The 71,157-nt window shown below is 41.6% G+C and overlaps 3 protein-coding genes across 4 annotated transcripts; 1 reads left to right on the forward strand and 2 right to left on the reverse strand.

Annotated features, from left to right (window-relative positions):
• Positions 1-2,946: 2,946 nt before the first annotated feature.
• Positions 2,947-33,691, forward strand: MTAP (methylthioadenosine phosphorylase). Its single transcript, XM_066338588.1, has 8 exons — positions 2,947-2,994; positions 7,941-8,027; positions 14,773-14,831; positions 17,116-17,283; positions 22,406-22,508; positions 26,563-26,802; positions 27,308-27,430; positions 32,776-33,691. The coding sequence occupies exons 1-8, from the start codon at positions 2,959-2,961 to the stop codon at positions 32,812-32,814; spliced, it is 855 nt and encodes a 284-aa protein (XP_066194685.1). The 5' UTR covers positions 2,947-2,958; the 3' UTR covers positions 32,815-33,691.
• Positions 33,692-42,514: 8,823 nt separating this feature from the next.
• On the reverse strand, positions 42,515-52,003 carry LOC136374476 (cyclin-dependent kinase 4 inhibitor B-like). 2 transcript variants are annotated; one of them, XM_066339852.1, is made up of 2 exons: positions 51,306-52,003; positions 42,515-43,833 (listed from the first exon to the last, which is right to left on the reverse strand). In XM_066339852.1, the coding sequence occupies exons 1-2, from the start codon at positions 51,567-51,569 to the stop codon at positions 43,537-43,539; spliced, it is 561 nt and encodes a 186-aa protein (XP_066195949.1). In that variant the 5' UTR covers positions 51,570-52,003; the 3' UTR covers positions 42,515-43,536. The 2 variants fall into 2 exon arrangements, with proteins under 2 accessions (XP_066195949.1, XP_066195950.1); XM_066339853.1 differs by lacking the exon at positions 51,306-52,003 and adding an exon at positions 46,087-46,224.
• Positions 52,004-56,046: 4,043 nt separating this feature from the next.
• On the reverse strand, positions 56,047-57,990 carry CDKN2B (cyclin dependent kinase inhibitor 2B). Its single transcript, XM_066338591.1, has 2 exons — positions 57,850-57,990; positions 56,047-56,313 (listed from the first exon to the last, which is right to left on the reverse strand). Exons 1-2 carry the CDS (start codon positions 57,988-57,990, stop codon positions 56,050-56,052), a joined length of 405 nt encoding a protein of 134 aa, XP_066194688.1. The 3' UTR covers positions 56,047-56,049.
• Between the last annotated feature and the right edge of the window lie 13,167 nt (positions 57,991-71,157).

Genomic DNA, 71,157 nt, shown 5'->3' on the forward strand with positions numbered 1-71,157 from the left:
CTCTGGGAAAATACAAAGCTTTCACTTTATTTTAAGGTGTTCTTTTCTTGTCATAAATGAAATTGTGAACTGAAATTGCAACCTCTATAGTAATCCTGTAACAAGTATCTTTTTAATAGTTTATGTTCACTGTGTTTTCCTGAACATTTTGGTTTTGTTGGGATGGTGTTCAATTACCTGCCTCCAATTTGAAAGGCTGCTGTAGAAATCTGACTACTTAAAATGGTAAGGCTAGTGTTAAAGATTTCTAGAACAGAGTTTCCTAATGAACAGTCACTGAACTGTAGGATTCAACCTCTCAATTCTACAACAGTATATTAATTTTAAGCTACTCAAAACTGAAATATCAAAAGTATGTGTTGTACAGAAATTAAAGCATTCAAAATGTTCATTTCACAAAGCAGAGTTTCTCACCTGTGACTGATCAGCTAAATAATTGTGAAGGCTTAAATACATGTATTCCTTAATCTAGGTTATAAGTAATGTGAACTCACTAATTGTTGATAAGCACCTTACTTGAAGAAGTGTAAAATTTGATAACTGGTACAGGTTTTACTTCTAGTAAACTGCTAAACTGAAATTCACATGGTATCAAATGTGAAAAAGTACTTCACGTGTGCAGTGTTTTAATTCCTTTTCTGATTCTGATCTTAAGCTTCCTATCATTGTCTGGACTATGCCAAAACAGTTGCTCTGACAGGCCATCATCAGAAACTCCATCTAATGAAGTTCTTTTTGAGCTTCCAGCTCAACATTTCTCTAAGTATCTATGTCATTAAAGCCTGTTACATAACAACGTTATCTAGCGAAATAAATAATCAATAATATTAACAAATAGTCATTAATAACAATGTGAGCAGTATTTTCGGCTTGCTGCTCAGTGTTCAGATTTAATGTGGATGTATGGGGGAGCATTATGCAGAGCAACACTCCCACAAAACACACAAAGCATCAGAGAATCCACAGGTATGAAGTTCAGTGTTTTAAAGAGTGAGGAGTAAGAACCAATGTTTTATTTCCAGTCCCTTAGAGTGCAAATAGTGAATACTTTCATACTATTTAAGCAATACAAACTCTTATGTTCAAAAAGCAAATGTATTGCATGTAATTGTAGTCAAAGATGAATACTGCAACACAACTGACACAGCTTTTTACAAGCAATTCAGCAGAGAATTGTAGGATCAAACAAAAAGAATTGCCAAGAATTATTCATTAAAAGATCCAGATGCTAAAAGCAGACATATGCCTACACCAGAACACATGGTAAATTTCAGTTGTATTGTGGTATTACGGCTGTGCACAGAAGCCATAAAAGAAGTTAGCTACAACTTCACTTGAAAAACCATAACTTCAACTGAAGAAGTTAACATGTAGCATCACTCATGTCCTTCTTTCTATATCATGATTTTCCAAAGTAAATTTCCTACCAGTATGCTCTTCATTTTGACCTGTAGTAAGAAGGTTTCAGACTTGGTGACAAACATCCCAGCGATGCATGAAGATGGCTAGCACACACTGAAGACAGTCTATAAAAAAAAGTCTTTAAAAACTGTTCAAAGCTGCACAGAGAGCACATTCCAGCTGCAGCACGAGTTCAGCACTAGCCACTACTGCCTTAAGTTATTGAGAGTATCTGTTTCTTTTGGTATACAAAGAACTGCTTCAAGTCTTAGCAGTTAAAATGTAGGACATATATCCAGTGACAAATCTGAGCCTGCATTTACTAGCAGATGTGTGACAGTTTTTTAACAGGCAGGTAGCATTGGCATGTGAGAATGGCACGTCTGGGTGGCCAAGGGGTCTCCAGTAAATAAAGTTGCTTTAAAGAAAATATGTCAAGCAAGTACTTTCACAAGCAAGTACTTCAGATTAACAAGATAGTGGCTGTTTTTGAAAGCTATACGTTTTATAAAAATATATATAGATTTGTAACTATGTATAGAAATAAAATGCATATACGAAAACCATTGATGTGTCTCAAAATGTAGGATTATGGTACAGTAAAACAAAGGTTCCTCCTAAATGTACAAACTTGTAGCAACAAGAAAAATATCACAGAGAGGAAAATTTTAATTATTAATATAAAATAAAAGTGTTTATCTTTTGCTATGGCTTGAAGCTCTATTTAGTTTGAAGATATAAACACATATATAATTTCTATGTATGTGTACTTCAAAAAAAACTATTTTTCTTTTTTGCGAAACATGCTCCATTTTGTTCTCAGACATATTTTTGGATATTGAAAATACAACCCTTAATTTGGAGCACATTAAAAGTCTAAATAATTGGATTTTTTGTTATTTAAACAAACCTCTTCTAATTAATTAAAACTATTCTAAATTAGGATTTTTCGTATAGGCTAGAGCTAGAATTTCGGTCTTATTTTGCCGTTTCTGGCCCTCCAGGACTAATTTAGCAATTTTTTTGCTTCATGTCACTGTTTCATAGGATGCTTCGGGGATTTTATGGTGCAGTTTAGCTCCATTTGTGTTGGCAAATTCAAGGATTTGAATCGGGGAAAAGTCAAATAAACCGCTGTGTTTCCAGGAATATGGAAAGCTGGTCTAACTGAAATATAGACTCTAAAAGTTAAGCTTTCAGAGAGATCGAGCCAGGGTCCGGCAATCTGAGCACACAGTTCCACCTTTAGGTCGAGGAATTTTGTCAATCACACCCACCGCAGCACCACTCCGGCTCCACGCAGCGGAGGCTCCCGGCGTCGCAGGGGAGCACGCCGGTCGGAAGGATTAAGAAACAAACGAGCCGAGTGCGCTGCTCGCGAATGAAGCGGCACGGAGCGGGCAGGGCTCCCACTCCCCCCGCGCCCCGGTAGCCCCGAGCCGGCCCCCGGCCCGCGGGCGGCCCACAGCGCGGGCGGCTGCTGCCCCCTGCCGGCGGGGAGCGCCCGTCCTCGGCGGCCTCAGCGCCCCCGCGGCGCCGCCCCGCCCTCCCGCCAGCATGGCCGCCGCCGCCGCTGCCTCGGTGCCCGTCAAGGTAAGCGTGCTTCCGCCCAGCCGCGCTTCAGGAGGGAGAAGCTGGCGTCCATCGCCGCCCGCAAGCCCTCCCGTCGCCGTCTCGAGGCGGCTGCGGGAGCGAGATGGCGCGGGCCGCGCCGCTGCCCTCCCGGCGCTGCCGAGCGCGTTCCGAGAGGCACTGCCTTCTTCCCTTCCCTCCTTCCTCCCTCCCTCCTGCTCGCTGCGTCCTTCCCACCCTCCTCCTGCGCCGCCTGTCGGGAGCGGGCCCGGGAGCGGGCCCGGGAGCGCGGCGGTGCCGCTGTGCGGGGCGGTGCTCGCCCGGGAGCTCCCTCGCCCAGGCCCGACGGGCAGGGGCGCCCGCGGCCGTCCCGGAAGAGACCTTTCTTTCCTTTTCTTTTCCTTTTTTTTTTTTTTCCTTTTCTTTTTTTCTTATATATATATATAATTTTATTTTATTTTTTCCTATCCGGAGAAATCACCTTTTCCGGGTATCTGACCTGCGTGCAGCGTGTTGGATTTGGTCAGTGACAGGGATCGTGGGTCTGTAGTCTGTAGGTCTGTTTTTAAACGTGCACGGAACTCTAAGCTTTGGCAGAAGTGAACAGTGCAAAACTTCTTTCTTAAGACTTGTCTCCTGTGTGTTTGAAGAGCTGCTCAGAGCGCTGATGGTGCCAGGGCCGAGCAGGCCGGTGGTCAGGCTGAACTTTGAGTTTTCACAAACTATACATTATTTTTCTGTGGTGAAGTAGAAAAATCCCAGTCGTTTTGGCGCCTAGAAAACAGTTACAACCTGTCTAAAATGTATAGATTTATTCTCTTAAATGTAAATTATAAGCAGCTCGATTTCTATCTCCTTTTAAGCAAAATTATTTGTAATGCTATCCTCACCCCTTTCTCAGTATCCCCAAAACAGAAGAAACGAGTACAGAAGGGTTTGTTGGTGATCAGTTGTCGAAAAGACCCATAGAAATGATGATGATATGTACTAGCTTTTAGGATCCATAGATGAACATGTATAGCCTGTTACTGCACTGCTACCTCTATGCCTTTGGCTTAAACCTACTTGGAGAAGTTCATCAAACACCAGGTGTGATTGTTCTTGGACTTCCACAGAGAAATGGGTTTGATTTTTGCAGTTATTGGTGTGGTAACTTTTTGTTAGGTTTTACTTCTGTTGCTCTTCATCTGAATGTTTGAGACACTCTAGTGTAATGCCATTTTACTTCATATTTAATTCCAGATAACCTTTGATACAGCCTCCATTGACTTTTACAACTTACATCCTTTGTGTACCTTTGTAGAGTGCAAAGTCTGGAATGGAGAATACAGTCTTACATCTTTCTGTTCTTGAGTCATTCCTAGGTGTGAGGTCAGACCTCTGTTTTTTGAGGAAAAGTGAAACTGTTCTTCTTTGATCACATCCTCTCTGTCTTCCCATACTTTCAGTGCTTGGGCTGGTAGGTGAGAATAGAACTCAGCTCCCCTGATGGTTTAGACATGGTGCTCTCAATTTAGGAGAAACTGTTCCAAACCATGCATCTCCCCACCTATTGCAGCAGAATGAGAGCAAAGTTGGTGACAAGAAAGATGAAGATCATGGGTTGAGATAAGAACAATTTGCTGGAAACGACGAGGTAAGAAAATAGACAGTAACAGCCACTATATAATCGAGAGAGGTGAGCAGCTCACCACTGTGCAGAGCCCAAAAATACCCAATTGTCATGCTACCCTGACCCAGGGCCCCTTCCACTGTTTCTGGAAGATGATACAAAGTCATATGGAGTAATTTTTAGGTCCTAGTCATGGCCCTCTCAGGCTACTGCAAAAATTAATTCTGTCCTGGCCAGAAAAAGGGTGTAGGGTATCTCTCCCACTGAGCCTAGAGCATCTGCATTTTGATAATTCACTAGAAGGTTTGGAAAGCAGAATTTAGTACAGAATCAGATTTTTGTGTCTGGTTCCCAGATGCAGATAGTATTTCTGGAAATCTTGTAGACTGGAGGAAAAATAATTGTCAGGCAAAATTAATTTTAGGATTAGAGCTTCCAGCTCCAAGTTGACCTTACAGGGTTGGAGAAGCAACTACTTCAAGAATCTCTGCTGATCTAGCTTTCCTTCCACTGAATTAGCTCTCTGGTGAATTATAAGTGAGCCCAGCATTTCTCTGGCCAGTGCTGCCTCAGGTGGCCTAGTCCACTGCCACGGACTGCCACGGAAGTAAGTTTGCAGTGGGTAAGAAGGCAAAAAAGTCTCAATATAGTCTAGGTGTTCTGTCCTTCAGGTTCTGCACCCTGGGAACCCTGGGAGCTGTGAATATTTTGCCAGCTCATTGCAGTCTGCCATTTCTGACAGCATGGATATTGGTGCAAAAGCCTATGCAGGAACTGAACAGTGCAGCCAAAGCACTGCTGCTGCAGCAGCAGGGTTATGGAGCCCAAGAACAAATTTGAGAGCAAGCACACCAGGCTTATGCTGCCAAAGTCCAGGCCTGCTGCTTTCTGTACAGGAACAGTTTGTTACTCTGATGGATCTGTGTGTTTATAATAACCACAAAGCACTGGAGTTTCAAAATAACTTCTATGTTTGCATCTATGGCTGCTCTCTCCAACATTGCACATTTCCTCAGTCCCAAACAACTTTCACTTTGCTAGATGTAAAAGTTCAGCTTCCTTTTGAATTCCTAAGTCATAGGGCACTAGTAAAACAAATGTTGTACCCAGCTGAAACTAGTAGAGTTGCTGAAGGAACTTCTTTTTCTTTTTCCTAGATAGAAAAAAATAGAAAAGGCACCATTTTGGTGCTGTTTTTTGTTAATGTAGCAATCATCAGTGTTTAGTGAATGTATGCATGAACATTGTTGAAGATACTTTTGTTGATTTTGAGTTTGTGATTGTTCCTGTTGCATACCTTCCACGATTCTTAAGGCAATTGCTTATTTATCCTAAAGTGTATATAGTTTTTAGGATTTTCATGAGCAATCCAAGTCAGAACCTTTGTGATAGCTAAGCAGCACGAGTAACATGGAGACAGACCCGTCAATACTTCTGCAAACAATGATCTAGGTCTTCCCTAAAGCTGGTACATGTATTCAGGGTCAGAATATGTGGATTAGTACTATTTTCCTTAGCACCACTTCTCCGCTCCACAGGGTGGCAGACAGAAATAGGAGATCGGCTAAAACTACCTCCTCCTATCAGCGTTTAGACCACTGGGTGTGGAAGGCTTTGATAGAGAAGTATTTATAAGTAACAAAGAACACAGAGCCTCTGCTTTGTGAAAAGTGCTTAATGAGCCAGCTAATGCCGTGGTTGAACAGATGGGGTCTCTACGAATGTGAAAGTAAGAAAAAGCTAGAGTAGGAGGCAGCTCTGTGTGTTCTGGAAGGAGGGTGTTGAAGTCTGAAGGTTTTACTTGGGAAGCTTTCAGTCTTTGTGGTAATAAATTATGTCAGAATGGTTCAGATTTTGTTCTTCCCTCATAAGCAAATCAGTCATGATATATATTCAACTTGATACAAACTTTGCAACAACTAGTCAGATTGAAGAAAAAAACAAGAAACGCTCATTTTCTCTATGTGTGATAAAGGTGACATCACTTTTAAATACCATTACAGAGTGTTGATTTGTGAAAAGCTTGACAGTAACTATTCTGTCTGAAGAGTTACAAGTGTTCTGAACTCAAGAAAAGCTTGACTTGATAGAAAATCTAATTATCCCTAGAGAGACAAAAACCAAGTTACTTTTCAATTATGAACTAGAAAGAAAAAAAACCAGATGCATTTTTCTTAGCTGGAATATGCAATCACAGGCAAATCAAAACACAGGAGGGATTTTAGTTGGGAAACCTCTCAGATTTTGTCATATCAAAACAAAAGACAAGGTTTTTTTCCAAAAATGTTTTTGGAAAGCAAAACTTCATTTTGGAGGTATAATACCATATAGAAATGCCTGTGTCCTGGTTACAGCTATAGTAAAGTTAATTTCCCCTCAGTGGCTGTTCCAGTGCTGTGTTTTGGATTCAGAATGAGAATGGTGTTGATAACACACTGATGTTTTGGGTTTTGCAAAGTCATGTTAATCCTAAATCAAGGACTTCTTTTTTTGTTGCCTCATGCTCTGCCAGGTAGGAAGGGGGGGTGAATATAAACAAATCTGGGAGGGAGCATAGCTGGGACAGCTGACCTAAGCTGACTGAAGGGATATTCCACACCATGGGATGTCATGCCCACTGTATAAACTGAGGGACTTACCCATAAGGTCGTCTGAGTTTGAAAATGGGGGTCTGGCATTAGTGGGTGCAGAGCAGTTGTATTGTGCATCGCTAGTTTTTCCCTTTTCTATCATTATTGCTGTTTACTACAATTATCCTTTTTACCATATTTACTTTATTTTCAGTTGCTAAACTTTTATTATATCAGCATACAAGTTTTACTTTGATTCCACTCCCCATTCCACCAGAGTACAGGAGGAAAGAAGGGAGGTTTGAGCATGTGGCTGTGTGATGCTTAGCTTCCAGCTGGGCTTAAAACCATGGCAAACTGATATTCAGTATGGTGGTTATATGTAAGACTTTTGTCTGTATAAACAAGAAGCTTTTGTTTTAATGTGCTTTCTACATGTATTTCTCAGTCACTACAGGTACTCCCAAATAGCAGTCTTAATTTTTATACTGAAAATAAATGTTTAATGGCACATCTTTTGCACTTTTTCATAGGGTTTTTTTTTTTAATTTGGTATTTTAAGGAGGAGAATCATGGGATAAGAAATTGGCAAGCAAAATACAGTTGTTTAAAATCAGGTATTTGAATTTTGCATTCTGGAAAAGTGTGGTGGGCGTATTATGCGTTGTTGATCTGTAGCCTAGCCTCATCTTGAGAAGAAGATACATTTTGTAGCTGCCTGGTTAGTTTTTCAGGCATGCAGTTAAATGAATTGCAAGAAGACTAATATGTACTTTCTGTGTAAGATCGGAATTATCGGTGGAACTGGCCTGGATGATCCGGATATCTTGGAGGGAAGAACAGAAAAATATGTTGACACTCCTTATGGCAAGGTCTGTATAACCTTTTTACTTATTACTGAAACTTTTTGCCAATTTTCAAGATGTTTATATGCTTTAAGATTTTTCAGACTGGTAAGGGAGGTGCTGGCACAACTGGTTTTAGTTGCTATGTGAGATTCTTAGTTTATAAAAGTGAAGTATTATTGCAAAGATGATGTGCAAAGGAGACTATACCTCTTCTCATTTGTAGATTGGATTAATTTAGAAACTCACTGATTAATTTACAGTCAAGGGATAAACCATGTCTTTCAGATTTGTACTGGTGTATGACCTGTATTATCTGTCAGATCGGTCCAGGAACTTTTCTGAATTGCAGAAAACTGTCCTTTGAGGTATATGAGACACCATTTTCCCTGTAACTAATGAATTATGCTTTACCTGCCAATGTAAGATCATGCTTACAGCCACATAATGGGAAAATTATTTGAAAATGAAGCTCTGAAACTGTTTTTGTGACCCTGGTACACCTGAACAATTCTCCTTTACATTGCTTGAATCCATCTCCTCAGCAGAAGGGAGTGGTGGCTAGGGCTATTGCTCTATACACAGCGCTGGGTCTGTTTTGAAGGATAATTCCTGGCACAAAGCATTTATAGTACAAACAGGCAAGACAAAGGATGAGGGAGTTTCACAGGCAGGAAATCAAGGGGGAGAGATGTTCTAATTGTCACATGAAGCTCACAGAAGAATTGGATCTTAGGTAACCATGTTGTAGGACATGGGGAGTCTGGGTGCTTTATAATTGTCATTAGAATTATATCTTATGCAATCTACAGTGTACATACAAAAAAAAAATCTGGTACCTGGTAGCAAGTGCTATTTTGTGACTGGAAGCTTGCCAGAAAACTCAATGATGTGGTGTGTGATTAAAAACCGAATCCATGGCTCCACTCAAAAATGGTTTTAAATGGAGTGTAAAGAGCAAGAGGAGTTTGTATCCACACCATTTGGGAAGGGGAAGGAGGTAAATATTAAAGGAAAACATAGTCAGAAGAATGCATTTGACTTTTCTATCATCTTTCAAAATTAGTTAACACACTGTAATATAATGAAGGGAACTTACCTCCTCTGTTTCCCATACTCTGGTTTCCAAGAGTAACCAGTTTTGTTCTGAAGGAGAATCCACTGGCTAAACCAAACCAGTTGCCATTGCATTCCCTATTTTGTGAGAGTCATGGATGTTCATCACAGCCTGGATGCATTTGGAGACTGCTGGCAAAGCAAAAGTAATACTACGCTTGTAGCAGATATAAACTGAAGCTTTCCTATCTATGGTGGATAGAACACTTCTCACTCACAGAATTCTGTTCAGATCAGAGTTAATGGCACAGAGCATTTGAAGGTCTGTTCTGTCACAACACTGAGATACCACAGGGTTTGGGGAATGGAGATTCTGCATCTACAATAAGTGACCTACAGTAGGGTTTTATTCCAGTAACTGTATTCTATTCTGCATTCTACAATAAGTGGCCTACAGTAGGGTTCAGTATTCTTGAGAAGAGTAGGAGTACTTCCAGGATGGCTCCTGCACAAAGGAGTGAAAAAATCTTCATCAGCCATTCAACTTTGATCGTTATGGAAGGCTTTTTTTACTTTGGGGTTTTTTTTTTGGTTTTTTGTGAGGTTTTTTGTTGGGGTTTTGGTTTGTTGTTTTTTTTTTTAATACTAGTAAGTAGCTTATCTAGTGTCTTTTTTCCTGTGTTCTTCACAGAATGCAATGTAAATAGCAGAATGTTGGTCCGTGTTGTGGTTTGTGAGAGACCTTGATCAACTGACTGTCTCTGTCTGAGCTTGCATATTGCACATCTAGCATAGGCTGAACTTAAAAAAGAGATCTCATGAATATTTTTCTTTGAGGGGAATGAGAATACAACTGATGAGATACCACGGTATGAATACAAACATGAATTTGAGATAATGTCCTGAGTTTAACTGGGACTGTTAAGCTGTCCTGTTTGGAGTCAGGTCACAGTCCAAGAAAGAGAGTACAACCAAAGAGGAAGCTTTTATCCTTTTACCAGTAATGGCCTGTCTTCCTTCTTTCTCTGTAAACCTGAACTTTTGATAATCAGGCCATTGACCTGATGGTGGTTTCATGCAGGTTTCCTCCTGTATAGAATCACATTAACTTCAGCACTGAATGCAGTTTCCAGTTCAGCAGCTGATGGATCAGCCTTAGTGTAAGATGTGCAGAGCTTAGTCCACAAGTTACAGTTGGACAAAGTGCAGTGGATTTCGATTGAAGCACAAACAAGCCTCAAATTCAGTTGATGTTAACTAGGTGGATCAATATTCACTTACTTTGCTGCTGAGACTATTTAGTATTCAGGAAGGAGGTGTTATACAACCTGCCTCTCATTTTAGAACTACATAGTTGAGAGGAGCAGCTATTGCTGAATGCAAGAGGGCAATTTTATTTTTGTTTAAGTGTGCCTGGAAAAGTTTAAAAGTTTATGGTTGGTTTGTTTGTATTTTTTTCGTAAAGGCTTATTTTGTTCTTGATTGTTACTGGAATAAAACCAAATGGGAACTTTGCTGTCATAAAGATACTTTTTCATAGATGTATGAAGTCAGTGGAGAGAGAATCTGCCTGAAATTTAAATAAGTAAAGGGCTTAAGAAAAAAGTAAAGGGCTTAATTTAAACAAACTTCAGAACTTTGTGGTCTTTTATTTCCCCAGAGAAACTGCGATTAAAACATCGACTAATTTAGTTCAAGCAAAACTAGGAAGAATGAAAATGAATGAATGTCAAAAGAAAATTGCAAGTTATTATATTATATTATTATTATATATAGTTATATTATAATTATTATTATAATTGCGAAGCATAGTTGCTAGAATGTGTGTCCGTTTCCTTCTGTCATGTAAAAATGCAAAGCGTGCAATTCCATTTTACTTAAATCTTGGGGTTTAATTCTTAACTTTCTAGGCAAGGAAACTTGTGCCAACAGATTTTTGAGTGAAAATCTTTCTGGAGTAGATGTTCCTTAGCACCTTTGACATTTGACAGCAGCAAAATAGATTTTTCTTTAATGAAAAATACCATTTTCATTTATTTTTAAAGATTAATAATAGCTTATATTTTCTTCATACTGAGTCCTTGAATTGTCTTCTGCTTTGGCTTTTTTGAATCCTAAGAATCATTTAACTACAAAATTTAGCATTAGGGAATGTGGGAAATATGGAAACGTTTAAAGGAAACTGTTGTGACAGTCTTTGCTGTTCTCTGTGTTGACATTGGTCCTCCTATGATCTATCAAGTTACATTACAAATAGTGAAAATGCAGAATAGTTTTTAAAAAAACTAAGAAGGCGGCTTTCAGCACTTAATAGTCCAACTATCTTTTCTCCTTTGTCTGCTTCCACCATTTTCAGTACATCAAAAATTTGGTATTCTATGGAAAATATTCTATGGAAAGTATTTTCTATGGAAAATATCCCAAAATATTGGAAAATATTTTCCAATATTCTATGGAAAATAAAAAATCTTTTGAGATTGTAACTCCAGATATGGAAAATATTAGTCTCCTACAGGATCATACATGCTGTTCCAAGCAATTTTATCTTCATCATTGAATTTTGAAGCTCCTAAAAAGCTTTGTTCAGGATATGTTTTCAGTTAGATTCTCTTCCTTTCTGGATGACAGGTCTTGGTTCTAAATCACCTTCCCTGGTGGGTAAGAGATCTTCCCACTCTAGAAAATTATTCTAGGGGCTCCGTGTCTTTTTCTGATCATGAATATGTCTGGCAAACAAAACAGAAAGCTCCACCTTTCAGTTGAGTGCTTTTTGCTTGCACCAGGAGAACCTGACCATGTAACATAATACTTAAGCTCTTCTTCTACCTCCCCAAAACAATGTACATCATTTGGTTCCTAAACTGACTCATGGGTAGAGTGGAGTCTTACAGAACCTCTGAAATGCTTTTTCATCACAAGTGTTCCATGTTCATTCTGTTTTCTGTTCCAATTAGCCTCTGAGGTGAGGCCAAGGGAAAAAGGAATTCTGTAGACACCACATGAACAGTACTTTATGCATATTTATATTATAGACAAAGGGGATTTATTCCAGTCGTTTGTTATTGTAATAATTTGGGGTTAGTTGCCCAGAGTTCTACCCTTTCTTTTCTGTTTTTGCAACAGTGCAATATTACATGAGTAATATTTATCTGACTTGTATTTTGTGAAAAGAGGGAAGCAGTTAAATACATTTATGGATTTTTAATGTTTGAGAACTTTTTTATTGGACCTTTTATTAAATCTCCTTTAAAAATACAGTATTAGAGCTTTGATTTCAAATTGCTCCATTGGAAGTTTTTATTATTTTATCACCACTCCTGGCTATGACTGAGCTAATAGTAGAAAGGCACAGCACTTGGAAAGAACTTGCGGAGAAAGCAAGCAGAATGGAAGTATATGCTATAGCTATGTTACATGGTTAACACATAGTTTGAAATGTCTGTTTCTAAAACTTTATGCACATATCAATAGTTGGTTGAGTCTTATTCAATCTCTTTACCAGCAGCCTGGATGAAGGGATAGAATGAACAATGGAATGAACCCTAAGCCAGTTTGCAGATGACATGAAACTGGGGGAGTGTCTGACACACCTGAAGGTTTTGGTGCCACTCAGAGGGACCTTAGTCTGGAGAACTGAGCAGAGAGAAACCTGATGGGGTTTAACAACAGCAAGTTTAGAGTCCTGCACCTGCGGTGGGAATAACTCCAAGTACCACCAGAGCCAGAGGCTGACCTGCTGGAAAGCAGCTCTGTGGAGAGGAACCTGGGCTGGTGGATGACAAGTTCACCCTTTCAGTCAGGAGGGCCAATGCTGTCCTGGGGTTCAGCAGATAGAGTGTGGCCAGCAGGTCAAGGGCTGTGATTCCCCTTCTACCTGCCCCTGATGAGGCTGCATCTGGAGTGCTGTGTTCAGTTCTGGGTTACTCAGTACAAGAAAGACAAGGTGCTACTGGAAAAGGTCTGGCAGAGCCATAGAGGTGATGTAGGATCTGGAGTATCTCTCTTGTAGGAAGAGCTTGTCTTGAGCTTTTAAGAGTATTTTTGTAGTATTTTGGGGGCTTAAGTCCCAGTTTTAATACGTGCTTATTACTTAACACAGCAAATGTGTGTAAACAAAATCCCAAATGCTAATTTTTGTGAACCTTCCTTGTTATGGAAAGTTGCAATGGCAAGTTGCCTTGGCCACTAGACAGCAAGGCTTTTACCTTGTGTGAAATTTCACTCTCAAAGCTGTGCTTGTTTGAGAAGAGTATATGTAAGGTAAAGATTAAACACTTAAATATCAATACTTTAATATTAAAAGACAGGAAAAAAAGAAAAAGAAGTCAGAATAACTACTAAACAGTAGTTGTAAACATAAATTTTCTGGAATGTTCCCTTTTTTTAAAAAGAAGTAGTAAGTGTCTGCCAGAATTTAAACATTGGTGATTGACTAAGTTATGGTGCTTTGGAGAGCTTTCACATGAATAATTACCAAAAAGAGCTGTGCAATATGAAGTAGAAGGTGAGGTTTTTATTAGAAATTAGTATCTTTAACATGTGACTCCCATATCACTTAATTGTCAATCACTGCAAATTTTCAAGTGTATAATAAAATCAACAGCTGTAAAACTAAACACTAATTGGAATCTTGCATATAGCATAACAATTTTATTTGTTTTCAATTTGTTTATCAAATAGCTGGCAACAGAACATTTCTAAATGCAGGTGTGTGAGTCAAGACACGAACTTGTGATCAGTAAATAAAACACGATTTTATTAGTAGCTGTTTTAACAAAAAGGGAAGCTACAACATAGTGTATTTCAGATCTCTGAAGGCCAAAAGCAGAGCTCAGTCCATTATTGTCCACAGTCCATTAATTTATTGTAATAGTGGTTGGTGACTTGGATGCTGCCTCTCTTGGGCAGGATGACCCATCTACATGTCCAGGTTCCAGCTGGACAGCTAAAATAAAAATGCTCTGTTGTCCTAGCTGGTTGGTAGCCCAGAAGATTGTATTTTTTGTTGTGTAGCTGTAAGAGAAGTCCCTGGGCTGAGCAAATACAACTCTGCTTCTGCCACTTATGTACCAGAATTTTTCTATTGTATTACATTTCATTTCCCAAAAGCAGGACTCCTAGCAGCAGGGAAGAGTGAGTTTTTAAGGAAGCTGGGAGTCAGTGAGGGGTGGGTTGGAGGAATCCAGAACTCCTCACAACCTACTGCAAGCCCAAGTCAGAAAAAGGGACAGAGAAGAGAATGATGAGTATTATGGAAAAGCACAGATTAAATGTTTTTTTGTGTTGGAAGGTGTTTTTAGTAGAGACTGGTACCTATTTAGCAAAAAGAAACTTAAGAAGTTTACAGGAAAGAGTGAGTCATGCTAACCAATTTGATGGTAACACATGCATGCTACAGTTTTTTGTGTTTTAAATTCTCTTTTGATATATTAGAAAGTATTACAGTTTCAAACCCAAAAATAAAGAGTTGCAATGTAAATGTTAGTATGAGCACAGAAAATTTGTGGTAATCCTTCCAGTCTCAAGTTTGATCTTCCTGTTCCAGGCTGTTTTACTAATCTGCCATATCAAATTACAGAGCTAAGGTCATGAAAACACTAGAGTACAATGGTAATCAGTATTTTCCTTCATAACTGCTGCACTTATTTTAGGTAGTAGTAAAGGTTTGTAATGTGATTGTCAGGCAGTAACTCGTTCTTACATCCTTGTTTTGCAGCCATCAGATGCTTTGATTTTGGGAAAGATCAAAAATGTGGACTGTGTGCTCTTAGCAAGGTAAATTAGCATTTTAAGGGGTTTGTATTATGCATCTTTAAGTTTTCTCTGATTTTTTTCTCTTTTCATTAGGTTAACTGAATTTCTGCTCTGATATGATCTTGCTCTGTGAGGTTGCTAGCACACTCCAAGTTTTTTCATAAGCAAGTTTGGGGTTTTTCATAAGCAAATCTTACACTGCAAGGACTGAGAGTGTTAAAGGTGCTGTCTAGGTTAGATCAAAAATCCAATGGGAGGTATTACCCTAGTAAGAATGGCAAGCCTGCAGGGCCACCTGCTCTGATGATAGGTAGATGTTACTGATAATCTTACGAATTAATTCATCTGCTCACTACATTTGCTTATTTCCTTTGTGAAGCAGAACATGTCAGTTTCAGATGAACTGTGTTGCTGATACCACTGTAAACTCATTCAAATCATACCCTTAGATTACTGAGTCCTCTAGCTGTTACAGTTAATTGCTTAGGGGGCTGCACCCTCTGCAGTTCTCCCTCCCTGTGTAATTTTTTATGTCATTCAGACATCTTTTACTATACTTGAAAAGACTCTGGAAGCAGGATCTGCAGATGAATGTGTGGAAATTTCACACTGGTGTTACCACAGATGGCTAGGACCAACATGCTTCTGGATTAAATGTAAGAATACTAACACAGTTGGTGGCGTTTAGGCAGAATGGACAGAGCAGCTGCTGATAACAGGGTCTATTAGCAGGCCGAGTCGAGACAATTAATCCGGCACAGGATCCATCCAGGGAATCTAGGCAGGAGCTGTAGAAGGTGAGAGACGAGGCTGTAGCACGTGTCTAAAGCCCATCCCTCTCTGGAGACCAACTACAGCGACACTGGGTTGGAGAGCGGCACACTGTGACATAGCTCAGGCCAGGAGTGAAGGCTGGGGCCTGAGCTTGGAGGCAGGAACACCCAGGCTGACAGGCTTCAGGAGTTTCTGTGGAGACTGGCCAGTGCACTTAGGGCCCACTGGTGCACTTAGGACCCCAATTCTTTTCATTTCAATGTTCTTCCATTAAAGCTGCTGACTGCTAACCATCTCTGCAACTACACTTCTGTCTGTGGTTTTACTTTTCCTATCTTTCAAGGACTTTGCTCATGTATTTTACTATACTTGAACAACATTTTTCTTATTTTCTCTAATGAACTGCTGAGTCAAGTTCTCATAGCTGTACTGTTTCAAACTAGATCCTGGACCACAGAAGTCTGAACAACTTGGCTGTGGTTTACCTTCTCCCTGTGAGTTTACTTTTAGGGCTGAGATACCTGCAAATTTTTCTTTTGTGTTTTGGCTTCTGAATCAGATTGGGGGAAAAAAGGTATGTGTATTATATAAAAAGATTATATTAAAAGATTATGACAGCAACTGCAATAAAGAAATAAATCTATGGTCCTAGTAGCTTATTGGAAGTTACAATAGTGACAATATGGGAATCGTGACTGACAGTGCTTGATCATGTTGTCCACAGTTCCTGAATGATCAAATTCTTAGAACTGTTTGGCCTCTAAAAAATGTCAGTTGATAAATTAAATTCCTTCTTTTCTCTTACATGGTTGAAAATAATTTTCTAATGTGTTTAATCATGTAAGTGATGTGCTTCTGTAGCAAAGCCAGAGGTAGCACAAAAGCTCATGCTTGTAAGACCAAGTATTTCCTGTCTTGGAGAAAAAAAATATTGCAGCAGTGTAAAGTTGTTCTTTTAATTTATTAAAGCTGTCAGATCACTTAAAGATCAATGAGAAGAATGTGATGATTCTACTGTTTTCTTTGGAAAGATGACAGATTAGAGCACAGTATTCTGTGATGTGCCACTCTGTGTGGGAGAATACAAGCAATGTTTCTGGGCAGATTCTTCTTTCTTCAGCAGAAAATTTGCAGAAGGTGTATATAAATCTTAAAACCTCCCTGTAATGTGTGGAAAAGGGGTTTCAGTATCTATGGACCTGACTTAAAAGATTCAGAGAAAAATGGTTATTTTAATCTTGAAGCTGCTGAAGTGTATTTGAATTGTATTTTTAAGATTCTTTTCATCACAGTCTTGAACTTTGTCATTTTGCATTTAAAAATAAAATTATACCACTGCTTCTTAATTTGAATTCCAAGAGCAGCTCAATACATTTAGGAAAACAAAATACACCAGAGGTAGCTGAAATGGTCAGTTCCACTTCCAATATTGTTAGGGGAAATAATGTTTCCTGAAATTCTCCTTGTTTGGGAGAAGGAAGGCAATTTCAGTCTGATTTATTTTACTCTCTTGCTTTATGTATCATTGCAGACATGGAAGGCATCATACAATTATGCCATCAAACGTCAATTACCGTGCCAATATTTGGGCATTAAAAGAAGAAAATTGTTCTCATGTATTAGTGACTACTGCCTGTGGTTCATTACGAGAGGAAATACAACCTGGTGATCTTGTCATAATTGACCAGTTCATTGACAGGTGAGTAAGAAGGAGGAAAAAGAGGACAAATGGGGTTAAACCATATAATAACATGTTCATGTTACATTTAGTTTTTGCAAAATAAGATGATAGCCCCAGTTCTTCTGTCAAAAAGTGAGATTCATACAAGAAAATATGATAGGAAATGGTAATATGTTTATAAGAAGTTTCATTCCAGCAGACACAGAAGTACCAGACTTTGAAGAATGGCCATAAATGATCTAAAGTATGTCTCTGTGGGAAGACTGTTCAGAAGTCAAAGAAATCTTCTCAGATGTGGAAGAGAAATATGAATAATTTCACAAGCCATTCCAAGCTTTGTGAAAAATGTGAAATGAAATGGAGAGATACAAGAAAGCATAGTAGGAGTAAGCTAGTATATGTCATAGTAATGACATAATGACATCATCATAATAATAATGAGGTCCTGTTACAGGAGAGATAAATGCAACACAGTAGTGAAAGACAGGTGGTTGTTTTAAAACAAGAATAGATGCTTGCATATCTTATTTATTAAGAATCATAAGGAAGTAAATTTGTTTCCAAAGTCTCTGTACAGTAGCCAGTCCTATTCCTCCTTGATTATTTGACTAGAAAAGTTCAAGCAAAGCTGGGGGCAAAATAAAGCTACATTTAAAGATCACCAGCAACACCAGTAATTCGAAGATCTGGTTGCACGTTTGAAAGGTAAATTTATTTTGAATATTTGGAGATGTATTATATCTTAAAGTCTTATTTGAGTATTCCACCTTATTTGAAGTATTTAAAATGGCTTATGTAGCTTCTTTGGGCATTTGTGGTGCTACTGGTAATATTTCATTACCAACTGAATGTGTAAACCTAGATTTGTTCCCCACACTGTGGTGCTATTCAAGTTTTGACTTACTGACGTTCTTTTTGCATATGTAACTGAAATGCTTTTTTTCTTGTCAGAGTGGGTTTTAGATACAGTGTATCTAAATTAATAAGTCCCCTGCACGGCCAAGCCCCATATAAAATTCTTCCTGTTATACTAGAGTTGATTTATGGGTGAATATCAGCTATATTGCTGACAATGTTCTTTTTTTTTTTTAGTACTGATACTGATGTGTGTAGGAAAGCTATTAAACAGACTTGAGGACATGGTTTGGATGATTGTGAGTCAAGCACCAGTTATTTTGACTGCATTATCACCTGGCAGAATCCTGGGTTAAGTGATGGGAGCCTGTTTCCCATTGGTGAACCACTCCTGGAGTACTGTATCCAGTTCTGGGCTCCATAGTGCTATCTGGACATGGACATAGTAGAGAGAGCCCAACAGTGGACTATGAAGATGTGTAAGGACTGGAGCATCTCTCCTAAGAGGAGAAGCTGAGACAGAGGGACTGTTCAGCCTGGAGAGGACTAGACTCAAGGGGAATATTATTGATCCAGAGAAATACCTAAGGAAAGATGCATAGAAGAAGCCAGGCTCTGTCCAGCAGCACCTAGGATCAGAGGTAGTAGGAACAGACGAAACACAGGAGGTTCCCTCTGAGCATCAGTGAACACTTTTTACTGAAGGTGACTGAATACTGACACAGGTTTCCCAGAGAGGTGGCAGAGTCTTCATCCTTGGAGATACTCAACCTCATCAGGGTATGGACCTGGACAGCCCATTCTAGGTGAACCTCCAGGTGACCTCCAGAGGCCAGTTCTACCCTCAGCTGTTCTGTGATCTGTGTTTTCATTTAGAGTTAATACAGATGCTCACCAGTAGTAATGTGTAGCCTATTTATAAGTGATGTTTCGTTTGGGCAAGTAAGTTTTCGTTCTGATGTAGGCAAGTGGAAACTTGTTGTGACTTGTTTAATGGCATCAGGAAACCAAAAGGCTTCTCAGAAAAGCATGTGAAATTGTTTCATTGTGGGAAATTATATGTCATATGAATTTAAAAATCATCCCAAACTTGCAGTTTAATTCAGAAAACTGAATTGTAATAGTCTGTCTCTTTTAACAGCTGAATTTCTGTGTCAAGTGTTTTTCTCATCGTGTTCTACACCAGGGAATATTAGATTGCCAGGTCTTTTGAGATAAGGTCTGCATTTAGCCCTCCACAGCAGTCTAAGAGTGGTTGCATTTTATAAGTCATTGTGCCAACACTACTACTGATGGGAAGACATTTTCGTGGGACAGAATATTTTAATTATCCCCCAATGTCTGAAAAGATGGAATTTTTCTGAAATCCCTTCTAATGAAAGATCAGGGTAATGCAAACAGTGTTAATAGTCTTTGAAAGAAGGTAATGGTTAAATTTGCAAAAACAGTCAGTTATTTTTCTTGAAAGGTATTCTGGCTTCTGTATAGTGGTTAACCCATGCCAGGCAATACATAGGAAAGAAGTTGTGCTCTAGGTGGCATGGATTTACTCAGGCCACCATTAAAATCACTGCCTTCTGATGTCCAGGTACCTTTTAGTATCTAGGCTCTCTTTATATGTATTCTCAAAAGGGAGAATTCCTATTCTCAATTCTCCTTACAGGTGTGAAGCAAAAAGAAGGAATACTGAATAGGAATGGGAGAAGCGCTAGAACTGAGCAGAAAACTGTAGACAGCTACTATAATTTGCTCTCCTTCAGCAAGCACACTATGAAATTAATTACAGCATTGCAATATAAGGAGTTGTGTAGGACTTCTGCCTAGCATGTGTTTACTTACATGTGTTTACAGTGTGAAACACTGAATAGGTGTAATTAGAACTACATAAGATTTCCAAACTTCTGAGAGCCTAATTCTGCAGGTAATTTACCACACCTAGTGTTGATTCCATATATGGTCCTGCTTTCTTTATGGTTATTATTTTGTGTATTTAAGCAATAAAATATACCATTAATTAAATATAAAAATACATATATTGTGTTCTCCGTGCTTCCAAATCCCAAAATAACCACTTGCTACTATAGGTGCAAAAATTGTTCTTTAAAAGGTACTTCAAAAATCCAGGATATTTTTTTTCTGCCTTTGACTTCTGTTAGTTAATTGCAGTACTGTTAGTCAGTTGACTATATCATACTAATTGGGTACTTTGAATACTTCCTGTTTGGTTTGCTGCTCATATTTGCTAGGAAGAGAAGAGCAAGACAGTAATTACTTACTTGAATGACTGAGCTAACTTATGGAGATACAGAATATAGCTTCCTGTAACAGCTGCCAGTTTTATTGTTTCTGTTCTCTGTGTCACAAGGACAACTACAATTACTGCAGTATTGTTACATCCTGTAAAATTTTTGTAGAAGTTTCTTTCAGTGTCCCTGAAGATGCAGAGCATACTGAGACTGCTTTTTATATACTTGTGCTAGTCTGAGTTTACATTTTTTTCTTTAATTAGCAGTAGTTTGATGATTCAGCATTACTGGAAGAAGGAGGAAGGTGATGATGGGAGTGGTAGAGAGCTGTTTGTCACAGATGTAAATGACTAGTTGTTCATTTATTTGAGTTGTATTTTGCTTCCTAGAATCAGTCCTAGTCAGAATTGCCAGAAAATCCTTTGTTACTGTGATAAAATCAAAATGAAGGAACAAAAGCCATCTTACTGTTGGATTAGAAGTGTGGCTGTTGCTGCAAGTACAGGGGCTTAGTGGGATTTAATTTCCAGGTGGGTTCAAACTACAACAGATGCAGAAGACAAATTACCTGGGTGCGAACACAGGTCGTCCATTGCTCAGAGCAGTCTTACAGTCTTACTTAGTCCCATGCGGTTTGTATGAATGGTGCTCAATGTAGTGCGATATCTTTATGAGGCCACGTAGTGATGTGGCCATTCTCTTCAAAGAACACAGGGTATTTGAAAATCAGGTATTAATATTTATGCATATTGGACTTTTCCTTGGGCTTTTCTGACTGAAAGTACCTGACTAACAACATCTGAAGTACTATAATGCAGGAAATGGATTGTGGCTTTTACCGTTTCCTCCAACTCTTCCTCCAACTCCAATTCATTAGCAGACAAAATAAAAAAGTGTAAAAAATTACATATATTCTACGTGCAACTTTTTAGTATCCTGTAAAGGAAAAAATAATTTTAGTGTTTCAACTATTTTAACAGCTCTATCCATTTTCCAGATGGTTTTAATTTCTCCATCTCCTCCCTATTTTATAATCTCATTCTTAAGGCTACCCTAGTGATGCATTTTTTTTTTGTTGTTGAAACCTACTCTGACATATAACTTATATTTAAAATCTTCTTTTAAGTATTTCCTAGTGACTTTATTGGAGAGCTGTTATAAAAAGTATTTCCAGCAGATACTTTGTATTTCAACTGTGGATTGAGTTTGCTATTGTCTTTATTTTCTTCTGTAAAGCACAACATGTGACACACTGCAGGGAAGAAGGCAATATCTGAGAACATTGTTCCAGGTGATTTGCACCATCCAATTGGATGGCTTAGCTTGAGGCAGTGCATTTGAGGCTGAAGTAGTGGGTAGTAGTTCCATGTATTCCAAAATGGCATGATGGATGGTAATTTCAACATGTTTGACTATTTCCACCCATTGAAAGGAGAGAGAAAGAGGATTCTTCTACTTGGAAGCTGCCACTGCGTGTGTGTGTGTGATCTTTCTCAGAACATGAAGACATCCTGTTCCAAGGTTTTTCTTGTTGAATTCACACTTCTTTCATGCTGGAAGCCGTTCCTGTAAATTCCCAGCCTTTCAATGTAGGAATGCAGTTAAATGAACAAGTTCTATTTCAACTAGCCTTGTAGTAATTGAGATTTTATTCCTTCCCTTTCTTAAAGCTTATACTTTATTCCAGGGTTACTGTTAAATTAGCTGACTGTTGACCTGACTGTCAAATTAGCTGATTGTTTTGCAATAGAATTGCATCACAGACTGTTTGTGTCATTTAGGAACAAATCAGCTTTTCGCTGTCTTGGTTAACAAGATTTTCATAATGAATTGACAATGAACTAGTGGAGTAACAGTTTTATACTCTTCAGCTCAATTCACAAATGTTTTGTACAGAGGAAGAACAGGATTACAGGTGGTCACTAATATCATAGTGATTTTTTTCTTCTGCTCCCAGGGATGCTGTATTTTTTTATTTTTATCAACTTGTTGCTTTCTCTTTCTGTTTTTCTCTCTAACCAAATTTTCTGCTTTTCTAGGACAACTAAAAGACATTGTACTTTATATGATGGACAGCATTCCACTCTCTCAGGAGTATGTCATATTCCAATGGCTGAGCCATTCTGCACCAAAACCAGAGAGGTTAGTGAATTCTGTAATAGTATTAAGAAATGTTGTTTTTATGGCACTTATTTGTGATATATTAGTTTAATTGTGCATTCTTTGAGAATACAGAGGCAATATGCACCTCTTTATCCTGTTTCTCAGATACATCATGATATTAAGGACAAATGTAACATTCGGAAGGCATGGGAAGTAAAAGATCTTGTGTCTGTTTTCTTAAGGGAGGTATGCAGAAAAAGTCTGTTGGAAGCATAGATTTTCCCTGAATTTTAATAACAGCACATAAGATCTTTATTTATCAAGTAACCAGCCAAGAAAGCAACAAAGTAAACAAAGCAGTTAGGATTGGAAATTAGTTCCATTTTTTTTCTGAAAAAGCTGCACCTATAGTAGAGGCACTCTACCTACTTAAATATTTAAATAAGTAGTGCCTTAACATTGACAAAAATTGCAGTATTGCCTTTGTGTGCTTTTGTGCATTGCAGAGATGGGTCGTGGTGGAGAGTCAAGGCTTAGGATGTTAAGTGTTGAAACAAGCCAAATTATATTTGCCTTTTATTCCTAGTTGTTGCTCTCTTGTGTCATTTCAAGATCTTCAGGCTTCTCAGACTAGAGAGTGTGAAACACTTCTCTATTTTTCAGCACCTTTATAAGCATCTGAGATGAGTGCATCTTATTAGATATGTCACCTTAGTGTGTTCCCAGAGATGAGGAAAAGAAGGAATGAAAAAAGGAATTAATACATTAAACTGCGTATTTTGTGGTATTATAGAATGCTCTGATCAGTAGCTGCAAGGAGTTACATTCTTCAGAGGAACATGAGTACTTACAGAATCAGTCATATTCATCTAAGAGGCCTGCTCTCTACAATCAAGACAAAGATGAATTATGAAGCAGGTGGCACAATCTATACCCAGATCATGGACAAATATTTGGGCTACTGAACTACTCTGCTTTTGCCACCAATTTGCTTCAGAGTCATTATGTGCTGTTTTTGTTAATTTGCCACATTGTGGTTTAACTGGGAATCAAAGTGTTTTACGATGAGCTAAAGATATTTAAGTCTTAGGAAGAAATAAATGCATGTTACACACATGCATGCTTTTGCCCTTCTTGCATTGACCAGTAAATTAGGCAAAACACTTCACATTTTTCTTGCAAAAGGAGCCTAACCATGTGCTCTTACCAAAGATTAGTTGGCATTTTGTTGCTTTCTACTGTGAGCATGATGTCATGTCACAGCAGATGCAAGGAGTTTAATAAGAAATGGATTTAAAAATGTTATTGCTTCAGTGATTGGCAGTACTTCACATTGTCATTTTTAAAAAAACCTAAGTTCTCGTACATAAGACATTTCCTGAGCCTGCAGGGAACACACGCCAAGACTAGTTTTTTTTCAGTTGTTAACTAGCAAGAGATGTTTTTTGGGTTTTACATTTTCTGAAAAGCCAGCATAAAAAAAAAAAAAAAAAAAAAAAAAAAACAAAAAACATTTCAGAGAAATGTGCCTTTTCAAACAGAGAAAAAGCATTTAGGTACTTCCCAGTCACACATGTGATCATTATTATCTTACTAGCCTGTGCGTTCTAATCAGCGTAAGGGATGTTTTTAAGAACATATGGGTTTTGAGCTCTTTGTGAGACTGAGAAGGAGTATTTTCACTTCATTTGAAAATACCAGATAAAAGTGGTTTAATTTTTTTCCTGAAACTATGTCTGAAAATTGTTGGGATAATTTCAGCCCAGTTTATCCCAATTCAGAAGAATTTCAGAGATAAATGCAATAATAATAAAAAAGCCAAAATTGTGAATGTAACATATTTAAGGAATTTTGCATCAAAACATCTGAAACCAAGTTGTATTGCATTTGTGCAAATACATTAAAATGATCTGTTTTAGTTGGCACTATTAAATTAAATGAGAACCTAAATGGAGTTTATCTTTTTCTCTCAGAAGTTTTGAGTAGTATAGGGTATCTTGGGTATTCGTGCTTTTAGAAACTCAGGGTCAACACAACATCTTTTAGGCAGTAAAGTTGGAACTTAGTAAAGAGTTTCAGAAAGGTACTGCTCACCTGTGATTATGTCATGTTAGTTGGTCTGTTGATTTATCAATAATGTAGTTAATTGGCATTCAGCTCAGCATATATTAAGAATTAAAAGCATCAATAAACCAAATTATTGGGTATGATTAATATTAGATCAACTTACAGCACAGAATGAGTCACAGAATATTAAGGGATTGTAAAAGACCTTAAAGATTATCTAGTCCCAACTGCCATGTTGAGAAGGTACCATGTGCAGAGGTACCTTCCACTAGCACAAGTTGCTCAAGGTGTTATCAAACCATGCCTTGAAAACTGCCAGTGTTGCAGCATCCACAGCTTCCTTGGGCAGCCTGACGCAGTGTCTCAGCACCCTCACAGCAAAAAGTTTCTTCCGAATATCTAACCTGAATTTTCCCCTCTTTCAATTTGCGCCTGTTATTCCTTGTTTTATCACTACAGTTCCTGACAAGGAGTGCCTCTCCACCTTCCCTGTAGAACCCTTCAGATATTGGAGGCTGCTGTGAGGTTCGCCCACAGCCTTCTCTTCTCCCGGCTGAACAGCCCCAACTTTCTCAGCATGTCTTCATAGGGGAGGTGCTTCAGTCCTCTTTTCAATTTCCTGGCTCCTCTGGACTTGTGTCAACAGTTCCATGTCTTACAGTAAGGACCCCAGAGCTGGATGCAGTGTTCCAGTAGGGTCTTACCAGAACAGAGCAGAGAGGCAAAATCCCCTCCCACCCCTGCTGTCCACGCTGCTTTGGATGCAGCTCAGGATCTCATTGCCTTTCAGGGCTGTTGGGCACATTGCTGGGTCGTGTTGAGTTTTTCATCATCCATTGCCCCAACTCCTTCTCAGCAGGGCTGCTCTCAATCACTTTTTCCAACCTGTAGGTGTTTCAGGTGTTGCCAAAAGCAAGATACAGTGCAGAATTACCCATTTACAGCAGTCTGCAGTGGCAGATGTGGGTACTCCAGCTTCATCTTGTTGTGCTGCTCCGCAAAATCCACTGCTTCACACAATCCACTGATCCACGTGCCAGGGAGAAGGCACCCCACAAGGTCATGTAACAGACTTGAGCTGTTGCTGCTTGTTGCCTCTGTTAGTGTTGAGTGCAGGCTTCTCACAGTGTTTTGCAGGGAAGCTGTTCCACGTGGCATAAGTCATACTGCTAAGAAGTTGCTTCTAGTGGTATTGGAGTAGGTTTTTCACGGCTGCTGTATTATAAACGTCTCTCCTGGCCTACCACATTTTTTGATGGTGCTTTTGTTTTCTTTTCTATCTTTCTTTTTTTGTTGATGGCCATTTTAAATAGATGTCATCATAGTTCCTTTTCACTTTCCTACTCAGGTCAGTGATGGGTATCCTAGTCCCATTTACCTAAGCTGGTATCCTCTTATTCCAGCTGTATCAACTGGCATTATCCAGGCCAATTACTAAAAGAGAAAGTCAGGATTATTCTGCCATATATGAGGTTCTCGTTGGAACTAAAAAAACTAATGGGAAATACATGGTACATGTCCAGTATACAGTTTAGGCTCTAGCATGAGGAAATGTAATAATTTCTGTACAGATTCTAAGGGTACTCTTTTGAAGTATGTGCTTGTATAGTTTTACTTTTCAAAATGTAAATTTCCTACTACTTTTTACACTGGTTCAGCTCCACCATGTGAAAATGTAGTGCTCAGTGGAATGCTTTATGTGCGGTTCTGCTTGCAGTGTAGGCAGAGTCTAAATGTGCAAAAAAAATTTTGTTTCCCAGTCTTCTTGGTCTGCATTGAAAGCAGTAATCCAACTGATACTAACAAATTCAGATGAGTTCAAGTACATCCCTGTTGGTAGGATAATTAATTTTTCTTGTTGGGTGAGGGAAACAAAACTCATTTCTGGTTTTGGACAGCTGTAGTCATATGAAATATGACTGCTTTGTATAAAGCTAACTTCTTTTGTGTGCAAGTTTTTGATGGGATGCAAAAGCAGTGCATGAGGGGAGTTATTTCCTTTCCTCAACGCTGGCATGTTTTGCAGGTTCTTATTGAGACTGCCAAGAAGCTGGGGCTCCAGTGTCATTCCAAGGGGACAGTGATCACAATTGAAGGCCCGCGTTTCAGCTCTCGAGCAGAAAGCTGTGTGTTTCGCAGTTGGGGAGCTGATGTTATCAACATGACTACAGTGCCTGAAGTGATTCTTGCGAAGGAGGCTGGAATGAGCTATGCTAGTATTGCCATGGCAACAGATTATGACTGCTGGAAGGAACATGAAGAAGCAGTGAGTGAAACTTTCTTTCTCTGGCGTTGTCCAAAGGGATTGGGATGAGTATGTGTAGGTTTTGATAAGAGATGACATACTTGTATTAAATCCATTCTTAATTACATTAGTATCCCTGAGTTATTCTTGATGAATGGTTGTGAAAGAATAGACTCAATTGTTGCTATCTCATTCATTTTTATGAACTTGCCATTTTCATAAACCTTTTGTTTCCTGTTGTCTGAATCTGGGGATCTGTTAGCATGAAGCTAACATGAGTTCTCTGTGTGACTTGTCTTCTTGTGATTGGTATGGTGTTTTTTCTTGTGCAGCTCTCTGCAAAACAATGCATATGCTTTAATTCTCCTGTTGTTTGCAATACACAAGTATAAATCATACACACACAGAGGAAAAAGTATTTGTACTATCTAAAAAGACTGGTATTCTAAGGCTTCACTTTTAGACTTCTGAGTTAATGTGTGCCGTCAAAATTGAGAGACACTACTCAGTTGTATTGTATTTCTAGGTTTCAGTGGATAAAGTTTTAAAGACGCTGAAAGGGAATGCAAATAAGGCTACAAGCATACTCCTTACTGCTATACCTCAGATAGGCTCCATGGAATGGACCAACACCCTGCACGCTCTGAAAGTAAGTAGTCAAATGAAAATGAGGCTGATGAGTACCTGACAAGTACACAGGGAGAGTGTATATGTGTGCACACATCACACAGGTGTATGTTACAGGATGTTTTTGCTTAATCAAAATGTTTCAGAGTTAATGCTTCAAGAAACCAAATTCATTCAGGAAGGGCAGATTCTTGAAAGTTTTGTTGCCAAGATCTAGCTTCAGTTTTACACATTTCAGTTTTGGAAAAGGTTAAAAAAAAAGATAGCTATATACCGTTGATGAAGTGAGACATCAACCATAGAATGTTTATAAATGAGATACAAATAAGATACAAATGTATGTGAGTATCCAAAATGAAATCCTGATCTTGGATCTTCTCACAAAGGAGAGTAAAGTGAAAGAGACAACCAAACCAAAAACATTATGCTCACTTTAATATGTAGAAGACAAGAAGTCTTAAAAGGTATGGGTAATAACCAGTTTGAAATTATTGGAATTGTGTTCTCCATAGGTTTTAAGTCCAAGGTTCATGAAAAAATATGAAAAAGAAAAACACTTTGTAATATACTGGCAAGGGAGTTTATAACAGAATTTTTCTTAGACAAGCTTTATTTGTGTTTTTTTTATCACCTGTGTTTCACAAGCACACTTGAGATTCATTTGTGGCTATAACAAAGAGGGGAAAAACAATGTTAAAACAGTTTGGATATCTATCCAGCTTCTTAACATGCTTTTTTTGACTGGGTTGAGATAAGGACCAGCAGAAATCACTCATCAAATACTGTCATGAGCAAAACAGGGTCAGCTTAGAGATATTAATTGGATTTGTTGGTAACAAAATCAGAGCAGGGTAATTCTATCCTTGGCCTCTGAGTCACATTTTTAAGAATTATCGTCAAATTACACTCAACAAATAATCCTTAGTTAGAAAAACAAAATCTACTAAACTAAATGGAAGAAAGAATTCTCTACACTAAATCTAAGGCATAATCACTATGCAGAACCAAAAAGACAAAGTGCACAATAAATCCACACCTAGATTTTTCACTCCAATTACAATACAAATTTCCCACTACATTCTACTTAATTTTGTGATTTAATACTTGTTTTCCCAATTAATTATATTTTTCTATAGAAATAATTATTTCTCCTGATTAATATCCTTATCAGAAAGTCCTCATGGTTGCCCACATTCTCCACCAAAAATACCACAGTTTTGACACTGGCCAAATTCCAGTGCAGCTACAAAAAATCATTCACTCATTTCCTCTACTATAGTTGAACAGAGGAGGGGGAAAGAAAATGAAATTAAAAGGCTCATGGGGTGAGATATGGATTAGGAGAAAACACTAAGGGCAAAATAGGCTCAATACTTCAAAAGATATAAAGAGAAACTTATTAACAGAATTAAAAGAGGATAATGAGAACTAAAGCCTTTTAGAACACCTTTCCTCCCCCTCCTCCCCCACCCCAGTCCTTCTTTCCTTTCTACCAGCAGCATAGGGAGACAAAGCATGAGCATTTTTTTCAGTTTATCACCTCTAAAAATCTTTCTTCAGTTCATTTGGGGGGGGAGTCTCTTTTGCTATGTTATGGGGTCCTTCCCACAGGAGATAGTACTCTATGAACTTCTCTAACATGATTCTAATTTTCATGAGTAGCAGTCCTGCCCAACCTGCTGCAACATGAGTTCCTCCTATGGGCAAGCAGTTTTCCCACAACTATTTTTTCGTGGACCATGTAGTGTAGTAGACTACACTCATGGGGTGTAGTCTTTTAAGAGTTCTAGTTTGGAAGCTGTTCTAGTTTGGAAGCAAGTGTTCTCTTCCTCTATCTCTGGAAGCAAGAGTTCTCTCTCTCTCTGTTAAAGCTTGTCACCACATCACAGCTTTCAGCATCTGCACACTCCAGCGCGAGCAGTTTTTTCATGCTCTGCGGGTGAATTCTGCATCCCTCCATGCACATCTCGAATTACAGGGAAACAGTTTATTATATTATAGTCCTCACCACGGCTTGCAGAAGAATCCCAGCTCCAATGCCCAGAGCAGCTCCTTCTCCCCCTCCCTCCTTTTCACCACCCTTAGTGTTGCTGTGTTGCAGTGTTCCTGCATAATGAATACCAGATGTTCTTCCAGTTCATTGTCAAGTGCTTCTTCCAGCTCAGTTCCCTGAAAGAAGGAAATGTGATGCCCCAGAGGAAGGGTCACTCTATCCTAATCTTAACGCTTTTTCTCTTAAATATCTACTGCCTCATATCAGTGACGAATACTGAGGTAGTTTCACTTGCAATTCTTAGGTGTTTAAGTTCTTTGCAGGTAGGTTGAGAAAGGAAGTTGATCTGAAGGCACTGGAAGGGCTGGACACACGCAGTGGTGATTGAAATTTTGTATCAAAGAAGTGAGAGCCACAAATGTTAATGACTTGAAAGAACAAGAACTCTGCAAATAGTGAGAAATTCTGAAGCTCCAGAGGCTTTGGAGGCATCCTTTAATTTTATATAGGAGCATCAGGATATGCTAAAAATGTTCCTGTTTGGAGAATTCCATGGTGATAAAGAAGATGGTGAAGAAGGATTGGTGTTAACAAATCAGAGAGGTAATTTTGCAGGGAAGCAAAGAGATACGTGTATGTGCCTCTGTACAAGTGTGTAATTGAACTATAAAGAGTTTTTAAAAATTATTGTCTTGTAGTATACTTCAGTATGTTTTGTAGTGGGAATTTTGAAGGCCAGATGATGGAGTTTTTTTAACTGATCTGTTTTGGAGGCACATTTTCTTAGAGTTTGAAGGCAGCACCCTCTTGCATGCCCTGTGGAAATGTGTTAAGCACACAAGGAGCGAGTTGAGTAAGACTACAGCTGGTACGCTACTATCAGTGACAGCATATGCTGTGCATCTCAGATTATCATTTGCAAATGTCTCTTCTGGTTTTGGGGAAGCATGTGAAACAGTAAAGTTCTACATAGACACTGCTTTTCTTTTCCAAAATCTGTAATCTGGCTGTTATGACAGGTGGAATTTCACCTGGCAGGAAAAAATGTGCTGTCAGTCTCTGCCCAGCTGAATTTTTCTGTCTCCTTCCATGGAGGTATTCATCCCAGATCAAAGTACATGCCAGCAGGGTCACCTCTGAATCTCACAGTAATCTTTAGGAAAGACTGCAGTGTTGGAACAAAATGTCAAAAGGCTGGGTTTTGATAAAGGATAGGCTGCTTGCCATTGCTTTTCTTTGATGTATTATTTTATCTGTGATATGTTGGTGAGTCTAAGAGTACTTTGAAAGTTGATATTTTTTAACTGTCTAAGGTGCCTTTAGGCCAGTATTCCCTGGCTTTTGTGCTGTAAAGGGATCATTTTCCAATGTCAGGTTAAAGTCCTCACTTTTTCAGAAAACAGGGTATGACCACATTGGTATTTATGTCATGTTTCAGGAAACACAGATGATGCTGTTGATCACAGTGGTCCAAGTGATTCCTCCTTGGTGTCAAGGAAATTTCTGGATAGGCTGGTCAGTCATGGGTGATATACAGCTGGATATGCTGTTAACTGAGAAGAGTTGTTTAGTGAGGTGATAATTACTGGCAGTTGTTGCTGTAATCCTCATGAAATTGTGGCATTCAACATCCTATCCAAGTAAGGCAACTAACAGTATCAGTGCTGGAGTTCAGGGGAGCTTACTTTTTTTCAGTCAATAAACTAGTATGTATAATCTCATAGGACACAGCTCTGAAGAGTCAAGGAGCTCCAGAAGGCAGGTCTTTAAAGGCAGCATTCTCCAAGCACAGTACTGATGCACAGTAGGACCTTGACTGAACAGGAAACAGCTCTAGTGTAAAACTGCAGCGTTCAAGGGTTGGAAGCAGAAATAAGCTACAAAGAAAGAACCCAGATGGAAGTGCAGGTATGTTAGGGATGCTTTCAGGACAATGGGAGCTTGTCTATAGTTGACAACTGGAAGAGATGTCAAAGGTAATAAGAACTGCAGCAAATGCATTGATAACGAAAACTTATCGTATAAAACACTGACTCATTGCCCATGAAGTAAATGATTTGGTGAGTGCAGACAGTTTCATATGGGAACTGATAAAATAGACTTTTTCTATCTTTACTACAAAAAGTATTAGAAAAGAACTGTTCTGTTGAAAAGAATTTTAGCTCCTCATAACTGGGAATTGAGCTCTGTACCCATGAGCATCAGAAGAGAGTCTGTACTATAACGTAAAAAGAATGTCCTGTTAGAACTGAGGTTTTTTACAGCGTGAGTGTAAGAAGTTCAGCTTGTGGTAAGGTATTAGAACTTTCGTGAGTACTCCTCAGGTAAATTTCTTGGCTCTGTGGGGAAACGTGCTGGTACTACTTGCCTTTTTCTTGTGCTTCTGTACTAGCCTGTGAGAAATGGTATTTATCAGATCTCTGATACAGGGAATAATGATGTATTTTGAGGGTTGTGGTATGTGAATACTCTAGGGTAGTTTAGATTGGGTAAGGTAACTGTAGATGTGTTTCAATACACTTGATCAGACAGTCACTTGGGCATTTATGTGATTTGACAGGTAACAAGTTGAAGGGCATAAAGCTTAGTATTTTTTCAGTCATTTTTTCTAGTCTATCTCAAACGGAAACTTGAACTCCCAAGTTGTGTATGTAGAACTCTAATCTTGTAAATATTTTTGAGTGATTTTTCTTCCTCAAAAAGTATCTCAGTGAAATCAATGAATGTACATATATGATCAAACTATATTGGCTCAGGTGATTAAAGTGGAGGAGGAAAATTCATTAAGGTTTCACTTCAACTGTAGTTGCATTGGTCTACATGCAGGAGTGCTTGCAGGCCAAGGACTTCTCACAAAAGCTGAGATTAAAATGTTTCTCACACCTAGCCCTTGAATGTGGCTAATGTCAAAGTTGCCTGTCCCTATGTAACTTGAGTAGTTCGTTCACTCCCAGTCAGTGCCATCTGCCTGGTTTCTGTTCTTGATAGCTGTACTTCAGAACTGATGAAAAGTTCTGTGCAAGTCACAGAAAGCATGCTCTGCAATTTTTCATTTGTAGTCTGTGACCACGAAGTCCCTAACTTAGTGGTTTTGCAATATGGTTGTTTTGCAATATTATTGTTTTTCTCCATACCAATAAGCCTATCATGCTGCTTTGGAAAAGTTGTAATGAAAACTCCTTGTGTGTGTCTGCCCTCCTTGTAATTATATTTACTTCTGTGGTGTTGGAAAAAGTTGGAGATACTATGCGCATGAAAGGAGTTACACCTGTTTGTAACTCAAATGGAAGCTATGTAGTCTATCTTTACAATGAAAAATAATTCTCTCTGCATTAGCAAAAGAAGCATTTATCTCCTGTGACTTTGTATTTCAGACAACGGTGCAGTGTTCAGTCATCCTCCCAAAGCAGTAATAACCTGGATGGACCTTGAAGTTTCAGTGCTTTCAAAGAAGAGTGGATCACTTTTGAACTTTCAGAGGTTATAATATCTTCAAAATTTGTTACAAGCTTAAAAGAATGGACTAAACAATGACCAATGATCATGTGTAAGGCTGCTGTTACAATCTTTGGTTTGATCACATATAGAATGGTTAAAATTAGATTTTGAGTATGTTCTCATCTATAAACAGCCTATAAACAGTGACAAAGTCTGTCTGACAGTGCCCAGAGAAAAGGTCAGTATCCTCTATTCAGTGGTACCTTTTAACTGATCATGGAAAGGAAAGTCTAAGTAATATTGTTGTTGCAATTTCATAAAATAAGATCTAAGAAAACAGATTCACAGGCTATTTGTGTTGCTTTTTCTACCTCCCGTCTTTTCCTTCAACAAGTTACAGTTGGTTACAGTTGCAGTTCACTTCAGAAACAAAACAGAAACATAACAGAAAAACTGAACAAACAACTTCAGATTTAAATTTCTATTTTTATACATTATCCATATTTTTTATTCCAGTGATTTTTTTTAAAGCAGCATCTTTGTTTTTGTGTGCTAGAAGACATGGTTTAATAATTGCAGTGGTTCTGTCACATCAGCAGTTGTGTAATGAGTCAGTGTTGGAGGCCAAAGTAATACCTAAACCAAATTTGTGCCTGAAGATGTACATATGTGACTTACAGAACTGTACTTTGCTGAGAGTGTCCCAAGCACTCTGCTGGCCATTTTCCGCTTCACTGAACAGCTCCAACTTTAGTTTCTGTATTAAGTGATGAATGTGCTCAAGTGATTTGAATGTATACATTTCAATTTTTAATACAGTTTTGTTTTAATAAAATAACCTGCTATTTCTTGTCTAGTAAATAAAACAAATGAAACATATACTTCTCCAAGATGTGTGGAAATTGAGGGGGGTGGTTGATTTACTTGTAGTCATTATGTATCATGATGATTTTTGCCTTTCCTGGAGCAGGTTGCTGATGATACCTTGTAAACAACACTTTCAGAGACACAGTTTTTAAAAAATACTGTGCTGCTTAGAACTTTAGGTTCTATGCCCTGAACAGCAGGGATTACTGAGGGAGAAATGGATCAGAATGCAAGGAAAAGCTCAGAGACATGAATGGTAAGGATGCTCATAGTACTGTAGAAAATATATATATATAATCCAGAGGAAAATAGAAGAAAGCAGGTACACAAGCATTTTAGCTTCCTCATCTTTTTCTGTTAGACACCCAGTCTCCTGCTTGTGAAAGCCTTCAGATCTGGATGTATTCTTCCTACCAAAACCGGTAGAGATGCTTCTCAGATACTGGCAAAAATAGCTTAACCAGTTTTCTGTATTTCCTGGTGTTTTTTTTTAAGAACTTGGATTGCAGGAGCCAGAGCTTGAACATACCTTTCATTACCTTCTACTAAGCCAAATCATATGTCTGGCCCTAAGAATGGTTTCCATTTTTACCTTTCTTCCACAGGCACTTTTGATGAAATGGATCAGAGCCAGGAAATTCGTATCTGAGTATTCTAAGAGAAAGTTTTTTCTGAATGCCCATTTTCAATCCCCTTGGGTTGCTCTTTTTTGCATTTGGTAGTGACATAAAATAGTAATTGTGCTAGTTTTTTTGGTTTATATACTGGGTACTTAGCATCACAGGAGAGTGGCACAGAGCAGGTCCATAGGTAGTAGGTTCTGTTACACATTTCTGTTACAGGTTCTTCATATGCAAGGCTAAGTGAGAATACTAGGTAAGGATGACTGCATCTGAAGAGTTACAGTCAATAGTACAGTGTCCAAGTGGAAACCAGGAACAGGTGGTTTCCCCTCAGAGGTCTGGAAGCAGTATTGTGTCGTATTTTCATCAATTAAGTAAGATAGTGGGATTGAGTTTGTGGAAGGCAAAAGCACCATGGTGAGTGAGGGAAGGAATGCCATCCAGAGGGACCTTGACTGGCTCAAGGAGTGGGGCCCAAGTACAACAAGGCCAAGCAGAAGGTGCTACATTTGAGTTGAGGTGAAGGGGCTTGAGATCAGCCTTGTGGAGATGGACTTTGGGATGCTAGAGGAGGAAAATTTGAACATGGGCCAGCAGTGTGCACTCACAGTGCAGAAGTCCAGCTGCATCTTGGGCTGCATCAAAAGCAGATTGAGGGAGATGATTCTACCCTTCTGCTCTCATGAGACCCTACCTAGAGTATTGCATCCAGCTTTGGGGTCCTTAGAAAGATGTGCTGGAGCAAGTCCAGCAGAGGACCGCAAAGATGATCAGAGGGATGAAGCACCTCCCTGAAGAGGACAACCTGAGAGAGCTGGGGTTGTTCATACAGGAGAGTAAAAGGTTCTAGGGAGACCTTATAAGCCTTTCAGAACATAGAGGGAGCTTATGAGGAAGATGGAGAGAAAATTTCACCACAGCTTGTAGTGACAGTTTTAAACTCGGAGTGCCTATATTTAGATTAGATGTAAAAACAGTTTTTATGATGGAACTGCTGAGATAAGGAAACAAGTTCCTTGGAGAAGTTGTAAATATCTTTGGAAGTATTCAGGTAAAGAGAGTTCTGATCAGCCATGACTAGTGGAAGGTGTCCCTGCCCATGGTGGGAGGATTGGGCTATATGTCATTGATGGTTTGGGCTGGAAGATTCCTTTCTGTGATATTTACTTGTTCTGCAAACACAGGCTTGGTACTTAAAGATATCTTATGCAGAATTTGTATATAAAGTCTGTAAAACTCTGGTAGTGTGTTTTTTGCAAAGTTCATTGTACATTTTATATTCTGAAATATGTTGCAAGTAATTTATTCATAGGACTACAGCCAGAGATGGTAATTGGCAAGAAAAGCATAGGATAACATTTAATTATGTAAAGACAGGATCAAATATAAGTGATTTTAATTGTCTTCCTAAAGAGTCTTAAATGTGTTTATCGTAGGCAGAACTGCAGGTGTGATAGAAGGAAGATACAAATTGTATGTATCACATTACTAAAACCCAGTGAGCATTTTAACAACAAACCATGGCCCTTCTTGAACTCAGAATATGTCTGGTTTCACAAGAATGAAAGACCCAGTGATGGGTCTTTTTTTTGTGTTTTTTTTTTGTTGTTGTTGTTGTTGTTTTTTGTTGGTTTTTTTTTTTTGTGGGGTTTTTTGTTTGTTTGTTTGTTTTTAACAGTTTTTCAGTCCATTTGCTGTAAAGGATTTGGAGTACTGCCTTCTGGTGCAGAGTATTGATGTTGCTCCTATATCATAACATCAGAATCAGTATTAGCAAGTACTAGTTTGAGGCTCTAAGAAAAATTGCTTCTTGGTCTGGTAAATGGCTTATCAATATAGGACAGCAAATTGTGGCTGTTGCTGAGTTTTCAAACATCCCAGGTTCCAAAGTGTGGCCTCCAAGCTTGACTGATAATTGCTCGTTTACAGAGACATACTTCTGATTTTACACTAACATCTCTTACACCAAATGCTGTCTCCCAGAAAAATTAACAAAGCTTTCAGCAGGAAACCTGTCTGCTTTCTATGTGTATGTTTCACAGACCACTTTAAAGGCTCTTCTTAACACTGGTCACTCCAAGACAGCTACGTAAATAGTGAACAATGAAGCAAATGAAGTGGCTTCCCTTTGGTTAAATTACGTGTCATTAAAAATGGATTAGAACCATGGAAAGCTTCATAAAGTATTAGCAAGTGGAATTTTACCCTTAAGTTTTCTAGATCTCCTTCTTGTTCTGCAGCAGAATTGTCCTAAACTCACTGATTTGTATGGCCTGAATGCTGTCTCGACTTCGGGTTGAAAAGAACACCTTATCTGAAGAGCAGATAAGTCTCTCCTGCTCTGCACAATATGCCTTGGGGAAATAGAGAAATGCAGCTGGGAAGCAGTGGGTATGTTAGAAATAAATACTCAAAGCCTAATTTTATTTCTCACATACACAGAGGGGAGGCTGAGTGGAACTGAGTGCCTGCAAATAGCACAGATGCATAAAGCAAGAGGCATGCCAAATATTAGGCAAGGACCAGTAAATACAATAAACAGCCAACTGATTCCTTACTCAGTTTCAGCTGGTGTCCAAAGGCAAAGAGTGGAACTTTATTAAACATACAGATCTACACAAACCACAGGCAGAAATGTCACAGCTGGGTAAGTTCAACATGCAAATGACATGCAAGAGAAGACATACACCCCCTCAAGGAGCTTTTGTCCAACTGTCTCTTCAGTGATGTTCATTAGGAGTTCTGCCTTGTCTTGACACAGGTGTGCCAGGCAACAGAACTCCTGCTTTGAGTGAAAAGATTTCTCTATTTAGACTCAGTAGCATTCAGCTCTGTTGTCAATATTCTGAGCCCACACTTACCTGTATTATGAGCACTTGCTCTCTGAGTGTGGACTTGCTATTATCTCCTACCCCACTCTTCAATGATGGTTTGAATGTTGCATTTTGCTTAGCCCAGCTATCCATGGCTTTTGAAGTCCTTTTATCTTGGATGACACCTGCCTTTATTTTGCTCAGAGGATCCTCCAGTGTGCATATTAGCAGTATAATGTACTGATGGCAATGGAATGCTGTGGGTTCAAATATGGCACAAACTAGACCAGGACACAGGCCATTAAATTTACTCATTTTCTGCTTTTTCTATTTTCATTTAAGCATTCTTTGCAGCCTAACATTGCTCTATCGTGCTAACATGAGATTGCCCACTCGTATCTCATTTTCACTTACCTAACCCTTCACACTCTTTCATGCTAATATCCAGAGCATCTCTCAGAATTTGCATAGGTGGCATATGACATCAGAATTGAGTTTTTGTATTAGTGTTCAAAACACCTCTGAGCAGTTGCTGTTCCCAGAACAAACCAGGAAGAGAGTACCTTGTGTATTGAAACCAACTGAGTATCAGTAAGAAGAGAAATTAATTAAAGAGGTACTCAGCACTGGGCAGGAAAAGCCTTCTAAGATGGAAATTCTGGCTTAACTGTTTTAATGAGTGCTTCCTCTCCACACTGTCATTGCAGTGTTGGCTGAAGCAGGACAGTGCAAAAGAGTTGAAATTAACATTTGATGATAGTGTTGCAAAAGTTTGCCATTGTTTATTTAGATGATTGGCAATTTTTCCACCTGCTTTGCTATGAATTAGCTCAGGGAATTTGTGATGCAAAGACCTTGGAATGATTAGTCATACCTGAAAGTACGTTTTCAATCTGAACATCAAGGTGTCATAGATGAGACCCAGCTGGAGCTAAGAATAGTACCTGTTGTAAGTGAAACATATTCTAGAGGACACGAAGTCTGTCCAGTTGATTGGTTTCCTACAGTATGGTCCCTCTAGCACAAGAAGGAAGACATTTCATCTAAAATCTTTTAATTTGACCTAAGAATAATAATAGTGCTTTATAGGAAGCAACTTTTGTATGGGCTTTTATCAGCTGTATAAGAAGCTTCTGAAATACGTTTTTGTGTTTTCATAACGTAGTCAAACATTAAAGTCATTCTTTTGCATCTGCCTGAAGGTAAATCAGCAAGATAAGCTGGTAGGAGGATGGTGGCAGTAGGAGTTTCTTTCTCCTTACTTCCATGTGAGTGCAGGGGAATAAGCTTTGCTCAGGTCAGTTTAGTACACATTCCCCATTCCAGTGTTACTGAGCTGGTAGCAGGAGTTGCTTTCCCCTTACTTGAATGTGAGGGTAGGGAAATAAGCTTTTTGCTCGGGTCAGTTTGGAGCACATCCCTCCCTCCATGGTCTTACTGGGCTGGTACCAGCAGGTTTTTTTCCCGTTTTGCCTGTGAGGGCAATGGAAAAACCTTTTTGGTCCTGTAAGTTTAGTACACATTCCCCACTTCATGTTGTTACTGGGCTGGTAGCAGGAGTGTCTTTTCCTCTTGCAAATGAGGGCAGGGGAATAATCTTTGCTTGCGTCACTTCAGTACACATTCCCCATTCCAATGTTACTGAGCTGGTTGCAGGAGTTTCTTTCCCCTTAACATCGCAGTGAGGGCATAAGCATTCCTCACGTCAGTTTACTACACATACCCCCACTCCATGGTGTTCCTGGGCTGGTAGCAGGAGTTGCTTTCCACTTAACTTCCCTGTGTGAGCAGGGGAATAAGCTTTGCTCGGGTCAGTTTAGTACACATTCCCCACTCCATCATGTTAACTGGGCTGGTAGCAGGAGTTTCTTTGCCCTTCTCTTTCCCATGAGGGCAGGGGAATAAGCATTGCTTGGGTCAGTTTAGTACATATTCCTTACTCCATGGTCTTATCCTGTTCTTTCCCGTTTTACCTGTGAGGGCAGTGGAAAAACCTTTTTGGTCGTGTAAGTTTAGTACACATTCCCCACTTCATGTTACTGGGCTGGTAGCAGGAGTGTATTTACCTCTTACTTGCAGATGAGGGCTGGGGAGTAAGTTTTTCTCATGTCAGTTCAGAACATACTCCCCCACTCCAAGGTTACTGGGCTGGTAGCAGGAGTTGCTTTCCCCTTAACTTTCTTGTGAGGGCAGGGGAATAAGCTTTGCTCAGGTCAGTTTAGTGCACCTTCCCCACTGCATGGTGTTATAGTGGGGTTGTAGCAAGAGTTGCATTCCCCTTTCATGCGTGTGTGGACAGGAAAATAAGCTTTGGTTGGGTCAGTTTAATATACATTCCCCACTCCATAGTCTTACTGGGGTGGTAGCAGGAGTTGCTTTCCTGTTGATTGCCTGTGAGGGCAGGGGAATAAGCTTTGCTCAGGTCAGTTTAGTACACATTCTCCACTCCGTGTTGTTACTAGTACCCTGGGTTGACTCTCATTTTCTTCTCTGGCCCTTAGGCTCCTTGCCATCTAAATAGAAAACAGATGTAAAAAAACCCCTAAAAACAATAAAGCCAGCAGTGTTGAAGTGCTTGTTCTCTATAGGCAAGGAATGCCCTTTCACAAGCTCCACCAAGCAGATTTCACTTTCTGATTTTAAATGCCACTGCTCATCAGCCACATGCATTCAGCTTCTGCAAGGATGAGTATTAAGAAGCCAAACAAATCCACTGACCAGGCTGACATGGAATGGAGTAGGGGTAAGTGTCACTGGTGCATCCTTTCAGGCACAAGCAGCCACGTTTGTCTACTCCCCCCAGGCACCTCTTTCTTGAGCTGGACCTGTGTCTTTTCTCCCCAGTTCTGGATACCCTCTTCTCAGCTCTCAGCCTGCCTGTTTTCTTACTTGTCAACAACCAGCACCATGGAGAGCAAAGAGTGCTGATGCTGGCACTTTCTCCACCTGGTAGGTCGAACTCTCGTATTCCGGATTGCTACTCAGCTCCTCAAGTCAGAATGTTTCTGTTTAGAAATCACAATGCTTCCTGAAAGGAGTGACTATATCAGTGGCAGGGAAAGCTACCTAGCTCAGTAGTAGGAAGTAGGATATTTCTAATACCATGACCTCTGCTGATGGTGTCAGCTAAACCCTAGATATTCTGCCCCTTTGGTCCTTACTTGCCTGAAGTTGTAGGTGGAAACAGGGCTTCTCACAGCCTACTCTCAAGCCTGAAATAACACTCAAAAACAAGAGCAGTGCCAGATCCAGTGTCAGTCATCTGTGTACCTTTCTGAGGGACAGCCTGACACCTTTAGTTGCAAGATTATTGGTTTTCAACTCCTAAGGACCACACCTCTCGTTTCACTATGCCTTCTTGGACTTTCTCCAGCACAGAAACACTTTGTTTGCAAATGTTTCTACCAAAAGCATAAAGATGGTTACAAATACATAGTAAGAAACAGGAATGTGGAGACATTGGTCCTCTGGGGACATTTTCACAAAGGGAAAGAGTATTCTGTTATCTGTTCATACAGTATTTTAAAGTACTTCTGCCTCTTTTCCGTCTGAGTTTGAAAAAAAAAAAAATTCATTACTTCAGTGAGTGTCTGTTTAGAATTGGTTGAAATCTGATTAAAAAAATAATAAATATAGAACGACTAGATATATCATCTCTTCCCTGGGAGTGATTGCCTCACCAGGGCACTTAGAAGACACAAATGTCTTCAGTGGTTCCCTCTCTGGCAATTGGTATTTGGCTTGCCTTTTCCATCTTCAAATCTTCACTCTCTTCTGTAAGGGTTCTAAGCATTTCCATTTTCTTCCTGAGATTTACAGTACAAGAGGCTTCTTTTCTGTGTAAGCAGCCAATGAAGTTAATGTTATTTATACACCTTTGTTGAAGGCAAGGTGGGGTGATGACTTCCTTTTCTAAAACAATTTTTGTTTTTTCTGTTTTCCCTGAAGCTTTCAAAGACTTTGAATGCAAGATTTAAAGCCTGTGGACCCTTAGACACAATAAACCTGGGTGAATTTGGAGGGGATGTTGCCTGTTGTAAATCCTGGGGGTCATGTTCTAAAAGAGTAATTTCTCATAGTGTGTAAGAGCAAATCCCGGTTTTTAAGTGCCATTACACCTGAAGGTATTTTATTAAAGTTTGGCAGAGGACACCACAATCGAAAAATATCTTGTCAAATTATGCAAATGCTGGCATTCGCACACAACTGAGGTGTGCCTTTTGTAGCACACAGCACTGCTGGCACCTTGTCCAAAGAATGAACCACACTTACGCCACCTTTGAGATCACCATATGTAACTCCATGCCTAGAACTTTTCATCCTGTTCAGGCAACTTCCAAAGGAAGTTTTGGGCATTGGCAGCTCTGGGGCTAAAGCCTCTGGGAAGGTTACACTCTTTTGGCGCAGCTTTCCCGAGTGGGGAGAGAGGCTGATGGAAACCCCGTTGGCATCCCGGTGTGAATGGGATGCCAATCCCCCTGCCATGTTCCGGAGGGGACGTCTCGGAGCTCTGGCCCTCCTTCTCACTCCTTCTCACCCTGCAGGGGTGGGCAGCCTGCAGGCAGGAGGGCCGGCGGCAGGGAGCCGGACAGCGAGCCCAGAGGCGGGGATGGATGATGTGCGAATGGATACTCCGCACCTCGCCGCGCCAGTCGAGCTCTGCTAAAACACCTGTCCCCAGGCGCCAGCTCGAGAGGCTGAGCTGGGCTCCCGCCCTCCTGGAAAGGAAAGGAAGGGAAATTCCCTTCCTCTCGGAAGGGAAAACGAAAAGCTCATTCAGAGAATTACAGACTATTCTGAGTTAGAAAGAGAGCCACAAGCATCGCTGAGTCCGACTTGTCCCTGTCCCTGTCCCATGAGCTCGCCCTGCCCCAGATGGGTTTGCTCTCAGACGCCAAACATCCTCTGTGATGGGGCTTGCTCTCCGTTTGTCCTCCAAAGAATTGTTTTTTCTTTTTCCTTTAATTTATTTTTTTTTTTGGAGGAGGCTGATTCCCCATCCCCTCTTCTATTTTAAATAAATGGATCTGGCTCTGCTTCTGTGCCCTAACCAAAGGAAAACTCTCCACTTGTAAAAATACATCTTAAAGTTATGCAAAAGAACAAAGTGCAGGTGAGCTTTCTTTTTGCACTGTAAGTGTTGTTTTCAATAAGGAAATAAACGATTTGGGTATTTTTAGGTCTTGTGCTTATGTGCTTAAATAATGCATATCCGCAAAAAGGTCTGTTATCTGACCTGCGTGATTGTACTGGGTGTATCCATATTTATTTATGCAGGCACACACATAAAAATGGAAAGCAACGAATGAAGTTGAAATAAATAACACCACCCTACTAAGTACTGCTGCACACAGGACCATTAAATAGTCGAACACGAGGAGTGAATTATTTTTAAGCCAATCTTTTTCATGTTTTATTACTGAATAATAGCAAGCATTTAATCACACATAAGTAGTATGAACATCGGGTAGACAATAGAAATTACATAGAAAAAACAGAATACAAAAGCCAAAAAGTAGGCAAAGATCCAGATTTATAACCAAACTCGGTCATTTGTTTTTGTTTCCAAATATCTGGTTTAGAGACCTGGAAAGCTTTTTTAAAAATAAGAAGCTCGTTGTCCATATCTTCTGAACAAATGGGGCCTCCAAATGCAAAAAATTATGAAGTAACTAATTGATTGTCAATTGTTTTCTCACACAAATCTCTATAAATACATCCACACAAAATGTTTGTAGTTCTCAAACTGTAATGCGGATTAGCTTTAAAATTTTTACCATTCAATCACTGTTATATCTTGGTGTTCAAACTGTATGTTAGAGGGCTCGTGAGAAGATTTGGAGATTAATTAAATTTTTGAATGATATGGCTAAACTGTTCACTATTTCGGTGTACAACAACGTAAAAGGATTACAAGGAATAACTAAAATACAAAGCTTTGCAGGGCAATGAGCAAGTCATAAGGGAAAAACAGAAGAAGAAGAAAAAAAAAAAAAGGGAAAAAAAGTGGGGGGAAAAGGCGAACATTTAAATTTTTTTCCCCTCTTAGAGCTCAGAAGAACCGTCTGCTGCATGTCCTCTGCCTGCCGGAGAGCATGAGAGGGAGCAGCAGGAGCGCTAGTCTTGATTGTGTTTTGGTGTTTTGTTTTTTTTTTTTTTTTTTTTTTTCTTCTTCTTTTTCTCAGGAAATTGAGCAGCACGTGTCTTCTTGCAGAAGCGGGAGCCGGAGTGCCCGGGACGCACAGCTGGAGCCCTGGAGGACTCCCCAGCAGTCGGACATCGGGAGCGCCGCCAACCGCTGGTTACTCGCGATGGCTCGCGGCGGGGATACTCGCGAGGGAAGCGGCTTGCAAGGGACGAGGGGACAAGGACTCGACGGGACGGCGGGGGCAGGTCAGCGGCCAGCCTCCTCAGCGGCCCCCCCGGCTCCCGGAGGGGACGGCGGGTCGCGCAGGTACCGCCCCACCGCTCCGTGCGGGCCCCCCGCCGCCACGTCGAGGGGCAGGCGGCCGCGGCCGTCGGGGAGGTCGAGGCGCGCCCCGGCCCGGTGCAGCGCCGCCAGCGTCTCCAGAAAGCCGGCGCGGGCCGCGTCGTGCGCCGGGAGGCAGCCGGTGCGTGGGTCGGCGCGGTTGGGGTCGGCTCCGCGCCGCAGCAGCAGCTCGGCCACCCGCGGGCTGCCCATCATCATCACCTGCGGGGAGAGACAGCGTCAGTGCCCACCCGTCCCGAGCACCAGGGAGAGTCGGGGGGGCAGCCGGGGCTGGCGGCGGCCGGACCGGCGCCTCTTTTGAGGCGTAATTCCCCTACGATTCTCCTATGCCGGCTACTTGTAGCTCGTGACCTGCATATATTGTGACAGCGGTTTGCGATCATCCATCCGTACAGGTCCCTTCCAGCTCGAGACAGTCTATGATTAGATATTAAATTTAAAATATTAGCTAGTGGTTTCCAGACTAGGTAAAAAACGTGTGTATGTTCTGCTTCACATTTATACCATTTCTATACACTACGGTAAAAATGGTACTTGTGGTGTGTGTATAAGCATATCTATGTACACACACGTGTTTATACGGAGAAACACGTGTCTGTGTACAGATATATACACACAATAGAGATGCCCTTTATGTAAATGTACTCTTTATTATATAATAAATAGTGCATGTATACATATACAATGGATATATAAATCCATTTAGGCATACACATATATTTAAAATACGTTAAATATATTTATACACATTAAGGGTTGATATATATTTGTATACTATATATACACACCATGTATTTTGTGACTGCCCTGAGGGACCTTGCATTTCTGTGACTTTGCATGAATTATCCATTAATCAACGGTCAGCACAGCAATGGGCAATGCAGCTGGGTGTGGCTCCTTTCGGCATTCAGTGTGGGTATTTCCGATTTTTCCCCTCCAAGACATTTTTTCTTTTTTTCTTTTTTCCTCCCAGCTCTGTCTTCTCAGTCATCTGAGAAGAGGTGCTGAGCACTCACGAGCAATGCACAAAACTTAGCTGATAGAAAATTCCGAATGATATTTTGTGCCTAAATGGCAAATCTCTAATGAGATCCTGCTTTTCTGCCACTATCAGAAACTTTCGGCCACGTTTGATCATACACGATTGAACAAAACCCAACAAAAATCCCTAATCGACCAAAAACCAAAATAAATTTGCACATGGGGTTTTACTTCCCTTATTGTCCTGGTCATTTTCAGTGGAATTTTAACTGCCATAAATTGAGAATTAACACTTTGTAAAAAGATCTTAAGATAATACTTTTTCTATCAATTTCTTTCCCAGGACTTTGTTTTGTGCATTTCAAACAATTTGATTTATTTTTAGTAGAAGTGTGAAAATACTTATAAATATCATACTATACAAATTCCCTATATAAATCTTTTCAAGAAGGAAAAAGAGGGTCCACATATTCAGGAGTCAGCCATTTTGCAAGCTGCTGACTAGAGAAAGAGAACCTAGCCTGAAATGAGGAACGGAAAGAGATAATTTATAAGAGTTTGGAGACTCTTTTAGTCTGTAATTTGAACATAAAACAGAAATAAAACGAATAACTTTCTGAGAGCCTTTCTCTGAAATACACTTCAGAAAAAATATTTCATTTTCACGTAAAGTGCAAAAATGGTTAAAATGGCTGTTCAGCTTAGCTGATGAATCATTAAATATATCTCTTCAAATGACAACTTAAAAAATCTTCATGAGATAGATAACTCTAGTTTAAATCTAGTATTTAAATACAGTATACTAATAGTTCAACGAACATTTAAAAAGCATCTGCTTCAGTATGTCGATTAATATAGCACACTTCTAATTCTCAAACTGCCTGGAAAGCAAATTTACATAGTGGTATTCTAACATCTATCAATAAATACTGACATTATTGATGTTTAGAGAATATTAAAATTACTACTACTAAAAGAAAAAAAAACGACTACTAATATATATCTAGTTTCAAGTTACAATTTTTACCAGCACAGTTTCTAGGGTTTTTTGTTCATGAATATACTAGAAAGGGGCTCCGCTTCAATTTCCTTGGGGAACAAAGACCTCTTCGGGCCATATTTTAAAAATCAAGAAATTTGCTCGAAGCGCAGATCATTCCCCAAACCTATCTGGATAAATTATCTTGAGGCGGATTTTGCAGTCCCACTTCTTTTGAGTATCCCCTAGAAAAATTCGTTTGCTGCCAGCGGTTCCCCACTAAACTCCATCTGGTATTTTCAGGACGGCAGGGCTTGTTTAAAAAGTAAACGGCCCATTTGAATTCAGACAGCTGCAGCTGGAGCACGGTTCCGACAATAACCATAAAAATTCATTCTAAACAGGAGATATCCATCCTTCCCCACCAACGCGGCAGAGCACAGCTTCCCCACTCCGCGCCCTTACAGCTACCCCCTCTCCCCTGGGCTCCGTACCTGGAGCGGGGCTCTCCCAAGTGAATTGGTCCCGTTGGGATCCACGCCTGCGTCCAGGAGCTTCCTCACCTCCTCGTGGTCCCCGCGGGCGGCGGCGCTGCACAGGCGGTCGCCATCGCTCCGGTGAGACCCCTCCATCGCCCCACCCTGCCACCTGAGCCCCACGGCTGCCGCTGGCTTTCTCTTTTCCCTGGCTGAGATCTCGTCCGTCGCTGCGATGCAGCTCCTCTTTTCCTTAGGGCAGCGGCCCCCCCCCGCCATCCTACTCCCTCCTGCCCCGCCCGGCCGGTCCGGCTGCAGCATCCGCTCTGCTCCGGATCCCAGCGGCTGCGGGGGAGTCCGTCCGCGTTTCCGCCTGGGGCGAGGGGCACCGGCAGGGTGGCGAAGGACCGCGGGATGCCGGCAGCCTCAAGCACGGCACCTCGGAGGCCGGGCCGCTTTCATCCCCACCCAAAATGCGGGCGGCTCTCGCGGGGTTATCCTCTCACCGGGAAGAAGGGCTGGGGGCGGTGGCCTTGCGCCCCCAACCTCTCCCCATATCGGGGCGGGCTGCGAAGGCAGGGGGGCGGGGCGCCGACCCACGGGCAAACATCTTCCACGGCAGCTACCTCGGCAGGGCAGGTGGGGCGCGCCACGAGAGTATCTAACGCGGGGGTCGACGACATGATGAAGGGACGACGGACCTGAACTTTGCCGGGATAGAGAGGGACTTTTTGTGAGAGTGATGTCTCCGAAAAGGGTCCTGCCCTGACCGAGCCCCCACCGAGGGTGGGGTCGGGGGTCCATCCCTCCGTCCTGCGCCTGCCAAGAGCTGGCGAACCGGATGAGGAAGGGACCGGAGAGAAGAGGATCGCTTCAGGAAAACCGCGGCGAGGGCACGCCAGGGTAAGGTGCAGCTCCAGCTGCGCAGCCGGAGGCCAGGCAAAAGAATCTCGCCTGGAGATCTACAAAATCCAAGCATCTGGCCCCGCCCTTAGCTTTTCGCTAAGCGTCTCCCCGAGGAGGCGGGCAGGCCTCGAGCACGCCCATGACACACACATCCCCGCCCCGAGCCACCCCCGCGGCCGTCGAGGGGCAGCTGGTGATCGGCAGCCACGACTCGCGCGGTGAAGATTTTATTCTGCCACCAGTTCCGAGCAGACCTTTGTAAGAGGCAAGGGGAATAAGGGTGTTGTGATTTTGGTGGGTTTTTTTTTTTTTGGTGGGTTGTTTGGTTGGTTTTTCGGTGGGTTGTTTCTTTCTTTGGTTTGGTTGCTGTTGTATGTTTGGGGTTTTTTTTTCCCCTTCCCTCCATATCTCACAACGACAGTTCCCTAATCTCTCTCTTTTTTTTTTTTTTTTTTTTTTTTTTTTCAGAAGACCGGTGCAACGCCGCAGAAGTATCTGCGGTGCAGATACAACCCCCGAGGGGCTCTCCATCGCTTGAAGAGGAACACGGTGATTTTATGCTAAACATTTACTATTAGCCAAAAGCAGAGACATCCTCAGATGAGGAGAAATAAACAGAGATTTACCCCTGAATAGACAAGTCAGAAGTTCGCTAAAATGTCTTCATTTAGCGGCTTTCTGAGCCTCCCTTGTCAAGTTTCTGGGGCAAGTCGCATTGCATGATAAGGGTCCAATATTTGAGGCGAGACCCTCGCTTGCTTGTGGTGAATTCCCCACCTCATTGTGGTTTTTCTACAAAACATGGTGCAAAGCGGCCCCCGGGACAGACAGACAATTTAAAACAAATAAATAAATACTAAAAAACAAAAACCAAACAAACAAACAAACAAACCCCACCAACCCCACATTTGAAAGAGTGGATTTTTTTTTAAGTTTGTACAGTCTAATAAATTAAGACGATCCCCCACCCAAATGGCAAAATATATTCCAGTTCTTCTTGTGCTCTCTGACATTAATGATAGCCACGTAGATACAAATCCAAGGAGAAAACCTCCTTGGTTATATCTGTCAGGTGTATTAAAATTTCAAATCAACTGTGATGTGTGGCAGGGTTACAGGTCTGCAACTCTGCCTAGTCTTGCTTTCTGTGAAATAATATTTAACATGGATTTTATGCATCTGTATGTATAAATACAGGAATACATGTCTTTTTGTGAGTATATAAGCATAAAAATAGGTTGAACTCAATGACCTTAAAATTCTTTTCTAACCTAGTTAATTCTGTGAAGGAAAAAAAAGTATGTTCACATGTCAATATATTTTCAAGTAAAGATGTTACTTCAAATCAGAGGGCTTGTCTATGTCTCCATCTTCACTAAATTATGTTAAAAGATAATAGTTTAAAACAAAAAATACTGTCCCAGTATTATTATTACTGACCCTCCAAATAACATCAAACTACTAGAACATTTTAAAGTCACAGCATTTTAAGTTACATTATTGAAATAATGCGATTTCTTCCCCCTCTAAAAGCAAATCTTATATTATACAATTCTAGTACCAAGAAAAGATTCAAAACATAACAACAGAGAGTCATATCTGAAGTTAGGGTAATAATAACACAGCTGATGTTAGTGTGTTGTGAAAAAGAACCTTGTACCTCGAGGGGTGGGGGTGGGGAGAGGGAGGTGAATTCACCTTTTCCCCCAGTTAAGCCTTACTGCAAAAATATTTTCATGAGAAAAAAAAAATCATGTTAAGCAGTGTACCTATCCTATCCTATCCTATCCTACATTTCTGCATTTATTCAATTTTAGAATCATTATTCAACCATACAGATCTTTGACACTGAAAACAGATCCATTTTAATACTACACTACAGTAATCCTGCAAATTGTTCTGAGATGTTTTGATAAGAGCACAAAGGACAGAATAGGTAACTTTCAGTTAACAAACAGCCATCTTAAGGCCTGTTTAAGGCTTAGCAAGTAATTCTCTTTCAACAAAAACAACAACAAACCCCTATATATATACACACACATATATATATAGACTATATATATATAGACTATATATATATAAAGAGAGACAAACTATAAAAAACATAATTTTGGGATTTCCTAGCTTGTAAATAGGCAAAAATGGCACAAAAGAGGCAAGGCTAGGAGGTGCAATGGAGAGGTTGCATGGAAGTAACCTATTTCATATATAAGGGGGGTGGTGGGTGAAACAGTTGTTCCGAGTTAAACTAAAAATGAAGCAATAGCCATGTACAGAAATAATTTAACATTATCGTTCTTCTCTTCACTTTAAAACGTCAGAATTTTCCAAAGATATTTATCCTGATTACACATATTGTTTAAGAACAGAAAAAAATCTCTCACCTAAATTAGTCGTTCAGTAGTTGTGCCATGGGGATTTCTATTGAACTTAAAAGTGATCTAAAAATTATCCTGAACAGACAAAGCTAAAACCAAACCACACACAAAAGCTCAGACATATCTCAAAGAAACTGCAATAATAATGAATAAATACTTCATAGAGTGTATCTTACAATTAGAGATTGGTTTGGTTTGGAAAGAGACTCTAATATCAGAGATATTATTTCCAATCCCACCCCACTGCCCTACCTCATACAGCCTGGTTTCGGTGATGGAGCAGTCACAACTCCATTATGTGTTACCCTAGACAGTTAAAGAATTATCCTTGGGCATTGTATTTTTCGTAGGGTTTTTTGTTTGGTTTTATGGTAGGGTTTTTTAAATTAAATTTAACACTCACACATGTCTTACTCAAGGACCCAGGCCCCTCAAAATGAGATTTGCAGTCTAGAGCTAACTGGCATTTTAGAAAAACTCATTCTCGCCAACTAAATCCTCAGAAGAAGGGGACAAAAAAGTAGCAGTACTTACAGCAAGTGTGGAAATAGAATGAGAAAATAACAACCACAGTTTCAGATCTGTGAAGGAGTTTTTTCCTTGCCACAGAGAATTTACTTCGAGGGGATTAGCATCCTAATAATTATGTTTGTATTTAAGATTCATGCTTTTTCGGTCAGACAGAGTTTATGCTTTCTTTTTCTCCCATTTACTGCAGAATAAAGAAATGAGGCCTACTACAAATGCAAAAAAAAAAAAAAAAAAAAAAAAAAAAAAAAAAAAAAAAAGAGGCATTGAAGGCAACAAGGAAAACTGACTATAGTCTCTGATTTATATATTTATAAATCTGTGAATAAGTTTTTATGTGTGTGTATCTGTGTGTATGGCCTCACACTTCTTATTCAAATATCACTGGAAGCAATCTAAACAGACAGTGGAGCTGGGAACCTCTAAGTTACTTTATCTCCACACTCTGAGTCCTATAGCTTGAAAGGTTAAAAAATTTATATATCTATTTATACAAGTCAAAATAAATGGTCTCTATTTTTGAAGTAATTTTGAGTTAAATATTTCTACTTTGCTTCCCCCTCTGTTCTTTTCCAGTCTGTGCTCTGTATTAGAGGAGGTTGTGGAATGCTCTGATAACTATGAGGATTTTGCAGAACAATCCTCAATTTTTCATCAAAATTAATATTCACTTTAGCCTCACTGTATGTCTAATTATTATTGTTATTTTTTTATGTGTGATAATTAATACCTAGGTCCACAACAATCCAATTTTGCACTCTGCAATAAGGAAAAATTCTCCAAAACTGCCCGGACCTCGGATGTCTCTCAAGGTCCTTCATACGAGTGTATATTAATTATTCTTTCTGATGCTGCTCGGCTGCGCTGACCCTTATTTCCCATACTTTCGTAATGGTAAGCTAAGGAAAAGTAAGCGACTGTATTTCACTGTCGTTTACAAGTGTGGAAAATAATACACGGTCGGAAAACAGTGGCCATTTTCTCTCTTCAGAGAAACAGCTATGTTCCTCGTTTGCAAGGAACTGTCTAAAAAGGGTGGTAAGGGGTGGTGGGATCATATTTTCGTAATAAACTATACAGAAAACTTCTCAAAAAGTGGGAGCAAGGCAGAAATAAGTTACGGTAATTTTCAAGAGCCAGACATTCTCTACTGCTTAAACAAAAAAAACCAAAAAAACAAAAAAACAAAACAAAACAAAACAAAAAAAACAACCAATCAAAAAAAAAAAAAAACCACCAAAAAACAAACCACCCGCACAGAAACACCCTGCCTGTAGAAATCTAACGTGTTCCCGGTGCCATCTGAACATGCGGCGTGGAGGGGTCCCCTCGGCGCTGCCACCGGCGCTGGGCCGCCGCCTCCCGCTCCCGCCGCCCCGTCGGGCCGCCCGCGCCCCCCCGAGCAGCCCGCTCCCGGCGTCCTACCTGGGCCGGGGGCTCCCGCGGCGCCTCCGCCGCAGGACCAGCTGCAGGGCGAGGCGCCGCGGCCAGCGCCGCCCCAGCGCCCCGAAAACGCGTCGGACGATGCGCCAGCCCAGCGCCCAGGCCCAGGGAAGGCTGCGGGCGCGCCGAAAGTGGATGGTGCACCTTATCCGGGGGGTCATGGGTGCGGGGAAGCCGCGGGCGCGTCTCGCTACAAATACCTCCCCAGCGGGGCCCCACCAGTGAATCGGCCCTCTCACCCTCCATTCATTGGAGAGGATTTTCTTTATTTTTTTTTCTTTCTTTTTTTTTTTTTTTCTTCTTTTCCGTTTAACTAATTTCGACTCCCCATTTCACTTCACCTCCCTCCGCTCTCCACCCCTCCCCTTACCCCCCCGCTCTAAACTCCTCCCACGATGACAGCTCCCGACTCGAAAGCGGGGAAAGGAAGATTGTCAGCGGGGGATGGGGACGCGGGAGATCGCTCCTCTGCCCTCCCACTGCCCTCCCACTGTCTGGTCCCGGGGAGCAGCGCTACCAGACGGGCGTGGAGACCGGCCAATCGCAGGGCGCTCCCCTGCTTTCAAATAAAGCCTTGACGACATCTCCTTGTCCTCCCCCCGCTCTGCCCCTCCAAACACACCGCCTCCCGCTCCGTTTGGGGACTGCTTTGGGGTTTTTTTCTTGCTATTCAGTTGCTCTCGGACCCCACGTCCCCCAGGAAAGCCCCGACGGGCAGGGGGCCTGGGAGGCGCTCATCGCCGCGCTGGCACTCAGGGAGCCGGCTAGCGGATTGCTGCCGCTTTAAAAGCGCGGGCCAGTGTTGGCCCTGGCGAGCGTCACATGGCCATTTGAACGGGACGCGGGAGCGCTGCGTAGCGGAGCGCAGCGAGTGGGGGAAGAGGGGCCGGGGGCGAGGGGAGAAAAGAGGATTTCGATTTCCCCGCGCCGGTCACAGAAAACGGGTAATGAAAGGTTCCCCTCCCAGGCCCCGGGCCCTCTCCCCGTTCGTGCTCCGCGGTGTCGGACCTCTTCGCTTTCCTTTTAAATACGAGGTTTTGGAGCGGGGCAGGGGAGCAGCGGAGGGTGGCTCAGAATCTCCAGTCAACCTGCTGGCGCTCTCCTGCCCGCCTGGCTCCCCGGAAGCACCGGGGAGCTGCCGAGACCCGCGACAGCCGGTGCTGAGCCAGCTCTGCCGCCGGGCAGAGCATCCCTGGGCTGTGGAGGGGGTTACTGCTACCTCACTGTTCCGTCTCTCACCCCAAGAATCCTTCTGCCTGCGCTTTCCCCCCGCCCTCCGGGTGCAGAGTGCCTCCATATGAGCCGTGAGAAGAGGGATGGGCAGGCAGAGCGCCGTTTCTGCTGGCGCACCTTCGCCCTCCCCGGGAGCGGCGGGGCCCGGCTCGGCCGGTCACGGCTTGAGGTGGCTGGGGAGAGGGTTCAGGGCAGCTCCAGGACTGCGCGGAGCCGCGGGAAAAGCGCCGGGAGAGGACGCAGAGTAGCAGTCCCTGGGAGGGATAGTGAACATAAGCGTGTGCAACACCATCCCCCGCAACAGACACCACTTTCGCTCGAATGGACGTAAAGTAATAACTCGGATGTCAACACAAGCTTTCTCCTTCCCCGGCACGGAGTAACCCTAACAACAACGCTGATAAGGAAAAAAAGCCTGTAATGGTTTCAAGTCTGATTTCAAGCCTGGGAAACGGGGTGAGTGAAATCGCCCGTTTAGAAACGAAAGCATCTTTAGAGAGAAGTTTTTTCTTTTCTTTTTTTTTTCTTTTTTTTTTTTTTTTTTTTTTTGTTTTGTTTTCCTCGTTATTTTCTCCTCTCCTCTCCTGCCGTGACTACTGCTCCCTGACAGACAAGGCAAAATTCAGAGAAATGAACGCCTACCCATAATGTTACAATACAGGTGCCAGAGCCAGAGGAGAAGTGAGAGGATGTACAACAACTTTGTCAATAGAAACCGAATACCCATCAATGCTGAATGTATGGGGCTCGCCCCACAGGGCTCGAATATCTGGGGCTCGTCCTGCACAGAGGGCACAAACCCTGTTGCAGAAGGCTCGCACATGTACTCAGTTACAGAAGCAATATTAAAAATAATAATGGCTAGTAATCTGCCATCTTAAACATAATACTTGTAGGGCTTTCTTGATAAACTGTACTGCTGCTGCTGTTTGTTGTTAACTGTTACTATTCTTCTTTTCGAAGACGACTCCAAGCTCTAGAGCCGCTGCTGCTGCTGCTAGAAGAAAAGGTGCCTGTGGAAGCTCCTGCAGCCAAGCAGGATCTTGCCAGTGATCCCCACCCTTCCATGGTGTGAGTAATCCTCACCATGAGCCTGATCTGGGAAGGGGCTCTGGACATACTCTGTGAGGCAGATTTATAACAATTAGGTATTTAGCCCTGCTGGGGTTTGAGGACCTACTCTACTTATTTGGTGCAATCAGCCTAGCAAGTTGTGTTTTTCCCCTGCCAAGTTTATAAACAATAACAGCAGTGATATCATATTACTATTTTTTGTTGCTGTAGTTTCATAAGCCTTAGTGGAAAAGCTAAAAAATTGAAATGAAATCTTGTTCTTGGAGAAAATGATGATTTAAAACAGGAATACTGGTCCAATTGAGGATGGAAGTGCAGCTTAATAGAACCTTATTGTTCTGTAAGGAGTGTGGCCAGGCTCTAGCTTTCCCCCATCTCCACACCTGGTTGCAGCTCCATTCTGGTTCCCACAGGCATGGGATGCAGGCACTTAACTGCTGCATCCCCAGTGTTGTCCTTGGTTCGGCTATGCCATCTTCTAGGGCAGAGTGCAGCACAAATTAATAAGGTGTTATAATAGCATATTATAATGTTACGTGTTTTCTACTTAAAAATATGTATAAAACATATGTTCTAGACATTCTTATGATGAAAAACTGTGAATATAGACTAAAGATAACAAAAATGTTTGATACGTGTTTTTTATGTGTTTTATATAATTTTAATTTCGTTATAATTAAACCAAGAAGCATAATTAAACTACGCATATTGCATATAAAAATAATTGATAAGCAAATATATCACATTTATGCATAATCATAACGTTTTATATATGTGTGTTCTATATGTGTATCATGTATTTTTATATAGGTAGCACATAAATACATTATGTACATTAATGACATAACTATTTTATAATATGACAACAGATACGAAGTAATTATAAAGCACACATTGTATGAAATAACATTATAATAAATAACATATTCCAATCCGTTATGAAAAAGGTATACACGATATTTTTCTCGTTTATATACGAGATACCTAGGGGTTGGATTCTTAACAGGAATGCAAAACCAAGATAAATCTTTATCACCTTTTCTACAGGCAGCTCTGCAAAGTGCCCGGGTTAGCGCTGGGGTATGAGACCTTGAGCTCTGTCACTGCGTCGTCTGTCCCTTTCTCAGTCCCTAAGGTTCAGGACGTGTGAACAGAGCCCCTCTTGGGTTCCAGGGAGGGAGGCAGGGTCTACCACTTGTCCCGCACCGGCGGGGAGCACCGTCCCCACCGCCTGCCTCACCGCCCGGCTCGCTGCTCTCTGTCCGCTCCCTCAGCACACCTCTCTGGGGCTCGGGGACTCGCTGCGGTGAGAGCGGGTCTCCCCGCCTGTTTCTTGCACCTCGGCAGAGGCTGGGCTGTTGCTGTATCTTTTCCCTGGGGCGCTCACATCCAACTCCCCCGGCACCGAAGCAGCCAGTAAAACATGTATCGATTGTCACATAATATGTAGCCCCCCTCCACCAGCAGCAGAGCTGTTTCAAAGGTTTGCTTGTTTCTTTACCAAACGTGTCACCTCCAAGCATCTTAGGAAGCCCTGGAGTCGAGCTCAGATGTATTACTTTTAATTTTTCGTTTACGGCTCCTTGGTTTTACAATCACATGATTTTTTAAGAAGTACTATAACTCAGGAGAGGTCACTTGCAAGTTGTTAAAAGGAGTACTTCAGCTGGGGACCATATCAGACTTGCAGAGACACAAATCTCTATTTTCTCCTCCCAGGTCCTGGTCATGGTTGCAGCCTGCACAACGAAAGCCACGGATGCGCTGTCAATACGTGTACAGACATGCACAGTATCCTACGTGGTTTTAAGCAGGTATTTACCAAAGCTGCAATCACACCAGGAAGCACTGATCCAACTGGTTTTGCCAGAGGTGGCCGATTGGTTTCAGCACCCCTTCAGTTCGGTTTAACCAAAACCAAATGGAGCTGTCGGGACAGGGAGACCCTGAAGCCTTTTCTATCTTCTTCAGACAGGGAGCTAGCAAGTGTGAGTAGAGGGCCCTGGGGAGCAGAAAGTCCAGACGTGGCCCCATCAAAACAGAGGAAGGGTTTATAGTAGTGTATCTCTGTGCAGGGATTTTCCTTCATATTTAATATTCAATATTAGCTATTTAATATTTTCACATTTAGTACTTTCTTCCTCCATATTTCATACTTCGTACTTAATATTTAATATTTCGTACTTCATGTGTCATATTTCATATTTCTCTTCAGTGTTTGGACTCTTGTGTGGAAAAGGGGGCCTGCAGAGGCCCATAGCATTTCTACTGCAGGATAATATAAGGGCATGACTTAAAAAATATTGTCCTTCGTGCGTTCCAGCAGGGAAACGCGATCAGGGGTTATTCACAGCATCGCGTGAGTACTGTTCTATTTGGTGTCTCCCGAGTGGGGCGCGGGCAATGGTCCGGGAAGAGGTTAGGCACAGGACGGCGGGTCGCGCAGGTACCGCCCCACCGCTCCGTGCGGGCCCCCCGCCGCCACGTCGAGGGGCAGGCGGCCGCGGCCGTCGGGGAGGTCGAGGCGCGCCCCGGCCCGGTGCAGCGCCGCCAGCGTCTCCAGAAAGCCGGCGCGGGCCGCGTCGTGCGCCGGGAGGCAGCCGGTGCGTGGGTCGGCGCGGTTGGGGTCGGCTCCGCGCCGCAGCAGCAGCTCGGCCACCCGCGGGCTGCCCATCATCATCACCTGCGGGGAGAGACAGCGTCAGTGCCCACCACAGAGCTCAGGCTTTCTCGCTCGGCGAGAAAGGAATAGGGGTCCGCAATGGAAAGGAGAAGAAAATCCGAGGGTGAGGCATGGAAATCGGCTCCGGACGTGCCACAAACGGTGAAGAAAATGTACCCGTCTGGGTAGCGTCGCCGCATTGGAAAACTCTCCTATCCACGCCAGGGGACAGGAGGGAACAGGCGGGTGAGAGAGGTTCGAGACCCCTGTCGGGGTGTGTGGATGCGCAGTAGGCCTGCCGGCGGGGGTCCGTAGGCTTGGAGCAGACGAACCGAGTCTGCTCGGTGTCCCCGGGAAGGGGCTCGCCCTCCTCCCGACGCGCTCCGCCGGAAACCCAGATCAAGTCCCAGGTCGCTTTGCACCCAGCCCCACGGAACCGTGCCGGTGCAGGGGGTCGCGGGGACCGCCATGGTTCCGCTCGTATCCGTGACACTTCTCCAGAGGGTCCTTGGCAAGAGGAGATGCTTACTGCAGAGAGCCCGCCATGTCTGCGGCGCCGCACCCTCGCTCCCCTCACTGCCAGCAGGGAATGAACCTGCGGCCTGACCCGCGTGTCCAGGGCAGTACCAACGTGTCCGACAGCCCTCCCCCTCGGGCTCGCCGTTTTCTAAGCTGGATTTTCCTTAGCGCACCTAGCAGTGTGTTCACCAGGGGCTATGTCCCTGCCGCGAAGATTGGGGAAAAAATAAGCAGAACCAAAACCAAAAAACAACAGAACTGGAGGACGGCAATGAATACCTCTTTCGAGTGAAATGCTCCACCGACATTTTGTAGGAGAGTGTTTCGCAAGCACTGGCAGTAAAACTTAAATACAGCTTCTCAGAATATTCCAGTTTCGTTTTATTTTGAAATTTTAAGAAACAGCTGGCTAGAACTACTTCGAAAATTAACTCAGCCTTTATAAATTTAAGCTCTACTACACCTCCAGGCACTACGTCTACCTACACGTTCATGTGAGTGTAAAATGTGGGCAGAGTGAGCCCCACAGGTATTGCTCGTTGTTGACCTGCAGCGTCAGCTGGGCAAGGCTGTCGCGACCGGGTGTTTCTATTCGTGAGAGCCACAGAATATTCTTTTTGCCCATAGGATCGGAGAAGAAAAATACTAACAGTCATATCAAGCAGAAGATGAGGTACAACGAAAGGGAAATTATTTCTTCAAACGTGAGTTGTTACATTTTATTGCAGGTTTATTGCGAGATGAGCATTAAAGTTCTCGGATTTGAGTCATCCTATCTCGGTTCAAATGAAGTAATGGCTTGCTGAGACTAAAACCTCCCTGCTTCGGCCGTCACCGTAAAAGACTTTCTCCTTCCCAGAGAGGCGAGAAGAATCCCTGTGCCACGCCGCCCCGACAGCAGCCGAGCACGGTGACGGAGGGCGGCCGCCTCCGGGGCACCGGAGGGCCCGCTGCTGCCCCGGCGCTGTCGCCGCCCTCCTCGGGCAGGGCACGGAGGGCCGCTGCCCTCGCCCAGCTGGCAACAGTCCCCCTGCCTACCTGAATGGGGGTCCTGCCGTAGGAGTTGACGGCGTTGGGGTCCGCTGCTCCGTCCAGGAGCTCGCCGAGGCGCTGCAGGTCCCCGCGGGCGGCAGCGTTGGCCACCTCATCCGCCGCCGCGCCTCCCGCCCGCCGCGCCATGTCCCGGCCCGCCGCTCCCCGCACGGCTCCGCAGCCGCCACTCGGCCGCCCGGCGCTGCCGGCGGCGATCCCGGCCCGCGGGGAGCGCCTTGCCCATGAGAACGCCCGGCCCGTGCCCCCGGTGGCGCGGCCCGGGCCCAGAGGTTCCCGAGCGGCGCTGACGCCGAGGCCGCTTCCACCTGCGAGGACGCGGCGGAGGCTCCCGGCTCCGGTTTTCCTCCCCCGGCTGGTGCCGCCCGGCCCATCCCCGTGTCACCGCTGGCCTCGCTCGCCGTGACAGGGCGGAGCGACCTACGCAGCTCTTCGACGGCAGAGAGCGCCCAGCTCCCGAGCTAGCAGCCGGTGGCGGGGCGGGCTCTTTCTCCAGCTTTAGTGTCTATTATTTTATTTTCCGGGGCTTTCTTTCAAGGGCAGCAGCGTCCTAACCACTGCCTGAGCGCCACGAGAGGAGCAGGGGCAGAGGAAGGGGAGGAGCAAAGGCAGCAAAAGACTAATGAGAGCGGGACGTAATGGGGAGAGTGGCCGCGGCACCGGTGTTCCGCCGGCGCTGCCTCCTCTCCCTCTCGGGACATGCATCGGCACCCCGAGGCGCAGGTGGCCGCCCCTCCTTCCCTTCCCCTGGGCGAACTGCGAGCTCCTGTCTCTGCTTTTTTGGCCAGCAGGGACGATTACGCAAGTGACAGCGGGTGCAGCGGCGCCGACAGCCTCCACTGAGACATGAATCGCCGCTCCGTCGTCTCCACCCCCCACCGCCTAAACCGCTCTTTTATTTTCCTTCCCGCCCCCCCCCCCCTTTTTTTTTTTTTTTTTTCCTCTTAGAAACGTTGCGAGCCGAACAAAGGCCGCGGCGGCGTTCCTGCGCCCGCCCCTCGGCAGGCCCGGGCCGGGGCGGGGCCCCGGGGGAGAGGCGGCGGCAGCACCACGGACAGCTCCGGCCCGGGCCTGCTGCCCACCGCCGCTGCCCTGCCTCCGCTCCGGGGACCCCCCCGCCTCCCGACATGTCCCTAAAAGTACCCTTCCTAAGCGCCCCGCATGTGCGCGCTGGTGGAGTGCGATGTCGAGCAGTGTCGGGCATGTTCCTAAAACTGTACTGGCCAAATTCTTCTCCATCGTTACACTTTTCTACTTTTTGTATGTTTAAATAGGTAGAAATGAGTGGAAAATATTCATTCACAATAAAGAGCTTCTTGTTTGAAATTGTTGGTTCTGGTTAAATAATTGGGCTTTTAAACATGATTTGGCGATTTCGTTGGTTTGGATTTGGCTTTTGATTTGGTTGTTTTGGCTTGATTTTCTTTGCTCTTTACTAATGAGTTTTCCATTCAAGCACCAGATACCATACAGATGTGAAAACAAAGATGTTTCAGAATTTTTACATTAAATAAAAGGAAACAAGTGGAATAGTTTCATCTGTATACCCTGATATGTAGATCACTGTACAATGGAAACACCCAAGCTGTGAGCAGTATAGCTAAGCCTGGAAAAGACTGCAATCTGATCTTTACAACAGCTGTAGTAAAGAAAGGTATTATAGAATCGGTTTCCTAGACATAGTATATTGATCCTGATTCTCAGCTGCAGGACAAATAAAGAAAAAGGATTCTGACAAGGCTTTGATGCCAGTGATATATCCATATGGTAAAAATAATCACATCTATTGGAATTGTGTGAAAAATTTAGGCGGGGCACTTGATTTTAACAAAGAAAAAGCATGAAAATAATGTCTGAAGAAAGATAAGCTTTCCACTTATTTGTTTAACTTGTTATTCCAAAACTATGTGGTAAATAAGATAACCATGCCCCAAAATATTCCTTCACATTGCTTTTTAAAAAGGGTGGCATTTCCTACTAACCTCATGAAGTAGCTCTGTCAAATACATATTAATGGAAAATTAAGGAGTCCTTCACAAATTTTCCTGCAGATCAGAAAAACCCATACAGTGACATTAGGGAAGATTCCCCTCCAGCAAATTCATAAATGTTCCCTTCTCCCTTTTGCAAATTCATAAATGCTCATTTTCCTCACTAAGAAAGGAAACCCTGTCCACTAGCAAAAATTGAGATATTTTAGCTGGAAACTGCTTACCTTGGAGCTGGAATCTCAGATAGAACTTTCCCTTTTTTTCTGAATATGCGCTGCATATTCAGAACAGCACATGCATGTGCAATGCATGTGCTGTCTGAAGGACAATTTCACTGTCCAGTTGATGGTAGCTTTAAAAAAGATACTACACAGTTGGAAATGACTACTTCCTGTTTCAAAGTTAATAGTGTAGAGGTAAGTTGTACAATCATAATCTTAAAACAATCCCTTAGGGAGGTGTCACATCTTTCTGTGCTGCTGGTTAATTAATTACATGTATGGACAGTGACAAAATGCCAAATAAATACAAATCTCTTAGCAAGTAGAAGGACTTTGCAAGCACTGCAAGAATACAATTTTCTACAATCTAAAAGAGAAAAGAGAGACATTGAGAGATTCAAGAAGATGCTCAAATGCATAATGTGTAATCAACTGAGTATTGCTCAAAAACACGAGCCTAATTTTTCCTGGGGAGGAAAAAATTATTGGCAGTTTGTCCTGGATATGTTTTTTTTTCTAACTGACACCCTTTAAATAGTTTCATTTAGAGTAGAAGGTTCTGTTCTTCTGTTACCTGGGTCACTTTCTCTGGGAAGTAGGAAAATAGCCAACACTGGTGACCTAACATTCCTTTTCTGGATCAGAATAAGTAGGCAAATAAGCCAGAACAGGAAAACATCCTGATTTTGCACTTCTTTCAAGAGGAAGTATAAAACCACTAATTCTAATTTATTTTGTCTCTTTGTGGTGGTTTTGACAGTATTTTGGAAGTTTATTTTCTCTTTTTTATCCAGTTGTTCTTTATGTACTATTTCAAGGAAAGTGGACATCAGCACCACAAAACATGGAATAGACACCATTCTGGCAATTTTATGGCTATTTGCCCAACTATGTTTGCAATGAACTCACTGTGCACTATTACTCTTACTAAAATTTTAAGTTTTACAGATGAAACTTGAAACTTTTTTCAAGTTTACCTTGAAACTTGCTCCCACATTTGGTTACCATGTTGGATATGTAATTTGCTTTCTTGTGGCTCTTTGATAAAATGTTCTCCCAGAACAGCTTAATCAGTCTTAGAGAAAGTACTCCTTTAGAAAACCAACAGCAACAAAACAAATGGCACCCTCTCAACCCCCAAAAACCAAACAACAAATGCCTAATAAAACCCCAAGAAAAACCTCAAAACAAACAAGCACAACCAAAACCCCCATACAAAACAAACAAAAAGTCCAAATTACTTTCTTATGTTGAAGAACTGAGCTACCAAGACACCAAAATCGGATGCTAGCCAATTACCTTGTCTGCAAATTATCCCTGATTTTGGTTTTTGATAGTAAGGGTTCTCCCTACCAGAGAGGTTTCCCTAATCCACAGATGTCACACTGGTTTGATCCTGTGTTTTGTACTATGGAAATCCTGAAAAACCACAACATCAAAAATGTGCTATCTAGATTTAAGTGTTTTATTTCCCTTTTCCTTTTTTAACTTTCATTCTATACACCTTCACATTCAGAGATACAGCTGGCTGCAGAGAAAGACATGAATGTAGGATCTAGGGCACATTATTCAGTTCACAAAGTCTAGCACAGCCCCAGCTTTGCACCTGTGGCATCTGTGGCAATTGCAGCAAAAGTTCTTAGGATCTAAGTAATAATTCCCATCTTCCCATAACTTAACTGTACAGTGCTGAGCAAATCCCTCTTTGGCTCAAATGTCTCTTTGGCTCACATTTATGCATAAGGATTGTGGTCATAGATCTGAAGGACAGTGGGAGGAAAAACTACTGAATTTGATATGTTTTCAGTATAAGAAGTCGAACTGTAAAACCTTCCATACACACTCTCCATGGGCTTTGTGATTCTGCAATTCCAGGGACCAGTCACCCACTGTCTGAAGAAGAGTGTGAGTCAGGCAGTGTGCTGAGGCCCTAAGCCATGCTTAACATGTCAGGCAGGTGTCATGCATCTCCCAAAATCAACAACTACGTTGAAAAGTTACATCAAATCAACAGTTAGCATGGATTGAACATTTAATCAATTCCCCAAGTGTATGTACTTGTATAACCATTGTTAATGACAAGACTCTTGCTGAAGCTGCAACACACCAATCAGCTTGCACTGGAGAATCAGTCCCATTGCACGAGCTTTTTCGATTTTCATCAAGAGTGTGGTGACCAAAATCAACAAAAAGCTATTGATTTCTCACTGCAGTCAGGGTGCATACAAGCACACTGAGGTTCAATTTAATCTGGTAGTAAACTATCCTAATTGACTGATGCATCTTTATTTCTAAGTATTTATATCCCCACAGGGAAAAAGGAGAAAGATTTCCCAGTTACAGTCAACTCATATTCAGCTCATGTTGAATTATTCCAAATGGGGCTTGAGGGGGTGGGTCAGAGGCAGAGCAATTTAGTGCACAATTTCTGTCTGCACAACAGTCAGAAATTTAATTACCTGAGACCACAGGCATCAAGGATTACTTCTTGGTTTTGATTTTTATTCAGACCATATGTCAGCTGGTTGCAAAGTGAGCTTTGCTGGCTGAGTGTTTAGTGAATGTTTCTGAACTTTTTGGCAGCTGTGCCTGTTCTACCTTTAAATACGGAACACAGGGAGAAGATTAAGATATCTTTTAGAAGCTGATCTGTAAGGAATTTGTATTAAATTAGTTTTGTCCCACTTTTGTAAAGCCCTTGAAGTTTTAAGAAAAAGAGAAGCATTATGAGTTTTCTTTCCCTCTAGCCCAACTTGCTTTGTAGGTCAGCTTGAAAATTACTCGGTAGGAGTACCAAACCTTATCTTCCCAATCTGTTTGGCAGACTACTGAGTATAGGAGGAGTCTCTATTCAATGCAGCTATTGAAAACCAATGTATGAGTCACTATGGAACATGCTTTAGATTATCACACTATAACTCCAAGCAATTTAGGCAATCTTTAGCTTGTCTCTTAATTTTATAATCTCCTGTGGTAATATTTTCAAACCTGTTTTATCAAGCTAGGATCTTTCTTTTACCAAATCACATAAGCCCATAAACTGTGAGTATGAAAAAAGCAAGAAACAGGATAATGTCACTGCTCGGACTTGTGAGCAACTGAGACATGAGCTCAGATTGGCAGGGAATCTGAATTGTTTATTCAAAGAAATAAGCTGGGTTTTTGTACATTTTTTCAAGGCACAGTATTTCCTTACATGGTAATTCTTACCACATGACCTATCCCATGTTTCCACCTCAGCAAAACACTTTCTAAATGTCCTTCTGTGGGGTGGTAACATGCTGTTCACCTGTCTGTCAGCTAATGGCAGGCTTGTCTCCTCCTCAACTCAAGGACAAGCTGCTCCGTGCTGCCATGGACTTCTGCAGGCGAATCCCACAGCTCGCAGCCCAACTCCTTCTCATCTCTTCCCACATAGGCTGGTCGCACCAAAGTATGTAAAAATTCATCAGAGTGGTGAAGCATTGGTTTGCCTCTAACCATGGCTTTCTTTCTCTTTCTTGAGAACATTCATTAGGTGCTGGAAGTAGGTGTTTAGCTGAAAACGAGAGTATTTTAAAATCTATAAGTAATTTTCTTCCAAATGTTGAACTTCCTTGCTTCTTGTCATGGCATAATTTTCCCTATTCGTCAGGTTTCATACAGTCTTCCAAATTAAAAGTGTTCACTCTGATAAGTCAACTTTACCTGATGTCTTTCAGACATCAAAAACAAGTCTGCCCACTAGCTTGCTCTTTTTTTATTTGCCATTCAAAGCCTTTTTGCAGTAGCTAGAAAGTGGAAACATGAATATACAGATGGTGCCTGAGGCTTTAGTCAAACCCTAGTTTTAGGCAAGCAAAAGTATGGGTTTCTGTGCTGCCAGAGAGACGGTACAGTTGAAGTTACTGTAAAACATTTGTATCAAGACACTCTGATCTCACTGGACTTGCCTTATAATATTTGGTACTTAAAACACACTTATTTTTCTACCGAACAACTGACTTTTTGATAAATTACAAGGCAGATCTCTTTGCCTTGGAAAAGGAAGCATAAGCTGGAATTTTAGTTTTTATCTAGCTTTATTCCACTTTTGAATATGGGTGAGTTTCCCTTACTTTCTTATGAGTTTTTTTAAAAATGTGTAATATAGCTTCAGGATATGCTGCCAGAAGTAATATCAGGTAGCTCCAAAGTGTCAAGGGATGAGTTTTGGGTTTGAACCCAGACCAAGGCCAAATGTGGGGATGTGGTAGATCTGGATGAAGACATTCAGTATTTAGTAGGACTGATGATGGAATGGCATTTGAGGTTTGGATTCCTTTATTATTCTGCAGTCTTTATGTACAGGACTGCCCAGTAACACTCATTATTCGGTTAACTTGTTTGCAAAGTGTTTACACAAATAAAATAATCTTCAGTGGAATGATAAATGCATATTATGTGTGCAGTATTGGTCCATTTAACATGTGCTTTGTAGAGCGTGTATTTACTGCAGAAATGTTGATGATGGATGAATCAGGTAGTGGAAAAATATCCTCTCTATGTTTCTAAAACACTAATTAGTCTTTGTCTGTAAACCACCTTGGGTTCACTGGTGTTTCTGATTCATGTATTGTGACCTGAAGTGTATCTATAATTTCTGCAGTTCCTTTCTAGAACTTTTCTATGGTTCTATGGTTCTACAGTTTCTCCAGTTAAACACTCTGTTTTATAGCTAAGATTCTTTTCTGTTTAAAAAAAATTCAGGGGGATGCTTGTGTTATGTTCGCATCTGTAGGCACAGCTGATAGTGAAAGTTAATATCTCCCACAGAAAAACAGGACTAATGAGAAAATAAAATCTGCTGTTACATATGTACAGTTATTTTAGTATTTACCGACAGTGTTTTCTATACAAGAATCTCTAAATACAAAATTCAGCTACAAAGCACTTTTATTATTCGTAGCTGTCATAATTATGGATTAACAAGGAGACACCATGTGGTCACAAAAGGCCTACCTTGATACTCTGTTGGTTTCTAAAAAGTCATGACCTTGGACTGAAGATATAATAGGTTTATTTTTAACATGAGAACACAGATGCTTTCTGTAAATAGAATAATGAAAGAGATTTGCCTTGTAATTTATCAAAGGGTCAGTGGGAAGATGGAACAATAAAGTGTCTTTTAAATATCAAGAATTTTAAAGCAAGCTCAGTAAAATCAGTATTTTGACACAAATATTTTAAACTAATTCAAATTTATTTTAAACTAATTCAAAATTCTGCAAAGCTGGAATTCTTGTACATACATGATCTCATAAAAAAGAATGGCATATTTTATAATACAGATATAGACTATGTGGTGTAAAACAAACAAATAAAGAACGCATAGTATGTTTCCAAACTAAGCTTTTTCTACCTGAGGAGAGATCTTTGTTGTCTGTGTTTTAGCTTTTGCTTATTAGACTGGTTAAGCTGTAAAATTTCTATCATTGAAACTTTCTGGCTATTTTAATTTTTTTTTCAATTGTAGAGCTAAAGCCTTTGAAAGCCTTGTGTTGGTGCCTTAAGTTTTAGCTTTCATATTTTCCAGATTCTGTACTACATTAGTATGTAACTCTGAACTTCATATAAAGTGTTAGCAAGTTCTCCTCACAGTTCAATTAGACAAAACAATCCTTTTCCAGCCCAAGAACCAAGGACATCATTGCAGCTTCAGGCCCCAAAAGTATAAACAACAGCAAATTGAGGAGAGCAATCAAGCAGGATGGGACCTCATAACCTGAAGCTGTAATTGGACAATTAACCCAAATATGTAAATGGACCAAAACTTATAAAAGTGGGAAAACATGGTACCAATTGTCCATCTTGGGTGTAGCCTGAGACAGGCTTTTGTACTGCCTAAGCTGTATCCTTTGAAAGCCTTTTAATAAATACCCACTTTATTCCTTTAACACTGTCTAGCCTCTGTACTTAGTAGCCTCTCAAATTTCACATTGCATTTTAAATTTCTTATGTAAGCAGCGTTTTCTAGAAAAACTTCAGTAAGACTACCTGTCAAAGAACAATCCTGTTTAGAAATGTAGGCTGAGACTTTTTTTTACGAGCAAGTATAGTTTTCTCATGAGTAAGGAGGCACTGTGATTCTGGAGTTTGTACATGCAGAGTGATAGCAGACTCCTCAGTGCTTGAAACCTTAAGGTGCTCTCTTAAAAGATAAGTCACCAGACTAGTGCTGTTTCTTATGGTTCTATATTTCATTATTTCTCTTCATATTTCTATTTAACTTGGTTAGATACAGTCACTGTAGCACCACAGGCCTTGGTGAAATTAATCCAGCAAAAGCATAACCATCTACCTGTAAGCCACAGAGGGTGCTTAAAGGGAGGAAAAGACAGTAGGTTTACCACTCTGTGTGGATGTGGCTGTTGGATTTTTTTGTGAAAATAAAAGCATCTCAGAATAATTTGGATGTCAAAAAACCATTGGCATTCCATTTCAGGCATCGGAATACCTTTTAATTCCTTCATTACTTTCCTCCAGAGGCTGAGTAGTTAGCAATGCAGCAGCTGCTGAGCACAGAAGGAGTATGTATCTAATCTGCTGCTTTTGCTGCTCGATGGATGCTGCAGTGCAAGCTGCTGTGTGTGCTACAATGAATTATCACATGCTATTTTGTTGGGGATTTTGGGGACAGCCTATGACGGCTGCTATCAAGCACATTTGGACATGTGTTTGTTTTCAAGTTACATATTCACAAAAGGCCACTGCCCAGGAAACACAGGTGTTTTGCTCTCTCTTGCCTCTGGAATGCCACTGTGCCCTTCTGTCACAGGATACTTGCACATAAGTTACCATTCTTATAGTCTCAGATACCCTTAACCACTGTGCAGTTCTCTGTAAAGCTGTATTTCTGAACTCCCAGTTTTAATTAAGTACAAAATCTGGTTGAAAGTTTCTACTGAAAAGGAAAGACGGTTTTACTTACAATAAGGGAAAGCTGAGGGTTTGGTTTTGTTCTTCCTCCCTTTCAATTACTGATTTCTGCTGTGTTTAAAGCATTACACGCTGTGTAATCTTGCAGTGACCTGTAACGTACTAATGCAGCACATCTGCTTGACTGTGCTAGCTGCTCCTTTCGAAGTCTAACATTTTACAGCTCAGGATCCCTTCTTCTCTTACTCCCACAGCAAAACTTTGTTATGTGAAGTGCAGCTTCCTGTCTGATTCCTCTGAGTAATGACAGGATTTCTGCAGCTGGCAGTACAGCCTCCTTTGCAGATGAAAGTCATTAACATCCCAGGCTAGGACCTGCTTGCCATTTCTTCATTCATCGGGCTTGCATCAGCCTTGCTGGTTGGGCTCCAAAGCAGTGACTGTACCAAGCTGAGAGAGAAGCTCAGAACTCACCACCTGCTGCCGCTGGTGCAGTGCTGGCCTCCCAGGAGTGTGTTAAGTTTCAGTTGGCATCATTTTCAGGTCTCTACAGTGTGTATCAAGCATGTGATTTCCTCCACGTGTGCTGAATGTAGATCTTCCATCCATTCAGCTGAATGTGAGGGCTTCTGACTAGTAAAGTTTTATGTGGATGTTTTAAAAGGGTATTTTAAAAGATGTGTGGTTGTTTAACAGTCAGCACTTAGAAACTCGAGAATCCTGGAATATTTTGAGAATTGTTCCCTATAATCTTAAGTTCATCCTTTTGCATTTTCTGATTGTATGCATACCTATATGGCACATGATGGTGATGACCTGTGGCCATCTTAGCTTTATGTGCTATTATATCTCTGGTGTCGCTTTGAGGTAACAGCAAAGCACAGCACCACCACTGTGAGCATTGTATGAATAAGGTCTCTAAAATAAATATAATATGGCTGCTTGCTTATTTGTTTGTCCTTTCTCCCCCCAAAACACCCACGTTTTTAACAGCTTATATTCAAGCATCAAGAGTAACCACCAGGACTTCCAAACACAGAGCAAAGAGTACAGTGAGGAAGTGATTAACAAGATTAGTGCAAGAGAGAAACTCACAGTAGTGGAGAAACAGGGTATGTGGTCAATGTGACATTCATCTCTGGTAATGCCTGCAAGCAATGGGATACTGTTTTTAACAGACGCATGGAGGTTATACCTGTGACAGATGCAACCACTGGCCATGTGGGCTGCAAAAACAGACCAGGCAGAGGCAACACATGTAAAGCGGCTTTGCACACTCCAGCTCCAATAGATATGGCTCCTGCCTTTGAGTCTGATGGTAAGCAGACTCCTCCATGTCTGTGGGAAATGGAAGGAAGCTTTGAGGCAGTTCTGGGACAGAATTAGACTTTTCTCTACTCTTTGCACGGTTATATTTGAATATCCATGTTTTGTAAGACTGACTTTACCTAAACAGTTCCAGAGTTTCCATGCCCTAGAGCCAACGGCAATTTTTCAAGCATATGCTTCTTGAGGAAGACCCTTACTCTTCGCAATCATTGCTTTTATCGGGGGATAAGAATCACGGTGTCTCCTCCCAAACCTGCTGCCCTGCCTCGCCCTGCAGAGTCTGCAGTCACTCCCTGCCGGGGCAGTGGAACTGCCCTTTTTGTTGCTGTTTTTCATTTGTTTTAAAATTTGCAATGACAGCTAGAAAAGCTGCCAAAAGCCATGTGGGGGTGGGTGTGAGTTTTAGAAGAGGTACGTGTGCCATCTAGAGGAAGCGCTGCCGCCTGAGGGGAGATGGAGGGAACAGGGCATGCTGCGCTTCGGGTTTGGAGCAACCTGAAAACAAACATGGGGGACCCGCAAACAACCCCACAATACCCAGCAGTTTCCCTTCAGGAAACCTCAGTAAATGGCGTGTTATACATCTGTGTTTGTAAAGCCTTTGCATATCCTTAGAAAAAACCCACTAAGAATACTGTACTCTTCTAATCCAGTAAAAGAAAGAATGCCTTTTGGTGTATTTTAGTAGCGCTGGCATTTTTAAAATGCTGTCCAGTTCCTAGGATGTAGAAAGAAACAGCTCTGACCTGTCAAAACTAGATTTCACACTTCCTTCTTACTGTATCTTCTTTGTTCTTTGAACATTGCACAATCTGATGCTTCTAGCATGTATCAGCTTACATCAGTAGACAAAAAGTTCAGTAATGGTTGGCTATGAGGCTGTTAGCATCTTGAGAGCAAGAGACAGCATCTCATAACCTCATTCCCTGTACTCCAGATCTTGTAAGGTAGCAAAAAATAATACTTTTTCAACTAGGACCTATGCCAGCAAGATGAATCTGTGTGAAGTTATGTGCACAACATTTCTTGTGGGTAAGAAACCCTCAAACACTGCACGCATGAATCTTCAGGCACTGCTGGAACTGCAGAGCAGGGTTTCAGTGTGGCAGCCATTGCCTGACAAGGTCAGCTTTCTATTTTCAAATCACATGTTATAATGAATTGACTTTGTTAAAGGAAACTGTCCCAGCCCAGGGCCTTAGATTAAGATTAAAGGAGCAGGGAGGAAGTTAGGTCTTATTCAAAGTCTACTAAGCTCTGGCTCCTTGGAGACATACGCAAGCTGAGGCCCTGTGATTGCTGCTGCAAAATGTACAACCAACCAGCTCGTGTTTGATAACTTCCTCCTGAATTTGTTGTCACACTGTCACGTGAAACTATCGTGACTCAATGGCTTTAAAGAACTGAAAAATTTCCTCAAAACTCATTGCCATATTGCTTGCAAAAAAATCTAGAATAATAGCCAACACAGTCTAGCCACATTTTGAAACCTATCATGACTTCTCTGATAGGTAAATAATATTAGGGGATGACTAACAAGGGTCAGTGTATATTTGTCTTGTTTTCTTCAGTGACCTCATTTGAATGATGAGGGTTCCACTCGAAAGGACACTGTAACATGTAGTGACTGTTTGACACTATGAGGTTTCCAAGTGTTTACTGCAAATCGCAAACCAATGAACAAGGAATGTGAAGTACTTTGTCCTGTAGGTACTTCCCTTGCTCACCGTCAGAAGCTGAGGAATGTGGGAAAACAGAAGGGCAAGCTCAGGTGACAACTCGTGACTTGTCTTCTACTGCATGATGCTTTCTAAGTGGTGCAAATGTTATGAAGCTTCTCCATCTGCATAAGAAGAACAAACAGCCTCCCCTCATCCCCACCAATTTACTCTGCATTTTTAAATGAAGTCACTGTCCACTCAGGTAGACCAGATCTGTGACTGCTCAGTATCATCCTGTGCAGCAGCAAAAGTACCTGCATCTGGAACACTGCACAGCAGCAAGAAGCTACATTGGGTGGTTGTTCTTGCTAAGCAGGTACCTTGTGACAGCATCCTGACATTCTAGGACATCTCTGCACTTTTCAAGTCGCACAACCAGAGCACATACATACTTGTACTACCTTGGAACTACCTGGCTTGCTAATTGAAGTCAGCGTGAAAGTGCTTTTCATTGTTAAGTGTTGCATTATGCAGCCGCTGTTTTCATTTCTTTTCATACCCATATAAGGTAAAAGCCATGTAAATCAAGTCTGAGACATGCACACACAAGTGGTGCCTCTGTGTGCAGCACAGAGTCTGTTTTCTGTAGTGTGTAGGGGAGAGGTAAAGTTCACCTCCTCACTGCAGAGAAGAAAAATACAGCCTCCCCAACATGACAAGGTGACAGATCGACTTCTTAGAAGAGAATGTTCTCAGAAGATGAGCGGTCAAGTCAAGTCATGAGTAAAGGAGTCATCAGAAGATGAGGAGGTGGCTACAACTCTGTATTTCCTCCCAGAACCTTTTTGTCAGATGGCATTGTAGATGGAGTCATCTCTGGGTCAGGTTTTATATTGAAAATTAGATAGGGAGGTAGGGGGGGTGGCAGGTAAGGAGGAGTGGAGAGTCCCTTTCTCTTTTTACCAGACAGAAGGCTTTCCACACAGGGAAATGTGGTTCTTCTCTTAGCCCATCATGAGTCCTGCATCAGCAGGCAGTTTCCAGCTGAATCAGTTTGATCCTGCACCTTCCTTGAGAGAAGCCAGTTTTGATACTAGTCAGTTCATTTCTTTATTTCCAAGCACACTCCTGGGCTATTATGGAATTTTGCAGCCTAGAGGAGGCACTCACTAGAAGCTGAAGTTGGAGTTTGATTTT

Source organism: Sylvia atricapilla, chromosome Z, assembly GCF_009819655.1.
Source record: "Sylvia atricapilla isolate bSylAtr1 chromosome Z, bSylAtr1.pri, whole genome shotgun sequence".
In the NCBI taxonomy this organism is placed as follows: Eukaryota; Metazoa; Chordata; class Aves; order Passeriformes; family Sylviidae; genus Sylvia; species Sylvia atricapilla.

Excerpts from the sequence above, each read along its gene's own strand:
- MTAP (XM_066338588.1), top strand. The coding sequence starts at position 2,959 with ATGGCCGCCGCCGCCGCTGCCTCGGTGCCCGTCAAG. Across the intron at positions 2,995-7,940 it reads CTGCCTCGGTGCCCGTCAAG|ATCGGAATTATCGGTGGAAC; the intron begins GTAAGCGTGCTT and ends TTTCTGTGTAAG. Across the intron at positions 27,431-32,775 it reads ACACCCTGCACGCTCTGAAA|ACAACGGTGCAGTGTTCAGT; the intron begins GTAAGTAGTCAA and ends TTTGTATTTCAG.
- LOC136374476 (XM_066339852.1), bottom strand. The coding sequence starts at position 51,569 with ATGGAGGGTGAGAGGGCCGATTCACTGGTGGGGCCCCGCTGGGGAGGT. Across the intron at positions 43,834-51,305 it reads CGCGGGAGCCCCCGGCCCAG|GTGATGATGATGGGCAGCCC; the intron begins GTAGGACGCCGG and ends CTCTCCCCGCAG.
- CDKN2B (XM_066338591.1), bottom strand. The coding sequence starts at position 57,990 with ATGGCGCGGCGGGCGGGAGGCGCGGCGGCGGATGAGGTGGCCAACGCT. Across the intron at positions 56,314-57,849 it reads ACGGCAGGACCCCCATTCAG|GTGATGATGATGGGCAGCCC; the intron begins GTAGGCAGGGGG and ends CTCTCCCCGCAG.